Here is a 72089-nt window from a genome sequence, read left to right as displayed (position 1 = left end):
CGGCAGCATTGAACAGGCTATCACAAAATAATCATTCTTCGCTATGTAAAGCATGGAGTATAAACATGATGAGCCTCAAAAGAGTCATGAATACAATGATGTACATTTTATATTAAAGTACAACACAAATTCTGAATTTTGCAACATGGTTGCGACTTGCGAGAATGCAGAATGATGACTGTATGTAACTTATGAGAGATCCCTTACGGAACAGACATCTTGTTTTCTTTTCAGCTGCTACAATATTCAATATCATGTACAGTGTGTTTCTCGTTAATCATAGTGCATAATGGTCTTTTACAGCGTATTCCTTGTTGATGGTGAATGATATCAGTTGAGAAAATGTTTAGTTTCACAAGAATGAACTTGGCGGGGGGGGGGGGGGGGGGTTCCCAGTCTCTCTCCCCCCCCCCCCCCCGATCTTGGCCGTCGATCGCGCGATCGCGACGAAAATCGGCACACACATTGCCTGTGACGTAGTCGTAAATACTGTAGAGTTGATTTATCAAAAACTTGTAATTTATGCTAAATTATGCTAATTTACACGTGTGCATAATGATGCATGAAATTATTTGCTATAAATCACTAGATAAAGCTCGGAACAGGCACATTTTTTTTTTTTGTAACAATAATTTTTCGTGTCCTTAGCAAATGTAAAAGAAAAAAAGATTGTGCAGTCAGAAAACTCTCTTCAGCATGTTATTGTTTTTTGAATTTCTCATGTATTTCTTTGTTTATTGGACTTTTTGTTCTTCATTGCTTTTTTGATGAAATTTGTTCGCGACATTGTTCCGAACATAAAAATATCTTGTTAATTGGTTTTAAGCTGTAAACCCCCAAATTATCATGTTTACATGAAATTTGTCTGTAAGCACAGTTTGCATTGAAATTGTAGGGCCTACATGAATTCACGCTCTTGTGCAATTTTTGGTCTGACGTGCATGTACATATTTATGAGTAACTTCAAAACCGCGTGCCCGGATGTCGCAAATTTGGTGTAAAAAGATGCGGAAGACTCGAAACAAAATAGTAATGAAACATCACGTGGGGGGGGGGGGGGGGGGGGGGGCTCCGAACCCCCCTTCCTGGCCTAGTTAGGGATAGTGAGAGTAATGATATGAAATTACTCAAGGGCACCAACCACGGAAATCCTTACAATCTCATTCATTTTAAGAGACAATTTTCGAGATTAAGCAACTGAAAGTAAAGATGCAAAACATAATGAGCATTATCTATTCAATTCCCCAAAAATCTTTTCCCATCACACTGAAAATATGCAACACATGTAGGCTGCTTGTTTGCAATACCTGGCCTGAATGGAGATCTTCATATTTCAATTAAACAGTTTCAATTAAAAACAAAAAATGGGGGAAAAAACAAACCAACAAATGTAATAACACTTTTTCAAATCTCTCATATGTCATACCTCCATATCACACATGGGTCATATTCTACGGAACAACAGATTTTCATTTTGTTCAAAATATATAATAAACTAGAACTTCAAACACCATCTCAACAAAATGTTACAACTGAAAACATCATGTGCAATCTTAGATGATAAGTCATCAGTACATCAGCAAATCTATATATATTTTAGAAAATTGTAAAAACATATGTACAATTCGAGCCCATTCATAGACAACTCTGATGCCATTACATGCTGAGAAGTTTGAGAATTTTGAGACATATTTAAATCTTTTATTATGTGACCTTAGAAATGCACGCTCTGGAAAACAGACTTTCAAAAAGCAAGTGCTCCATGCATAACAATTTCTGCACTATAACACAGAACACACATAATTTTGCACACACAAAAAACAAGGGGGAGGGGGTATAAATTCCTGGAGCACACATTGCATCATAAATGCCCCAAACGCTGTCTTTTGTTTTCTACACGGTTAATGCAGCTTTGGAAATCTATAAAACTAAAATCATTTCAAGAGCATAGTAGTCATGTGGTAGAGTGTTCTAGACCCTCTGGATCCCAATTTGATCCCAATCAGCTGAACACAAGCACTCACTCAGATGAGGTGCTTATAGAATCCACTATATCCCTCCTGATCCCACTGTAAATTCCAAGTTCCTAGCAAGGCTGCAGTTGTGATGAACTGTGCTGAACCCGTTGAGGATGGACTGATTTTGCTACAACACGCAAATCCCATAGACGCCTGCCCAAATATACTCGGCACTCGTCCTTAACGGCTTAATCACCTCAAATGAATGGTGTTTAAAAAGATGAGGACAAAGTGCTGGTAAATGAGATATCCATATTGACATTCGTTCGTCAAACGTAATTAATATATCAATACACCGACATCAAATTTCCCATACATTGGGATGATCTGAGCTTGGATCACATATTTCGGTGCTGGTTGCATGGCATTTAATTTTGTCACCAACACTGCTGGTGTAAGAAAAAAGTATCATAATGTAATTTGGCACAATCAGGTTGGAAGTTCAAAAAGATGTGTTCCAAATACACAGTCGGAAAATCAAATTTCTACGGAGCATACCTGTGAAAACAATAAGCTATTTATGCTTCATCGACATGTAATGAAGATTAATGCTTCAAACATGCAAACCCAAAGTAACAGCTAGTTACTAGACAATGAGATCCTGAGTGCTGCTAGTCCATGAGTACAAGTGTCCAAGTTTGCTGCTGTCTCACACATTAATGAAGATTAGACAATCTTTGTATCTTCTTCAAACTGATTTCAACATAGTTTTCAAGCAGTCAACCTTGCATACCTGGAATCAGTTGGGACTGAAGAAAATGGTTCCACTAGAAGGAACTTGACTTTTGGCTCAGAGCAGGGGAGGTGAGACGCCCTGCTCAGAGGAAGCTAGTTTACCCTTTTAAACGACCTCGCTTGAAAAAAAAAAAAAGAAGTTACAGCTCTCTTACTCCGTTGTCAGGCTGAGAAAAGGTTAAGAAAAGAAAGAACTTGAACGCAAAACCAGTTTAACGCCATTTTCAAAGTGTTTAAAGAAAGATGATCATCAAATAGAGGAAAATAAAATCTGTTAATGATATTTCACTCTTATTCGCATTAAAAGAAATAATAAATTGGAAAAAAAGGGTCAGTTTTTTTTCTTTACTAAAAGGACTATACTGTGAAAATTAAACGGAATAAATAAGATCTATATATATATATATATATATATATATATATATATATGAAAGATGGTATATTGAAAGCTTGATCATATGCACCAAGATTATTTATTAGAAGTACAGTTGTATAAGCATATCTCGTGATGAAATGGATACCTGTTTTTCCCTTAAACTGTTCAATATGTTCGCCAAAATGAATTTCATTTACTCTTAGTCAATGTTTGTGGTTATTCAGATATTGGCTTACCGAACTCTATTTCTCATTTTTACTTTCAGGTATACAAAGTACAGAGCTCGCCAAACATATGAAATCAATAAGCACTTTCAGTTTCAGCGAGGGACCCCATCAAGCTTTCGATTTCACACAAGCTGTAATTGCATATCGGAACTGTCGTTATTAATTCTTAGTCCATTATGAAAGAGAAATTTTAACTTTGAAAAGAGATACTTATATACTCCTTCATTATGAGTGCTTTTCTCTTTAAGAGACTTTGTCACAATGCCTTGAATCAGACGTACACGTAATGATGGTCATGTTACTGAAAAGGATAGAAACTTCACTCGTGATGATTTGACGTTGTGAAACTCTTAGTCACAGCCTATCATTTCATTGTGATGTGACGAAGAAATGAGATCTTCAACAGGGACTCAAAGATAATTGTGCCTATAAGAGCAGATTCTCATTTATGGGTAAGAGTTGTCAGTGAAAGCAACTTCCCAGAGCATTCGCGACTTTTGTGAACTATTCGCATACCACCGAGAAACTGTTTATCAATTAGAGTGAATTGAAGTCATATTACAGAGTCAATATGCCAGGTGACGGGTCGTGTGGTGTTTCATCTCTACGTCACTATAATGCTACAATGCTTGTTTGCTTGCTCGCTAGCATCGGTATCTGTCTCTCCTTTCTCCCAATCATTCCTCTGAAGCTGCAGGACAGCTCATCGGTGATCAAGTACGTCAGAAAAATATGCTCGGTCATACTTGCACTCATTGTCTCTGCGTCATTTGTCTTCCTCTTACGGCATCGGAAGAAATTGCACCGAGAAGGACGTATTCTATGGCCGATGCGCTGTCAGCACTGTGCCAGACTAATCGGCCTGCAACTGAAGTGCAGGAGTAGATTTACAACGCAACGGAGGCCTCGACCATCTCCATCGTCGTCTGCTTTTACATCTTCGTCTCCACGTGGACCTGACCGATTAGACTCGGATTTTTGTAGTCAATGCGACAATAGCTTGGTGCCTGACACTTCATACGGGTCAATAGGTGACGAACATTCTACAGATGACAGCTCCCAGCAGAGGGAGAGGCATTTTACTCCTTGGAATTCTTGTCGGCGACATGATACAATCAACGATACTTCTTTAGTCGAACAGACCACCTTCAATGCTAATCGATCTTTGGTCAATTTATTCAACGTGTTTGGTTTTTTGGACGTCATTAGTAGTCTAGGCTTTATCATAGCGAGATTTGCATGTGGGGATTCAGGTATGGTTATTGTAACTGATAATCTGATAACTGTTGCTAATGGACTAACGATTTTCCTGGCAATAATGTTCTTTGCTCGCTATCATGATGCCGTCTTTGCTTCAACAACAAAAAATTGTTTCGTGGTCGCAGTACTTCTGTCCTGGGGACTGTGGATGTCGGGTGTAGCGGAGATCTCGCCGCTCCAAAAAGTCATGAACTCTTCGTACAATCAATTAGACACCGTGTGCCATTTGAATTACACTGCTGTGGGATTAAACGCCTTCGCAAAGTCCATGCAGTCGATGTACAAAGAATGTAGTATCATTAGTACTGCAATTTACTTGCAGTTCTGGAACGCACTGATTCCAAAGACTGCATTGAAATCGAATGACACCGATTCTCAACATGAGGAAATGCAGGTCCAGAGATTTTCGTTGAAGCTGCGAGCTGTAGGAAAAGCCTGTAGATCCTACTTCCGTCACATGGCATTGTGCTTGCCATGTAGTCAAATGTTCAACAGGGATGAATCGCAGCAGTTACTGGTAGGGTCGTCTTCAGAATTTCTGAAGCATGTATACAAGAGCTGGACAATTCTCATTTGCACCGGACTCGTCTACTTTGTAACAAATGTCACTTTTATCGAAATGCCCATTAAGCATTTGAATGAAAACAAGACTTCAATTCTCTACACCATAGAAATTGCCTATCTTGTCCCTCTCTTCATTCTGCTAGCAAATGAGTCATCGTGGTCATATACCTGTCCACAGACAGTGTTTTCGGGAAGATTTTCCAAAAGGAAATTTAGAGGTCACGAGGTTCTTCTTCTGCTCTGCACCTGTGGGATATTTAGTCAGAACTTTTTACGTTCGTCGGCAGCTATTGGTGTTCTCACAAGAAAGGGCTCGCTTTCGAGCGACGATATACTGCTATCTGTCGCGGCAATCGTGTACTCTTTTGTTGTCACAATTAACATCTGGCTTACAACGGCTTTCCTGCTCAACATCCAGCGATATCCCAAAGTGAATCATCAAAGGACCAAGTGGAATCTCTCCTGTCTCATTTACATCATCGTGATGAATGCAACGGAGTGGGTAATCCGAAGCTTCATCATTGAACACTGGCTGGTTCACAGTATGTTCTTCGGAAAAGATACAGCCGAAGTGATTGGTGTTCTCTTGGAGCCATTTTCAAGTCTGTACCAGTTGCATACTGCAATGTTCGCTTACGAAATCTACAAAGATCTCATGCAGGAAAATAAATGAAATCCCATTGGTCCGACATTCCGACATTTCTATTTGCAGTTAACTAAAGGCGGGATGGTGACATATCTGTTCTGATTTTAGCAAAACAGCTAGAAGTTGAACTTGTTGCCCAACTTCACTGCAAGTAGTTTGATCACAAGACAGGTTGTTAGGCAGGTCATCAATAATGTCACTCTCATGAAGAAAACTCATTCTTGGATGTTAAAGGGATGGTGTAGTTTTGGTTGAGATGAGGATTCAGCTTGTACCTTTTTGCGAGATATTGTGTACTTCTAGATACCACTTTATAGAATGGTAAAGAGCATGCAAATATTCTAAGATAAATTCAGAGTTTACTTGACGAAAAGGAATGTTTTGAAATATCCATAAACTAAAGTTAAACAAAGTAATCCTGATGAAGGGTGGCCTCACTTTTTATTAAAATTGCTTTGTATTGAATGTCTCAACCATTTCAACAACAAAAAAAAAATCAAACAAACTTTGAATTCCTCTTTGAATAATATGATTTTACATAATTCATAAGAGGCATCTCATTATCTCCAGAAACAAAAATCGTCAAAAGAAGTTGGAAACCTGAAGTCCCATCTCAAGCGAAACTGAACCATCTCTTTGAATGGAAAAAGAAAGAATGAATTCTATCCTTCTCCTCAAATTATCGAAGAGCAGCAACCAAACAGAAGGGATTTTTTTAGCTGGTGTATCTGACATCATACAACTGACAGGTAGTTGTACAATGTATAATACAACATGTTTGTTTAACCAATATAAGATCAATTGTGAGGCGACAACACCATTAGCTCAGCTTAACCGTAGGTCCTATACATGTATGTATGTACCAACGATATCAATCTTTTTAAAAAAGAAATAGATTAGAAACAACACAATCTTACACTTTTTCGGTTTAATCTGTTTCATTTACACATGTAATTGCGTGACTGTTTTTACTGACAGAAGAGTTTTAGAAAGAAAGGGAAGACCTGAAATTCCTGAACTTTATTAATGATTTGTGAAGCATGTTTGGAGCACAACCATGAGCATGGACTGGCTATTCATTGTAAGAAAAGAATGTAACATCAAACAATGCAATTTTAAACGTTTACTGATAAATCTGGCCTGCAAAGGGTTTGAATGTACACATCTACTTTTACTGTAAGTCCTGACAGTAGCAGCTATGCAACACTTGAAGCAGTCCATCGCTGGAATCAGGAAAACACGAAGACATGAGTCGTATACTGAGTGAAGATAGGAGGCGCATACTGACTGAAGAAGCACACGATATGTTTTTTCGACAATAACTAATTTGAATGATTACAAAATAATGATGAATATGGAGACTATTACTTCAAAAGTAATATCGAAACTGTAATTGAACTGATGAATCGTTGTCAGGAGTAGTCGATTGAAGCTGGATCAGATGTAGTTAATTTTTTTTTTCACTGCTAATCGTTTTCTTTTTCTTGTAGTCGGATGCACTGTATAATTATGTTTAATATCACACATATCTTGTACATTGCAGTTGTAACGGAGGCTGAGGCAATATTGAGTATCCAATGTCGGATCGGAACTGCAACTTGTGAGGATGTTCGTGAATACACATCGAGAAATAACGGTCTATGGACACTTTCGATTCTATTCACCAGGAGTTATAATATACACTTGCATACATGTAGTTGAACGTTAGAGTCAATAGCATTGTGAATCAGCCAATATATCCTCCACTTACCACAAAGTAATAATATGCCATTTGCATGCTAGTAATTTTACCAATATAGCTCTTCCCGGATTCTTTTTTTTTTACCAGAAAGAGATATATTAATCTTGAATCATCTACCACCATTTAGAAGTTCTCTTGTAACTAAACAATTATAGTGTAAATTGTTTTTGTAAAAGAGGAAATCCGGCTACTATAAGCGTTTATATTTGTATGTAATCCTACATACAAATATTATTGTTTAAAATGATTTTGTTTTGTAACGAACATCTTGACATTGGCAAATATGTTTTTGTGCTTGTGTTTTTTACCAAGTTTGTAGCCAACTTGCCGTGCACATTTTCTCAAACTGCAGCATTTACAATGTGATTCGATTATCACCTGATTAATAAATGTGGAGGAAGTCAAAGTTAAAGTTGCAACACTGTTCAAGTTCAAGTTCAAGTTCAAGTTCATTTATTTCATTTCCAACAAACAAAATAATTGGAAGTACAATGAAACATTTATATACACAGATGTCAGAAAATCAGTACCATAATGCGATGAACAGAAATAACATTGTAAAACAGATACAGGTAAATTTCCAACTGAGGTAAAAAAATAAATTATTTCACTGTGATAAATTCATAAACAATATTGCTGGAAATGGAGGGGACTGCTAAAAAGCAGAGCTTGTAGAATGCAGTCCCCTCGTACAAAAAAAACAACCATATAGTAGCAAAAAAGAAATAACAACAATTTCCCTAAGTGGTAGTAAAAAAAAAGACAGAGTAATACACACATACATGCACATATACCAACGCACATTGACAAACACAAGGCGGCTCTCTTGTAAGGAAAGATAGATGAGAGGATAGAGAGACAGTGAGGAAGGTAGTAAGTCCCGAGGAGGACAAGAGGGGGGGGGGGGGGAGGGAGAGAGGAGAAGGAAACGATGGGTCATAACCAGGGCACTGGAGGCACAGAAGCACGGGCTCACTGATAAACAAAGAGTAGTGAGATTACCGAGCAACAACAATTTTGAAAATCACAAATATATAAAAAAAGAATGAATCATTATACTGCATACGAAGTTTTTAAATATTTCTTTAACTTTAAAGAAAATGTATTAAAACCTAAAGCTTCTTTTATGTTATTATAAAGAGAATTCCAAAATTTTGGTCCAGAAAAGGAGAATATGGATTTAGCAAAAACCGTCCTAGTCAAAGGCAAATGATATTCATTACTTTAATAAACGGACAACATCGAGTATCTCTAATACGAGAATTTCCGATTCACTTTATCTACAACAGCAGTAACTGAAAGAAACAAACTTTTGTATCATATCTCACAAAATAACATCTGAGTGGCCAGCCTAGCCTGACACCGTCACATGTCAGTTTGCAATCTATTAAAAGCCTATTATGGTAAAAAAAATAACACCACAAGACTGCCCACCTGACACCTCCTTGCTATTCTAGTTAGGTGGATGTATAGGATGCGAATGCGTGCACATGTCATATTACACATCCAGCAAAACATCCAGACAGGATAACGAACACAAATATTTCAATAATAAGGTTTACTTCGTGTGTATTGTGTCTTGTGTATTGTTACGGTAGGCCCCTATATGTTTTTGTCTGTGTATAAAATGTATGTGTGTGTGCGTGTGCCGACTTTTTTTGTTAGTTACAGTTCATAGAAAGAAGAGACAAAACGCTGTATTTACTTTCCCGGGGTCAATTTTTAACAAGGTCTATTGCCTTGTCAACCCCTTCACTTGATAACTTTGGTTGTTTGTTTGCTTTTTTGTTTCTTTTGTCACATTTTTATGCATGTTTTATTAAGTGAAAATAAGTGAAATGAAATGAGAGTGGGACTAGTTTGGACTCCTTCCATCGCGAGGGAAAGTCGCCCTCATCTATGGACTTATCAAGAAGATATGTGAGAGATGAAACTGGGGTCATCCCACTAGACAGACACCCACGAGTCATACAGCCCACGAGTTTGACATTGAAAACAGGTACATGAGTCATACAGCTCACGAGTCATACAGCCCATGAGTTCGACACAGCCCACAAGTTCGACAGATACAGCACGGGGCTTAACCCTATAAAGTTCAAGGGGGGGGGGGGGGGCACATTGTGCCCCCTACCGTATTTTCATTTGCCACTCATACACCCTTTACCCGATTTCAACCAAATTTGACGACTTTTCGTAAAATCTCATTTCAAACATTTTGATATAGAATTTAATTATGTCTGATATTGCTGGTTGCCATGGCAACCGTAAACTGACAACCATGTTCGTCAGATTTTGCATGATATCCTGTTTCAATTTCAATTAACAATGTAATAATGACTGTAATTTACTGAAGGACCAAAATGTGAAGCAATTATGGTTGGAAGTTACCCTGAAATGGTCTTCTTATTATTTCCTTCATTTTTTGAATGACATAGGCATCAAACAATAGATGTAATAGAAATAATCGAAAATACAGCATATTCCAAAGGCTACCCTTTTATTTTGTTTTATCTTGACAAAAGTTTTGCTCGTGACATCATGTGTTTATTATTATCAATCTGTAAACTCAAAATGTCAATATTTTGGAAAAATGACATGCAATACCTTTATATGTATCCATTCCAAGCAATACATCATAGGTTTCATATATTTCTTTACATAGTAATGAACAGCGCCCCCACATGTTGACCTTGAGAACTTTCAACCGTAACAAACAGCGACGGTTGACTTACTTATCCTTTTGTGGTAAATATGAAAATGATTGATATAAAATAAAATCATTTATACTGGGGATAAAGAAATGACAAAAAAAAATGATTTTCGCATATTTCCTATGTATTTCTTTATATTTTGGTAAATAGCGCCCTCAGTAGATGACCTTGAGAAATTTCAAATGTTGGGTCGTGTAGAGTTTGAGTAGCTACTAGCATACTCAAGTGAGAAATATGAAGGTCATACATCATAGAATAAAGAAGTTATAAAGGGGCACAATGTGCCCCCCCCCCCCCCCCCCCTGGGCCTGCAATGGGTCAAAATAGCTTGGGCTTTATAGGGTTCATTGATGTGTCGGTCTCGTGGGCCTTGTTGAACTTCTTTTCGAATATGATTTGTGAGCTCTATGACCCGTGATGGGCTGTATGACTCATGGGTGTTGGTCTCGTGACGTGCACCCACGGAACTAGGGCTGACATTTTCAGTAGCCTATGCATATAATCTACACAGATATATCGTTTAAAGCCACATATGTTTTCATCTTTCATACGCACCTGTGTTTTAAGTATCGACATTTTCATCACTTAACAATATTGTTATGAACGTGAGGTATTTTAGACGCTCTTTTGCAAGATTTTTTTAATTCATATTGAATTGAGTTTATATCTCATTTCACATCAGGCATAAAAAACAAACAACACTAGTAATACACATACAAAGAAAGCACACAAAAGGGACTTTTTCATAATGATAACGTTTCATTTACAAACATGATCAATGAAATTCCGAAGTTAAAACTCTGTTCTAACATCATTGAAATACTTACTAAATTGATTAACCTTAGTTGGCCAACTTTATCAACGTTACGTTTCATGCTGACTGTTACGAAAAAAGAAAGAAAGAAAGAAGAGTTACATAAGAAAGTTCGTCAGACTCGCAAGTTATAATCATGCAATATCAGAGCCCGATGAAGCTCAGTCTAGAAGTGCAAAGAGGAAAGCTCTATTCCTGTAGCAGAATCGAGTAAAATGGCGCATTCACACATATTCCGGGGTGTCAATTATTCATGTGCTGAGCACAGCCCAGCGCACGGGCAGTTTTTGACATTATGGAGTGGGTTTTCCCCACTGACAGATGCAGCATCATTGCGTCGTGTTTCCCAACATGCTTCGCTGACTACGCAATCAGTCAAAAAGGGCGAGCGATATCAGGGAGGTCCCTAGTTTGCAGGCACAAACCCTTGTTTTAGGAGTCTGCATGTGCCAAGACTAATACACGCAACGCTGCACTGGAGCCTATATGGGACAGTGCCGAAGTGGTGCATATAGTAGTCTTGGCGCAGACTCCTTTACGACCAACAAGGGTTTGTGCCTGCAAACTAGGAGGTCCCTGGCAATATCAATCACAACCAACAATGTGCCTTGCAGATGTGATGAGTGTGCTTCCTCCTAGAATAGTGCCAGACGAATCATGTTTTGGGGCCCTCCGCATGCCCAAGATAGGCCTATATCTAAAGACAAACCTTTTGTATATAGCAGAAAGATTAAGATCACATAATATAGATCTTTTGTTTTTGCTACACGATGCGTTTTAACGGTTAAGGTTATCACACAGGTTCTTAACAAATTCAACATGGCAAATTTTCTTGCAAATGCCAGTAAGATTGTTTTATGGTTCGAAATGGTGTCAGACGTTAGATCGAATACTTGGGTAATTTGATCTTACCCCCACCGCCCCCCCCCCCCCAAAAAAAGCGACCAAACTTACTAAGTGGATTACTTAATCATAGTAACCACACCCCATCATATAAACAAACAAACATACATACATACAAACAAACAAAACAAAACTAAACAAACAAACCAGCAAACAAATACTACTGAAATCAGAGTAATACACTATTAGAAAGAGGGCACTCGTACAATCCACACTGATTAGATAGGACTTCAATGTTGCCATGTCTCTTACCATTTATTAAGTTGCAATGAAGTGATATATACAGTGTAAAAGGTTGATTAATCCTTCAGCACTGAATAAATCTTCTATTAATTTGAAAGCGGGCAACGCTAACAAGATTGAGCTTTTAACTGAAGGTCACACAAACTCCTTAAGGTTCATGAGCACATGACTTGTGACGACCATTAACGACATTACGGCATGTTTATGATAATGACAACTTTTATTATTATTATTATGATTATGATTGTTATTATTATTATCATTTTATTTACCGAGTGTAGCCTCTTCAGTGTTGCCACTGGTCTACCAGGGGGCCCTGCTATTACCCTAGCATTTCCAGGTACCCATTTATACAAATGGGTCGAGAGGAACATGGCGGGTACAAACATCTTGTCCAGGGGCATAAGCACTCTCTTTTTTTTCTCTGTCTCACAAACATACATAATTACATACGAGTATAATACACCAACACGAGCAGTGATTGAGACACCCCACTTTGTGGTATTTCATAGTAGGTCGTTGAAAATGTTTTGCTTTGATACATGTATCTTTGCAAGTATGAAATAAACGACGGCTATTGTTATAAATTCAGGTAGCATAACACGAGCTTATCAAAGGCCGACGGACTTGATAAACGTCGAAATGATTTCCATTCCGAATCGTCTTATATCCTTCTTGGTTCTCAATAGTGTAATTTCGGTAACAATATATGTATTATTTCCTTTTCATATCCCGGTTTAGAACTTCCTCTGTTTTCAAGATATTGTAATACCAAAAATGAGACATCTCTTTAAACAATATGATACTATATAGAACTGTATGAGTATTTACATAACTATTCATCATTGTACAAGTATATCAAAACTATTTTGATTTTGGATCTGTACAACTGCCTCCCCTCCCCCAATTTAGGTTGTGGTTTGTTTTTTTGCATATGATAACAATAATAATCAATTATAAATTGCAGAGTATATGTGTGTGAATATGATTAATCTGCTCTGCACCTAGAAAAAAGAACCTAGAAAAAGTATGTGCAGTTTAAGTTTGTTCTTTATGGAGATGAAGAAAAAAATATATATTTCCTTACAAAGGATTTAATCGATTGAATGCACAAGTGTTTTGTACAGAAATAAAACATGGCGGTATAAGGATTGGGTGTAGTGCATCAGTTAACTTAAATTACTGCCTTAGTCCCTCCCCCCCCCCCCTCTTTCATATAACATCTAGAAGGAAAGAATATCATAGAGGCAAATCTTTCGTCACCATGACTTCATCTGTATATCATTGACAACCAGTTTGTAACAGCTCCACATGTAGAGGGTCACACGAAATAAAACCTTGTGTAAGATAGCAAATCACTTTCTGCACCTAGGCATTAGTTTTAGGACTTTTTAAAAATTTTTAATCATGCGTTAGTCGTATTGGATCATTAGTCTAGTTGGTAAACTCTATAGTTGGTAAACTAGCTATCAAACTGTCATTCGAAAGTGCTTAGATAATTGAGCAGCATCATCGTACAATTAAGTCGACCCCTTGACATGTGCTTGCCCCTCTCATCCAGCAGTTTCTTAAGACTTTACTCCATTTCATGTCTTGCAAGATCGAATCCCATCTAGCATACGTCCTACCTGATATTCTGTAGAGTGCTAGTGTCGTGTGTAAGTGCAGCTTTAGATTCAACATTACTGAAGTAAATGGTATATTAGTTACATATTATACAGCTAGCATAAGATAAGTTTTTCCAAAAAAAAACACGATTATAACAAAACCAAAATTATTTCCTTTCTGCTTCTCAAGAGTGTCATTTCAGGAGGAAAAGAGATACATCATCGAATGTCATGTATCCCCCGTTTTTAACCTTCTTTCCATTTCGAGATCATATATACCCATGTGAGACAACATACATGTAGTTTACCTAAATAAAATAAGCGTCAATACCTCGAGTTAACGAATGGAGGACGTGTTGGTTGAAATGAACAGACATTGGCATCTCGATCCTTGGTTGAAAAACAGAACGGATGTATTAATCGATACGTTTAACAGCTTGTTATAGAATTTTGATGCTCTATTCTCCGACAGTTACACTTCTACTCAACGAAAAAGAAATGTTGGTTTTTAAAAAGTACAATTCGATGGTCCCCTCACGGCTCTGCTCTGACAACTAGCTCTGATACGGCGTCGTTCCACCTCCCTGGTCTGTATGACTGCCACCATTTTTCCTTTTGGAGAATGAGGGCTCTAAAAATCAAAGGGAAAGAAATCATCGTCTTCTTCATAACTGTCATATTCGTCGTCGTCGTCATCTGGGCAAAAAGGCGCCTCATAAGTTACTCTCACTCGACGGGCGACGTACCCCTTTGGTCCGACCCACAAGTCATAGGTGACTTCGTCTCCCTTTTTTGTGTTGCGCAGATACCAGCGCAGTTTGTTGTTGACAATTAGATGGGAGCGGTGGAAATAGATATCTGCGTGCAAATCGTCCAAATTGTCGATGTCAACGACAGAGGTGTCAAAAGAGGAATTCCCGTCTGGAGGGCCGTGGATAAAGCCGTACCCGTTGTCGGGTAAAAAGATCTTCACAACACCAGTTACGTCTGCCTGTAGAAACTTATAACGGCCCTCACTCTTGTTCTTCCCTGTAGACTGTGCCTTTGTTTGCTGAGACGTTGCCATTCCTGATAATGTCAAGTGCAACAATGGGGTATAACAAAATAATGTCGGTCGAAATAAGATCAGGCAGGAGGTCTACACCACTGACAAAGAATTTCACTATACAGAGAATCCAGGTTCCTTTGCTTCTGGCTGCCAGTTTATTGGTCGATGTCTTATATAAACGTTCACTGTTTTCAAAGATCGCAGGATTTCAAAAGCTTGTCAGACTCAAAAAGTCATCAGCACTGGGGATAGCTGCAATGTTTAATGTTCAATATCACCTGAATATGGCACAGTATTCCGAGTAGATGTGAGTTCACGTTACTCGCTGCTCTGTACACAGTATTCTAAAGTTCCTATTCAAGAGCGCTCTACCATGTCTACTGCAGTTGTTTACCTATGCACGCATTTATTGCGACACCTCTCTGGTTTTCCCCACTACTGCCATCGGATATCTTCATTTTTTTTTTTTTTTTGCGCAGTATTTGTTTCCCAGCATGTTTCTCTGATTGCGCAATCATTCAAACTATCAAGTAACATCGATCCCAACATAGCTTGGCAAGTTGCATTTACCTTTGTGACGTTTAGGCTTCCTCTCAGTGCAGAATCTATATGTTTTGGAGCTGTCTGCACCCCCCAAAATATCAGCAACAAAATAAAAAACAAACCCGTCCCGTATCAAAGATATGACCTTTAATGTACTGGAGAAACTTTGAAGTAGTCACATGGTCCAATTTTACACTTACTCTCATATTCTGAAGAAAGGAGACACATCACACATGATTTGAGAGGTTGAGAGCTAAAATACAAGTGAGGTTTATTCACCCAGCACAGGGCAAGCTTTGTGGTCAGTTGACATTCCTAAGTACTCACTCATATCAAAGATACCTTTCACTATTGGGATGGTAGGGTACCAAATATATGTATGGTGATCGAGAACAAAGAGTGGCATTGCGTATGGATAACTCAATGACTAAATATTACAACAAATAACATACATTTCCAGACGTGAATATTAAGGACATGATTATAATGAATATCCAACGTCTTGGGGCTTAGTCATGGATATCACATGACCGTTTTACTATGCCATAGATTTCAATGGTTATGATGCTATCAAACAATATGTAACTGGATTTTTTTTTTTTTTTAATGTCAGGGATACTATTTTGGGGTTCGAAATGGTATCGGGATTTGGGTCAAATTACCCAATTAAAACAGAAATGTAGATCCGAATAAAAAATATTACTCACATCACTGTGATACACGTAAAGATAGGTCTCTTACGATATTAACACTGAGCAATATAATAATACAATTGCATTGCTTTGTATAAACATGTTTTTTGATTGATAGGCGTAAAAAAAAATGTTGTCATATCTCTGACTATACAATTAATCAGCCACTGTGAACTGAATGTCAGTTATGAACGTCAATCCCATTTTAATCGCAGTAACCAACGCTATAAACAGTATACATAAAAAAAAAAACAAAGAAATTTATTTCATCTTCTCTGTGAGAGTAACTTATACCCTCGGGTACCTTCCATGCTCTCTCTCTCTTAAAAAAATCAACAGTGAAAATGTTCACTCACAAAAGAGTGAATTTCAGAAAAGAGTGAATTTAGAGTGAAATCGTAGTGAATATGGGGTGATTTTTTGTCACTTTTTTTGTGAGTGACCTCAGGGATCACTCGAAAATCTGAATGATTCCTCAGGTCACTCCAAAATCAGTGAAAATAAATATCTTCATTCAAAATTCACTCCCATTTCACTCCAAACTCACTCTATTTGGTAATCATGCTCATTCACCCCTTCAAAAGCAAACATTTCCACTCGTTTTCTTTCTTCTTCTTTTTTCTTAGAGAGCGTATACAATTTAGAAGTAGTCATAATATGCCAGTTCGGAGTTGGTTCATGGGTACATTGGTACGCGATACGAATGACCTTTCTGGTTTGTCAGTCTGGTAGGGGCACAGTGACTGCACTCGTTTTCAAAGCGACATAAAGCATAAACTTCATGTAACAATTTTGGAGATTCGTCAATCCTGTTCACACAAAGAATAAACTTATGTAGACCAAACAGACTGATCCGTCAATCAACGCTGGGGAAAGCAGCCATCTTATCATTTTGCATTGAATGTATTACAAATCTCTTTCTATTGATATTGTAACCATACCCACCTGACAGCAAAAGTGGTATTATTTGACAATAATTTTGAATATCAAAGTACCAAAAAAATCTCAAACTTGCTACATGTTCAAATGTATGATCATCTAACTGTAAATTAATTACAGTGTTATTCTATATTCTTCTTGGGAATTATCAAAACTCTTCAGCCTTTAAAACTACCAACAGGGCATAGATACATTACAGCAATATCTACGACATATATCTACGTCTTTAATAAAGATTACGGAACATACATCTACATAATTGTCATATTGTCATTTTTTTCCCGATTGAAATATACTTTTATCGAAGCCATTTACCTACTACTACCAAGCACATCTCAGTGTATACGGATGTTTTTGTTGCGTTCCATGTCCTTTGAAATCAAAGTGAACCTTCCAGATTTCCAGGAGGTATCCTAGAATTTAATCCAATGTACATGTTATGCAAATAAACTCTACATTGTATAGCTATATAGACCAGACAGCTCTGATTTAAGTAGGACTTGCAGCAAGATTTCCTAATGTAGTCTAGAAACATAATTTATAATTGAATTATAGTTTACTGGTAACCATATTTTGAACTAATGTTCCAGAAATCATACGCAGCGCAGTCCCTTGTAGTAAATGCATGTACAAGATTCAAGCTACTTCTCCGTACACATCACTGCTGCTTGGTGGTTCATGCTGGCTTGAAGCACTGTTTTGCATCCCGTCAGTGTCAGACATCATCACTGAATAGTAGCCACTTGTATCAGCATCTAACGAATCTTGGTTGCCATGGTGACGTGGCTCTTCCGTATGATGATGTGCGTTTCCGATGGTAGTACCGCTATGAAGAAGTACGTCATAGTATTCGTGATTGAGCGCATCGTCCACCAAAGGTTTGTCTCCCATCGCCTGGTCTGCTCGCAGATTCTGGTATAGAGGTTGTTTGGCAGCTGATCCATCCTCGTTGTCATGGTTTCGTACAGTCTTCAACATCACATCGTTCCCAGACGTCTTTGCCTGAGTCTTGACGCCAGGCTTGTCGGTTCGTGCGAGAGTTTGGTACTCGTCACCAGCGTCCGTTGGTCCTTTGCCCTGCTGCTCTGTAAGATCCTTTCCTTGGCCGGGCTGCTCGGATCTCGTGTTCAGCTCACGCACCAGAGAATCGTATTCTTCCTCGCTATGGAGAGTTGCCGTCGTCTTGTCATCTTCAGACTTCTTATTTAACGGCATCAAATCTTCTCTATCGAGATCATCGTAGGTAACGTCGTCTGCGTCGCTGCAGGCACGTGATTTGTTCAGCGAATCGCCCTGAGCAGCCTTCCTCGCCAGTATGACGTCTTGGGTCACGTACATATCGCCAACGAGTCCGGTAGCTTCCCGTGGCTCAGCTGCTGAGAAGGCTGGGTTACCATGGACATCCCCATGAGAAGCCAGCTGTTTGGCGGGATTTGGGTCACGTGACTTTCTGCTGTAAAAGATTAGTGGTACGCATGAGGATGAGAAATGAGTAAGAGAACTTTATCAGAACTTGTATGGAGAGTGTATTGCTTTAACAAAGTGCGCAGTCATCAAGTGAACTAAGGTTTGAAATAGTACACTGTTTTCATTCCTTAGCTCCTCCATCTACTTCAATAATTACAATAATTACATTGTACTCATCTCATGTTACATGGTCGTCTTTAGGCACTTTACAGTAGAGCATGTTTGATGATCAAGATTGAATAAGAATATAAAACAATAATCACAAAAAGTGCAAATGATAATAATGTAAGATCGTGTGCTACAATCAACTTTTTGAATTAAGAGCGTCTTTAAAAGAATCAGTTTTGAGTCCTGGGGGTGTTTCATAAAGCTGTTGGTAAAGTTACGAACGACTTACCAGCGACCGGTGATTAGTTCTTGTGCTGAATTATGGAAATTCTGATAAGTATGACACATCAGATCTTTGATCACCAGTCACTCGTAAGTTGTTCGTAACTTTACGAACATCTTATAATGAAACAGGGCCCTGTCTCGAAGGTTTCTGGAGTTGATGCAGTACGGACAGAGATGGGCAAAATGTTCCAGAGGGTGGGCGCCATGACAGAAAAGGTACTTTAGCCGTAGTGACTGAGTGTTGATTCACAAGCGGTGGACTAAAAGAAGTAGTTGGTGTTGCGATCGGAGTGCACGGATGAGGTAAGATATGAAGAGTTTGTTTGCAAAAACCGATAAGTCCATATTTGTCAAATTGAAATAGGCCTATCTGCGATTAAAGGTCAAGAAAAATAAAGAGAATAATAAGAAAATTTTTGCTTCTGTTGACCATAACTTTAAAAATGTACCTTTATATGTAGTGACCAATATATCATTTCAAAGGTATTATTTTGTACTTTATGACAGAGACCGAACTTCAAAATCTTCAAAAATGGACTTATCGGTTTTTGCAAACAAACTCTTCATATGTAGGACGGAGCTTCACCAGTGCTTAATTTGTATGCGAGGAGTATACTCATTTACAGATAAGGAGCAAGTGGAGGTTATTGCGAGCGAGTGATTTTTTTTTCTGCTATGTTTTGTACCAGTTGAAATCTAGCTGAATCTTTTGCATGAACATTAGCGAAATGAAGTGCATACAGGTGTAGCCCCTGTTAGGTGCAACATTAAAGATATGGTTTGTACCTTTTAGCATGTATAAAATCTATGTGTATGAATGTGCCAACTCCAAAGTGAAAGTCAGATACTGTGCAGTGAATGGACATTCCATTTTGGCCACTCATGCCATGGTCAGTCTACAGTGGACCATGCACACTCCAGTGCTCAGTGCGGTTCCCATGGCAACGCACACATGATTATATGCCAGACTGGACCATGGGATGGTGAGTCACTGCACCACTCCCCTTCTCTCTCTCCCTCTCTGTCCCTTTCCCTTTTCTCTCTCCATCTCAAGTAACTTTTTCGTCTGTTTCCTAGAAACAAAGGGTAGAGAACAAAGCTCTGAAGTTGGAATATTCCATTTTTGTTAAAAGTTCGTAAGAACAATTTATTTGAGTATTTTTACTGATGAAGAAATCAGGAAATACACTTTGTTATGATTGATAATGTACAAAGAATAATATATGTCGATATGAGATCGATTGAGTTCTTGGTTTGCGTTACCTGAACAACCAATAACCCCTCAAGTACAGTATTACCCCTATTCATCTAGCAAGATGGTACAGCCATCCCCATCTTGCATCAGCCAAGCCATCCCTCTTCCTCTTTCTGAATTTGCCTCTTGGAGGAAGAGGATGCGATTTCAACTTCTTTAGTAAAGATTCTCAACTTTCATCTCCTTTCAGGTAAGCAAATCATATTGAATCAGCTTTTATATGATATTCGAATTGAAGAATTATTATTCGTATGCCATTTCAGATTATTCTGCATAGGGATGTAGAAGATTTTAGATGAGTTTTGGTGATGTAAGCCACCACAACTTATTTACCACATGTCTATGCATATGGATAAATTGAGTGAACAATAATTTTAGTAGATTATTTGGAATAAGATATCACTAGTATATCATACTAATACCTCAAGACATGTACATGGTCATTTGTACATTTGTTCAGCTTGGTTTAATGCTGCGCGTGATGCAATGATTTTATGCCAGAAATGCATGACTTTAAATGAAAGTCACATAACTTTTTGGATAAGCCAAATCAATAATTGGTATTGTCAGGACAATCAGGTAGACTGGAGCTATCTACCTTTGGCAGCAATACCACATCAAGCTCGGAATGTATCTTTTCGAAAGCTTTGCTGAACAGATCGTGCATTTGCCATATTTACTTCTGCATGCGTTTTATGTTACAAAATTATACTAACTGGATTAATCGATAAGAATTGATGATGTGATAATCGATAATCATATTTAAGAAATATAATGAGTTATGATTGATTTACCATAATTGGTAATACTAATAAGCTCTTTCTGAATTTGCCTCTTGGAGGAAGAGGATGCGATTTCAGCTTCTTTAGTAAAGATTCTCAACTTTCATCTCCTTTCAGCTATAATCCAGCAATGAGGAGGATGGCCCTCTTACAACAGACCTAATTGGCTGAAACGCAAATAATTACAAAACCCTCTAACAGTGTCAAATAGAATAAGGAATGAATGAAGATTAAGTTTGCTGTGTGTAGATACACACGTATAAGATAATGTGATCAAGAGTTTCGAAATGCCACTGGCATGAAGTTTTTGTAAACATTGTAAATAATGTATATACGTTTCTTTATATAAACATTAAAGGAAGCTATATATCTCCTTTAAAGACAGTTGTCTTAATAGTTATTGATCAGCAGTCATGGTAGTAAATTTATTTAAATTACTCCTTACTGGTGAGCATAGTATGTATGATGGTGAGTGTAGATGAAAGTGTTTCACCATGCTGTATGTGTGAATGCGTATAGTTGTGACTGAGTGATATTGATGTGACTTGTTGCACACTGTACTTATGTTTGAACCCTTCCCGTAGACCGAAAGGTGGGGATATATTTTGAGTGTTAGTGTATGTTAACATAATAGTACATACACATAACAATAAGCCCAACAAAAATTCTTCCGCTGCGTATTAATATCTGTGTTTTATGAAAGGTCCTCCCCCACCCGAAAAGTTTCGGCGCTACACAGGCATCCAGTTTTGAAGTGCCCTTATTCTTTGTTAGGGGAAAATAGGCTTAAAACTTCATGAACTTAATTGTTCAATCAGTACCCTCGGTAATAATTCGCATTTGATAAGGAACTGATAGGGCCTATTAGCATATATCCTGTATAAGTGCAAACTGAAACACATAATATGCAATTTCATGTTAACCCTATAAAGCCCAAGGGGGGGGGGGGGCACATTGTGCCCCCCTGCCATATTTTCGTTAGCCACTCCCACACCCTTTACTCGATTTCAACTAAATTTTGTGACTTTTCCTAGAATCTTATTGCAAACATTTTGATATATAATTAAATTATGTCCGATATTGCTGGTTGCCATGACAACCGTAAACTGACAACCATGTTCGTCAGATTTTGCATGATTGTCTGTTCCCATTTCAATTAACAGTATGATAATGGATGAAATGGGTGTTTTCTTGGCTGTAATTTGCTGAAGGACCAAAATGTGAAGTAATTATGGTTGTGAATTACCCTGAAATGCTCTTCTTATTATTTCCTTTATTTTTATGTGACATAGGCATCAAACAATAGATATAACAGAAATAATCGAAAATACAGCATTTTTCAAAGACTACCCTTTTATTCTGTGTTATTTTCACACAAGCTTTGCCTGTAATATCATTTGTTTATCTTATCATCAAACTGCAAACTCAAAATTTCAATATTTGGAAAATATGAAATGTGATACCAATATATGTACCCATTCCAAGCAATACATCATAGGTTTCATAAATTTCTTTATATTGTAATGAATAGCGCCCCCACATGTTGACCGTGAGAAATTTCAACCATAACATATAGTGAAGGTTGACTTGCTTTTCCTTTATGGTAAATATGAAAATTATTGATATAAAATAGAAACATATATACTGGGGAAAAAGAAATAAAAAGAAAAACCATGATTTTAGCATATTTCCTATGTATTTCTTTATATTTTGGTAAATAGCGCCCTCAGTGGATGACCTTGAGAAATTTCAAATGTTGGGTCATGTAGAGTACGAGTTGTTCTACCCATGCGCCAAATATGACGGTCATACATCATAATTATAATAAAGAAGTTATATGGGGGGGGGGGCACAATGTGCCCCCCCCCCCCCCCCCCCCCCTTGGCCCTGGAAGGGGTCAAAATAGCTTGGGCTTTATAGGGTTAATGCTAAGGTTCTCGTGGTTGCAGATTTTCCGGAGGTGCCCCATTTTTCTTTTCTGCTTAGTGTTTGTTTTCTTTTAGGTCCGGCTATCATGCGAACTAAGGCCTACGGTATACCATGGAGATGGTTTGTCGTGGCCACCTCCGTGTTTTACATGGTGACTTCATAAAGTGTATTTCCCGCACTCTCTGCCTATAACGCACCGACATCCGAGACGCTGGTCAGGTACATTTGATTTTCACTTTTGCTAAACGTATTTTGATTCGGGGAAAAGAAAAAAAAAGTGATGCTCAAAGTCGAACAGATACATCCACGCATATCCGTTTCAAATCACCTTCAATTTCCTGCAGATATCCTGCACTACCGGATAAGACCTTTAAACCCGGAAACACACGAGCAAATGATATTATAACGGGAGCTTTCCCATGATAACGATGTTGTAAAACGGGAGAGATTTGGACTTCTCTTTGTAATGAGAGTAGTATTCATATTTATCTCCGTGCAAGTACTCTAATGATATCAGATTGTTATAAAAATGAATAAACGATAGAAATTGCAATTTCACAGGGACAAAGAGACAAACAACAAAACGTAGGGCCATAGACCAGGACCCTGTTTCATAAAGCTGTTCGTAAAGTTACGAACAACTTACGAGCGACTGGTGATCAGTTCTGATGTGCTATACTTATAAGAATTTCTTTAATTCAGAACAAGAACTGATCACCAGTCGCTCGTAAGTTGTTCGTAACTTTACGAACAGCTTTATGAAACTCCCCCCAGATAGATATGTGTATACCATTATAATTGTCAGCCATTGGCTAAATTTTCCTTCACAAGATGTAAACCTGATGTGCATTATATGAGTAGGTCATGTTGTTGCTTTGAAACATGACATGTAACTTTGTATAACAACTTGCCTCATCAATCTTCCCAATCCCGCCCCCCCCCCCCCCCCTGCAGCTGATTGATCGCAGCATAGCGGGCACTCACCCTATTCGACGTCGGTGCAACAGGACGACAACTGCAACCATGGCAACGACAGCTATCACCACGACGATGCTCACCGTAGCGATGAGGACCGGCATAGGACCATCTGGATATCGATTGCGATTACAAGTATACCGATCAGTTTTGCTCGATTGTGCAGCGCATGTTCAAAATCGGTGTTGCCGTCAACATTAAGCATTTCAAGAAAAGCACGGTGGCAACATTTTACAATTTGATGGTGCTTCTATCATATTATTTTAATATCTAGCTTCTTATACACTTGTTATACCACATGCCTTCTTCTGTCACGTCTGTGCTCTCTGTAATGTTTAGGCGCATATTGGTACATCTTTTCTTATCGGTGTTGCTGGCTTATTTTCTTCAAATTTAGTTTCAATTATGAATCAGGTTAATTTGAAAGACTATTTCCCAATTTCAGCTATTTTCTAAGATATCCACGATTCCAAATGAGGCGATTGTGTCGTCCTCTCAATCATGTGTCAATTACTTCAAATGGGGGCTAGTATTTCGTCACTTAACATTAATTCAAATATAAACTGCAATCTTGTCTCTGAGAACTAGTTTTCAGAACTAATACTACTAACAATAATGCATCAATCAATACTGATTTCAATTGAGACTATATTGATTTATCTTTTGGAATCAATTGTCATGAAAATTATGGCTTCTACATTTTTTTTTGTCATCTTGCTTATCGTAGTCAATCACATGGTATTCATCATAGTAATCATCACGTTTATGCAACCTTCATTTCATTTTTTTAATGAAAAAAAAAGAACATTAAACTGTTATGTTTCAACGAAAACAACATAATTACCTATCACATTCCATTGCAGAATCATCTGCCAAAGACGACAAAGTTCTCATCATATCAATGTCATGGAAACTGAAGATGAAACTCTACCTAAAGATTTATGCTGGTCCGTATTGCTCTCGACCGGAGTAACAGTAACAGCACTCGGCTGGGATGGTGATGTGCGTGATGTAAAAGGAGTCGTGATAGCTTGAGAGGTAGGGATGGGCACTTGGGTGTGATGGGAAAGGGTGTGCTCGGCGTCGGGAGCTGCGGTGTTCGTCGTACTTGTGTGAGAGTCAGACGGGATATCTGTGTTTACATCTGCACACACACAAACACACATACACATGAGAAAAAGAAATAAGATACACTCGTGAGAACTAAATTTCTAGGCATACAACAAACACAAGGCAGAAAAAAAAACAACTCTAATATACATAACACATAAAAACGGGTGCTGTGCGTTATTTCGAAAGTTAGTTAATCCGAAATTGAAAAGAAGGTGGGTACTAACGAACCTTCGGAATTGCGAACCTTATTTCGTTTTCGTATTAACGAAACATCGGAATAAAATGAATTCTAAACCTTCAAAACATGATAATAAGTTAAACTTCTTTTTTTTTTACTGTATATGGTATGTCGACACAAAGAGGGCTGACCAAGACTTACATGATGTAACAAATTGTCTGCTCACGATGATATCGTCAATTTTGATGCATGCGTCTCCTCTCTGTCTTACAGCAATGAAGGAAATCTGGAGGGAGTTTACAAAAGAATACAAGATTGCTAATACATAAAGAAATGCAGCATATTTTGTGACAACAAACACTTTCCATGAAATGTGAATGGATCATGCACATGTGTACCCTTTATCAATTGAAGCCCTCCAGTTGTACTTATTGAAAGAGGGTCCTTTTGTGAGACTTTCTTCAGTCATTCAATTTGACACACACACAGAAATTCGAGAACCAAGATAAACATATTTGCTGAAATAAATGATAAACAGTTATTACATTTATAATGTATAGAATTATTAAGGCCATGCCACCTATATGGAAATGTTCTCACGTACCAAGCAGTCCCCTTATAGGGCCTACGTTGAGAAAAGCAAAAACAATATATACATGGTACGTATAAAGTATGGTATGTTCAAATTTCAAGAAACGTATAATGTAACATGTATCGTGGAACAGTCTCTCAGATGATGTAAAACAAAATATTTCTCTCTCTCTCTCTATTAAAAAAAAATCAAGACAAATAGGCCTAGATTATCTTCTGCATTGAGCTGTGACAGTATGTTAACTGTGGCGGTTTTGTTGAGCAACTTTGATTCATAATTACTTCACTTTTGTTTATGATTCTGCATGTTTTGTTTTTCGTTTACTATTACTATGTAAAGAAAAATGTAATTCGCCATTGTAAATTTAGATTACACGAACTCACAGAAGAATTTTAATTGTTATTGGCTGAAATGAGTGACCCGTGGTAAATTAAAATGAACTCAAACGTATTCCTATGTGCAAATGTGTGTGTGTGTGTGTGTGTGTGTATGTGTGTGTGTGTGTCTGCGTGTGTGTGTGTGAGTGTGTGGATATTTTGCGTTTGAAAACGTGAATCCCAAATCTTGTTTGGTAACTATATAACTAACCTTAAAGCCGGCCGAACAATTCACATTCAGTTTTTCTTCCGTAAAATCTCCAGCAGGATAAAAGGTTATGGGTATGCTTCGGTAACAGTTAGTTGTGACGTTCAGGAATCCATTACCAGTTGCATAAAAGTTGAAGGAGAGCTGCCATTGTCCAGGGCCGAAGTTACGTGGTATCGTGGTTTTTACCGTTTGTTCAAGTTCACCAAACCAACAATTGTAGTCTACGTAGAAATAATCTGCGACAAGTGAAATTGCAATTTTATGATTGTGCTGCTGCTGATGACGATGATAAAGATGAATGTAATAATAAGACACTCGGTGAAATTGTATGATGTAATTTCGCAGTTGGTAGTCTGTTTTGCGCATGTTTTCCCAGATGGCCCTGTATAGACCTACATGATATAATAATAATATTGGTAAATTCGATAAACCCTGCTGGAAAGAACACAGTGTCCCACAACGTGAAACACAACGTAAAACATAGTGTGAAATCTCTTCACACTGTTGAATTCGAGCGTTTTAAGAGTGTGAACACACAGTGTCAATCATTAATTCACAGTGTAAAACAGAATATTACTATGTGAATATCCTGTGAAATTTTACACCACATTGCGAAATAATCTTCACGCTGTTGAATTCGAGCGTTTTCACAGAGTTGACTATGTGAGCACAGTGTACACATTGAGGGACACTGTTCTTTCCAGCAGGAAAGATTCCTCCCAATGTACAGAATGTATACGTGAGAAATATCAGCTTAGAGACAGTCAGTCTCGTGAGATGACTATTTCAGAGTAAATAGACTAAGACCGAAGTGGAACTGTATAATTATACACCCATTCCTCTCCAACTGTAATTTGTAATAATATATTCGGCCGTAATAGTCACAATTCCTTATCTCGAAAGTAAGTTATTATCCAAAAATGAAACAAGGTTAGTTATTCCGAAGGTCCGTTAATCATAAAACATTTAATGAGGTTCTTAATTCCGAAAGTTTGTAAATATACGCACCTGCTTTCACTGTCGGATTAACCAAATAAAACTCATTGCAAACTATTTTTTCATTTATTTATTGATATTACATGTACTATAAATGAGTATATGAATATAAGAACGACCCAAGTCCATGGAAGACCATTTCGAGTAAACTTAAAAAAACTTCATGTCTTTGTTATTTGTCCAATAATATTCTATTTAACTGTGATGGGAAGGCAACATTGTATATACAAATTAGAACATAACTTGACAATTAACATTTACATTAATTGTGGAGAGGCCATTTTGTGTGGTGGACTTGGGTCGTTCTTTGATTCATGTACATGATATTCTGCTATAGAGATGAGAGGACGAGAGAAGGCCCTATAATATGAATGTAAGAATGACCCAAGTCCTTCATTCTTACATTCATATAAGATTTAACTCATTTATTTCAGGCACTTCCGGGGGTAATTAGGATTTATCATTTCATACACAAGATGAGTCCATGCATAAGCTACAATTTCCCATGTCAAACTGAATTTGGCAAAAAATTTGACTTGGGTCGTTCTTATATTCAGGTCTTCAAATATACCACCATCATCTTTGGCACATGGGTAGACCAACTCAACTCTGCATGACTTTATGTTTGAAATTTCTCAAGGTCACCCTTTGAGGGCTCTATTTACCAAGATATGGGAAAACACGTAGGAAATATGCTAGAAATATGATTTTTCTTTGGAGTTTTTAACCTCAAGTTTATGTATCATTATCTTGGACCGTCATTTTCATATATGCCACAAGCCAAACGCAAGTTAAACATCATTGTTTGTCATGGTTAAATTTTCTCCAGGTCACAAAATAAGGGCGCTGTTCATTGCAGTATAAAGATAATGAGACCTGTTATTGTTTGGTGTAGGTACATGTAGGTATGTTACATTTCATATTTCCATGATAATAGAATTTCGAGTTTGCAGACGGATGATAGGATAAACAACCCGATATCATTTTAGGCAAAACTTGTGCGAAAGATTGAAAATTACACAAAATAAATGGAAATCTTTGAAAAATATAATCATTAAAAAAATATTTCTACTATATCTCTTGTTTCATGCATAATATGTCACGTGAAGAAAAAGAAACAATAAAAAAGACATTTCCGGGTCAATCACAAGCATAATTTCGTCATAGGTTAATTCAGCAATATGTACAGCCAAGAAAGCTCTATTTATCCAGAATTATATTGTTAACTGAAACTTGAACAGAAAAAAACACGCAAAATCTGACTGACATGGTTGTTGCTTTATGATTACCATGACAACCAGCAACATCAGACATGGCTAAGTTATATATCAAATTATTTGTAATGAATTTTACAGCCAAATTTGGTTTAAAGCGGATAAAAGACGCATAGGAGTGGCAAACCAGATGAAGGCGGGGTGCATACCTCCGGTTTAACGAACCTACAGAATAACTCTCAGTTAATTATGATAAACAAAATTAGTTTCGGATCGGCGAACCCATTTTCATTTTCCGATTAGGGAATTGATGTGTTTCAGAATACGAAACCTTAGGATTACGATAGTCTCACCGGTTGGGTTAATAAAACATACAGGAAGTGAGAATTCTGAAATATTCAAAGCAGGAGATGAAATGGATTTTCAACAGATGCAACAACAGCAACAATAACAATTTCTTTCCTCTTTTCGGTGGTGTTGGTGATAGACTATTTTTCAAGAAATGGTATAGTTTTGATTGGGATGGGGCTTCACAGGATTCCAGCTGTTTTGTGAGATGATGGAAAGTGTCTTCTGAAATATGAACGAGCATACAATTCTAAGAAGAATTCAAAGTTTATTGATGAAATTTGGCTTTGAAATGGCTGAGATATCAAAAAAAACCAAAACAAAACAAAACAAAGAAGTCATGATTTGCCTAATAAGAAGAGGGACCCACTTTTTATATAGACCACTTTCTCTTACTCTGTTTGTAAATACTTCAGCCATTTCATAACAGCGTATCAGGGCAATTACCCCGGCTAAATATTGGTTAGTGGTAAGGTTAGAGTAAAGATTAGAGTAAGGGTTAGGTTAAGGGTTAGGAGTTTGGGTTAGGGTTAGGATTAGGATTATGATTATGATTAAGGCCAGGGGAAGGGTCCGGGGTAATTGCCCGGGGGGGGGGGGGTAATTTCCCTAGACCCCAAAACAGATTTTCCTCTGATAAACTTTGGAATTCCTCTTATTATTGTGCTCTTTAATGAAATGGTTTCTGTCATCTCGCAAGAAGGTTAAAATCTGAATTCCCCTTCTCAACTAAAGCTATATCATCTCTTTAAACTGAAGAGGTACAACAATATAAACGAACAATTGTTATATATCAGATAAGGTTTTGCTACAGGAGTGGAGTTGAATGTCAAAATTCTGTCACATCGCGGTCTTCACAGAAAATATCTGGACGAAGAAACCCTTTTATGAACTCATAGTTCCTTTCGTCCAAATCTAAGCTAGTGCACATTTGCATGATGCCCGTAACAGTTATTGATACATCATTATAACTGTGATTTATGTATTCACATTTCAAAGTCGGCCACCAATAGGACAGTCATATCCCCCCCCCCCCCCCCATCCGCTGCAAACGATTATAATGACAGACACTAGCTTCCGAGGGCTTGTTGTTTATAATAATCATTAGTCTAGTCCACAATATTGGCAGAGCTCTATTTAACCCAATGAGTGCATAAAATCACAACTAGACTACACGAATGCAAGCAATGCACAACATTTGATTTCATACCAAAATACTTTCATTCATTTCATTGTATCAGTTTGAATGTTACGTGCTGTGTCAGCGGGATCTATTTCATACGAATAAACAAGGTTAAGGTATTTATAGCGGGAGGTCCATACTTCTTCCAGTCATGTTGCACAAAATGATCTCTCTAAATTCAAAATGACTGTCACAACTCCATAGGAGTAGCGTAGTTTTCTTTAGAGTATGATAGGACATTTTACAATCATCGTTGCTATGGTCAAAATAAATGCTATTTCTGTTCTTACATACGAATCTGAATTATATTTGTGGTACACACCGTTGAAATAAATACGGGTACGGCTCCAGCATCCACCTCCCTCGTCGTCTTCCATGTCACACGTGGACGAATCAAAGTTGCATTCCCAAACGTCTATCCATAGAGGAATACACGTTAAATGTGGGATTATGTGCTAATTTAAAGTAACATCATTACACAAGTGTACACGATACGTCGTTGATAGTAAAGAGTAGTGGTAGTACAAACAATTGTAGTTGTATACTGCGAAATCCATTTAATTTGAAAAAAAAAAACAACCGCAAATTGCAAGACATTATTAATATGACTGGCATAGCTGTAGTCAAGAATGATGACGATTAAATTCTTTCACATAATATAAGTTTAATGGCAAACGTCGAAAAATTTCATGGATGTGGTGTATAGTAACGATGAATGTAGTACAAATCCCATTTCATTGTATACTATATTGTATATGAATCATTGTCTGTTCACCATTGTAATGTCGATTTGCTGACTGAACTGCATATGATGTCAAACGGAATAAGAAAAACATCCAGCATATTACATTGCTCATAATATTCTGTCTCTTTCAATAATCTAAATTTAATTTCAACAAAATACCACCACTGCTGAATGGCTTATTTCAACCACTGCCTATTTAGAAGCAGGTCTATATGGTAAATGCGATCAAGCGTCGATTTTTTTCTTTTTATTTCAAACTGTTAATCTTTTTTATCTTAAGTATAGCTTCATAGTTATTATTTAGGCAATATCGAAGACTCTGGCAGCATTCAATATTATGTAAGTAGGGTTTTGCAAAGTAGAAGCATTATTAAACGATAAGCTGTTGTGATTTTGAAATGCGCATTTTCAAGAAATTCAATCATCGTTTATGTCATCATCAAATTCAATGTCCATACAAATTTGAAATTATTGCAGCACAGATCGAGTTCTGCCGTCACTCAACCTGTTGAAATCAGAATTGTTTCAAGCATTGCGAACCTGTTTCTTTGTTGGCTCTGTAATCATTCCCAAAGTGAATGAATGGTCGCAGTACAATAGAGGCACGATTTCAACAATGTACAGTGACTTATGCGTTTATTATACAACAAACATTATAACTGCACGTGAAAAGTACGAGGCAAAAGCTACGGAAATCTCACCGCTGGCTGTGGCTTGGTGCAAGAGGGCCAGTGTAATGACGATATGCCACATGTCCATGTTTCCACCAAGATATTTAAATGCAGACAAGTGTTGCATCCACAAGTGTGTAGTTTGCTGCAGCTTCTGCTAGGCATATAATCCACTCAGGTATAGTTAGGCCAACTTCCTTGATTAACAGACGAATTCAGAAAACGTTAAAATGTACACAATGACGATGAAAATGATATACAGTCTACGCAAAAGAAAAAGAAGGAAGTCACTTGAGGGATAAAAAAAAAATCACCTGAAACCATGCGGTTCCTGTATTCATGTTGTTGTTCTTGAACTGTAAATATCAGACCAGTAATCAGAGGTTCCTACACATATAGAGGGTTGGGGGGGGGGGGGGGGTACACATTACATGAGATCGACTTTAATACTGAGAGATCGAAACGACTGAGCCGGATATAAGCTTGTTAACTGAGGTTTCTTACCTCTCTCATCCCCTTGAATTAGGAGAAAATTTGGAAATTTACTCTTTTAAATGCAATCTGGTCTTACCTGTTCTTTAGAAACAATTTCCAGGACAAAAGATAAGTTTCCATGCATTCACGAATTGGTCCCTAAACTTCCACTTGCTATAGGCAAAATAAGGCAAGTCGCTGCCTTAACCCGCTCCATACGGGAACCTGGTGGCCTGTGTAATAAGTCTATGGAGATTTCAGAATTCAGTATCAAATGGGAACAGCTGAATGAAAAAGGTGTGCACTGATTTTCAGGGTCTCGTATACAAATAAAGAGGGTGAGGATCAGAGGGCGGGATCGTGTTTTCTAATCACATCTGGTGACTATAACCATTTTAATCGAATACTGTCTTTGGATTTTAGGACATTTGATTAAAAAAAAGAGAGAATAGTTTTGGTTTACATTAAGTTGCTGACGAGTCGAACACTTCCGACTAAATCGAAAAGGATGTGTGTATGTTATAGGAGGCAATGATGCAAACACACGCACACACAAACCCCCCAAAACTAACATTTGGACAGCTTTAAGCCCCATGACTTTGCCAAACTCAATTAAGGCTAATACACTTGTGGAATGATTGCCAATGAGGAGGGGATGGGTTTCGAATTGTTCTGTTTTGTTGCTCTGTCTGTAACTAGGGCTACGAGAGGGAGGGGGGGTCGTATGATAAAGAATACGATTGAAAAAAGGCACCAAATCATGTCAAATCTTTCCAGGGCGTAAGGGGAAACCCCACTGTGCTGGATTATCATAACGGCGCTGCGATTAACCCAGAATACAGGGAATGATTCCCGGGTGTTTTCCCCAAGATAATGGTTAGTAGAAGTAGTAAAGAACTAGCGTATGCAACGTAGGTTTAACTACGTTGTCATTACCCGATCTTATACACACATACAATACAACGCTTGAGATTTACTAAAATGTAAGCTACTCCTTCTTGGGCAAACCATAATAAGGCTTGCAGGTCGTATAGTCTCCTTTTATGAGGATGGCAAAATTCATAGGAACGTGTATTTTTAGATCATATCACCTGGCAATATTACGAGTAGAAAATGAAAACAAATCGGTGCAGACATAGGCAGGGAGAGACATCGATGATAGATGGATAAACAACCAGATGTGTAGACAGATAGACAGATGATGGTAGAGATATAACAGATAAATAAAAGGAAGATTCTATGAATTTACGGATGAATGATGGATGTCGCATGTATGCATGCGTTAAAATTTCAAGAGATACATTGAAATACATTAAAATGTATAATACGTACATGTATTATGATCATATAATTCAAAGAGAGAGAGGGAGAGAGAGAGAGAGTGAGAGAGATAACAGATTGATTGATAGAACAGTAGAAGATCATAGGCAGATGTTGTCACAGAGAGAGAGAGAGAGAGAGAGAGAGAGAGATCAGATAATAGATCATCTAAAGACAATGACAAACAAGTAATGTGTGTCTCTGTTTTAAAAACCGCAAAGAGAGGAAAACAGATTGATTAGAACATCAGTGGAAGATATATAGGCAGATGTTGTCAGAGAGAGAGAGAGAGAGAGAGAGATCATAGACAATCTAAAGACAATGAAATACAAGTAGTGTGTGTCTCTGTTTAAAAAAAAAAAATAAACACCAAGCGGGGAAAGGAAAGAGACGATGCCTTTGACCTATTATGCTGTAGATAGAGCACACACTTATACAAAATACACATACTAGCGAAGCTACGTTTTTTCCCACACACATGCTCTTCCGGATTCGCTAGGTACATGGGAAAGAGGCATACTTTCCTATGCACATCCAAGAAAAACAATAATTAAAGCTGAACACAGCGACTGATCTCATGTTCAATAAAGGGCACCTGAGGAGATCTTGAACTGTGCCGAGATTGTATACATAAGTGTATAAAATAGTGCGAGATGCATATTAATAAGTGTAAAGAGTTTCGACCAAACCTCCCTCGATTCCCCTCTTTGTCTGGCTGTCTCCCCCCCCCCCCCTCTCTCTCTCTCTAGCTTTTTTATAGCAATCTAGCTAGTTCTGCCTTTCTTTTTAATATGAAATATAGATATAGTATGGAACAGTTGTTGACACGCTGGGCGAATATCTTCAGACAGTCTGACTATACAATTTTGCTGTGTTTGTGTGTCGTGACGGTTTGGCTTGACGCTTGCATGGCTTGGGTGGTTTTCTTAAATCCTCAACAAACTGTAGGGCCTACCAAAAGGATAAAGCAATGTTATATTCAGCAAGTTGTGCACTTGATGGCGTGATGATTATGATCAAAAACAAGACTGAAACATTTTTCATGCTGTATTCTTTACACAAATTGTAGAGCGGTTCGCTCTTTCTCAAGTGTCGATACTGAAAGAAGAGGTAATATTGTTCTCACAGTATCAAAACTTGAGAAAGAACGAAAGGCTGGAAAATTTGTTTGCCGAAATAAACTGTTGGTGAATACAGCATGAACTTGGTTTCAGTTTTATTATAACCATTATATATATATATATATATATATATATATATATATATATATATATATATAAGTGTATATATATATATATAAGTGTATATATATATATATATATATATATATATATATAAGTGTATATATATATATATATATATATATATATATTCGCACTGTCATCCCTGAAGAAGAGGAAGGTTCCTCGAAAATTCGGATTATTCATTAAATCAAGATTGGCTATTAATGCATTCCCTGCATTCCTCTGTTGTGACTTTATTATTGCTATATATATATATATATATATATATATATATATATGATTATATATACACTCTAAATTCGTTGAATTAAAAAGTAATCTAATAGACCACGAGGAGGGACAAATCGACATAAGATTATTAATTTCAAATTTAATGGATTTAATTTCTAAATCAATTAGACTAAAATTGTAATCTTATGTGGATTAGTCCCTCCTGGTGGTCTATTAGATTAGTTTTTAATCCAACGAATTTAGAGTGTATATATTTATACACATAGCATGTATAGAGAGAAAAAAGGTGAAGAGATCGAGTGATGGGGAAAGATACAAATGGAACGATAAAGATTTGCCATTTAAAGGGATCGTACAGTTTTGGTTGAGACCTAATTTCAGGTTTCTAACATTTTTTTTTTTTGTGAGATAATGAGAAACCTCTTATGAAATATGAAAGAGCATGTAATTCTATGAGGAATTCAACGTTTATTTGATGAAAATTGGTTTTGAAGTGGCTGAGATATCCAAAAAAGAGCGATTCTGATAAAGTGTGGGACCCACACTTTATTACCATTGCTTTGTTTTACTTTGTTTTTGGATGTTTCAGTCATTCCACACCCGATTTTCATCAAACAAACTTTGAATTTCTCTTAAAATGGCATGCTCTGTACTACATCATAAGTGTTTTCTTGGTATCTCGCAGTTAAAAGTTAAAAGCCCAATTCTCATCTCCACCAATACTATACTATCCCTTTAAGCAGAAGAGTCAGCACTGTTTCATACTGTTCCTTAAGTCCACGCTGAAAATTATAATCATATGTGGTGTGGTTGTGGAAAAGTTTGGCGTGGGTTCTAACCTTCAACCCCCGAGTCCTTGTGGTCCTTGAAATAAGTTTGTAATTCGACATTGATAGTTAGTAGCTTCTAGACGAACTCTGCGCAACGATTATTGAGTAACAACATTCTGAGTATGGTTGCCATGGCAAAGATTCATTATTTTTGAAAGTCAGATATTTTATTGTGATGACTGCGACTTGTGAAGGGTTTGTTGAGGGACTTGAAAATCTATAAACATGTCGCCACCAAATCAAATTGTGATTATTGAAGGGATCGTACATAGTTTGAATTGAGACATAACTTCAGGTTCTATCATTTTAGTGAGGTAAAGAGATACCTCCTATAAGAGCATGTAATTTCAAGAGGGATTCAACGTCGATTAAAATTTGAAATTGAAAATCGTCGATGAAAAGTTATTTTGAAATGACAGAGATGTCCAAAACAGGGCAATCCTACTAAAGGTGGGAGCCACCATTAGGATAGTTTTGCTTTACTTTGCTTTTACTTTGTGGATGTCTTAGCCATTAAAAGCCGACTTCCATCTAGGCTCCTAATAAACTTTGAATTCTTGGCATGTTCTCTATACATTAGTGGTTTCTTATTATCTCGCAAAAAGTTATAAGTCCAATCCTCATCTCACCAAGTATAGCTTTAAAGTTAGATATGTATAGCAATTAAGCGTGCGATTTTACTCTTATCATCTTATCCATTACTTTATGGTTATTACAGGATGAAGAATATCAACGACGATTTCACTCAGAGTCTGACAGTTTGCGGGTGGGGGAGGGGGGGGGGGGGGGGCGGTCCCGGCAGGCAGGAGAATCTTCGATCCATATACTACATAATGCTTGGGGTTGGAGTCTCTGGGAATGTTTTCAAGCTTTGATTCTAACCTTTGCAGTTATGTGTGTTTATCACGTTTTACACAAATAGACCTCTATTTTGTGTCAATTTCTTATTCTCAATAAATTAACTCTATAAAAATCCTAAGCAACTTATCACCCAAACAATTTCTTTAACGGATATGATGAAAAGTGAAAAGTGTTGCAACTTCTACACCCGGGTGTGGAGCGCCTTCACGAATGCATTACACGCGCGCAGTGTACGTGTTAACAACTTTGCGCATGCGCCGGTGGAAGGACACAACTAATATGCGATGAAGATGGCAAACTTACCCCATCAAGTGTATCTTAACTTTCTCAAGATGGGATAGTTCTTCGACGTCTGCTGCACGTGTTTAGTACATCGTTATAACCATGTCAAGACATAGAAATATCCGTGGACGAAATTTCGATGAGGGTAATGTGAACACCGTTAAAATGTATTCTCATTTTTGGCAGTCCATCTGTTGACTAAACCCCTGCGAGCTTTGCCACGCAGTAAATGAAGACCGCCGCTAGTTAAAGTGTAGTCCCATGTACAGAATTAAATGTTGGGTTGATATTTGCTGAGTGAGATCAGATCAGACTAACTGATATTAATAGTGATTCGATGCTCGAGCGTTCTTCAGTACACTTCATAGTACAGCGAACGTGCCTGCTACAAGCATAATACACGTAGATCTACATTGATTTTCTTTGCAATGTCGCATAGTTAGGCCTTACCGCAGCAGCGACCCCATACGGACAAATACGTAAGTTAGGCCAAGTCGTGATAATCGGTCTCTTCTAGTTATGCATGTGCGTCTCCACTACAATATCTACAGTAGAAAACTTTATGTGCAAAGTTTATGGAGGTTGAATAAGTCCGCGGCTATGACAAAATGAATGGCGGTGAATGGAGTGGTGGACTATTTCATAATAATGCCCATATTTACATGCAGCTATTTGGTTCACTGCTGTTCTACTTGCGCCCGCACGACACTCACTGCCTGTCTGTGTGTGTGTGTGTGTGTGTGTGTGTGTGTGTGTGTGTTTGTGTGTGTTTTTATTCATCATGTTCATGATTCATAAAAAACAGAAAAAAGGCCTAGCTACTGTCAAGCTTAAAAGTACAGTTATAATTGTTTATCAGGGGCGGATCCACGATTTCTGTAAAGGGGGGAGGGGGCATAATTACAGTGTAATATTTCTGGTGCCACTTCCAGGTTTCATTTAATATTTTTCTTTTTCTTTCTTTTGTTCTTAACAAAAAATAAGGGGGGGGGGGCGTGCGCCGGTTGCGCCCCCTCTGGATCTGCCACTATTTATTGTTATCAACTTTGTGTAAAGGCGGTCGCCCATACTGTGAACATTGATATTTTTGAGTGATCAATTTTTTGCGCTGAGCGGCTCAAAAGCATATTCGCAGGTTGTTGAATTCGCACTGCACAATTGAATTGTCAATCCATTCACAATGTGCAAAGAAAATTGTTGAGACATTTTCATGGGTTTTAGAGTTTGTGCTAGACAGAAGTAGTGCGAAATACACGAAAATTAATGTAGGCGGTCTACTGCAAAAATTCTGCATTTACACTGTACAGTAATTCGACCATAAACCATCATCGTCCAAGGTTTGATTGCCCCACCGACAGTAAATAGTAACCTGTGCTTTTGCACGAGGTTAAATTTTGGCACAGGAGCTTGAACCTTGGTGTGGATTTTTTTTTTAACACTCAAGACCCCTGTTTAATGTGTTGGCTTGTCCAGTGCAGTACATGTTTCCTTCTTGATATGCTGGGTTTTTGTTCTTCACATCACCAATCTTCCACAGACTATGAGGGATATGATGACGTCTATGGCCACTCGGTAGAAGACGATTATGGAGTATCACCTGGGACAGGTACAGTAGGCCTGTGTTAAGGCAATGTATTTGATGGATTTAGCCCTCAGTTTGTACAGTTATTAGGGATGACATAGTTTGGGTTGAAATGGGGCTTCAGGTTTCCTACTCTTTTGTGAGATTTTAATGAGAATTTTTTTATGAAATATGAAAGAGCATACAATTCCAAAGGGAGTTCAAAGTTTATTTGATGAAAATTGGTTTTGAAATTTCTCAGATATCCAAAAACAAAGAGTTCCTAGTAACTTATTACAACCACATTTATTTGTTTATATATGTATTTATTTATTTATTTTTTTTTTTTGGGGGGGGGGATTTGGATATCTCAGCCATTTCAAAATCAATTTTCATCAAATAAACTCTGAATTCCTCTCAAGTGTAGGGCCTACATGAGGTTGCTCTTTAAATTTCATAAAGTGGTTTCTGATTGTCATGCAAAAACTTAAAATCTGAATCCTCTAACTCAACCAAAATGATGTCATCCCTTTAAGCAAAGATATCAAATTGTGTGCATGCTAGATTGTGTGACCAAAATATTACAGGACTTTGACGGCCATTACTTAATACTGGTTAAGTACGGCAAAGGAAGCCATGCCAGTTTGTTCATTTTGGCCCTCTCGCCAATTTGAAATTGGACAAGCGACTGGACCAGGGCAGAAAAAGAAAAGAAAGGAAATTACAAATTCACTTGCTACTGAAACCGAGCAGTGAAGAATGTAGCTGTACACAATCAAATCTAGAAAAACGCTTGGAGATTGTAGACCTCTGCCAAGCAGCTCATTTCCACCCATACATGTACCCGGTATGCAGAAAATCGCCCTTATAGTATATCCTAATGATCAAGAAGCCTTTTTGTTGTGTCTCAAAATGTACAATGTACCTCGTGAGCAACTAGCTACACCATGACTGCGTGCTCAGTGTGCATTTGCACACCTCAAATATGTGCAGCTTGAAGTCCCTCGTTTGTTGGCCCTACTGTATTTTGCCAATGATAATCCTTCCAAAAAATAAAAAATACTTGTCATTGTGATAGTTTTATCCCTTTTTATCACTTTTAGTAGTATTAGATACATGTAAGTGATATTCTTGTCCCAAGGATATTATTCAGCTAAACAGAAAGTTTCAGCTATGGAGATGGATACCAATTATGGACCATATTTTACTCTGGGCTTTTGATATTTGTGTGGCAACATGGGTAAAGGTATTTACAAAATGAATGGTGCCAGAATATTCTCTGCATGTTGTTGCTATGTCTCATAGTTTAAAATGTAGTGCACAGATGTTGGACTAACATGTTATGTGTGTGTTGTATCCTCATCAAAACCACATTGTCGATGCCTGCAGCGGAGCAGTTTCTGTACCATGGAAAGAGACACGAGCTGTCGTCCTACCTGGAGGACATCGGGGAAGACGATGGGGACAGCGACTCTGAACAGCCCTTGGCAGACTCCAGGAACTATGAGAGGCCCAAGCTTAGTGACATGGATGAAGGTATTTAAAGCATGATAGATGCCACCAGAGTTGACCATTGTGATCATGTAAGGTTATGTCATCATATACCAGAAATTATTTCAAATTTTACAGATCCACAACACCACAAATAATTAGTTCCAGGTACTTGTATTTGTCCATACACTGTATATTGACATCCCAAACTTTTAAAGGAAAAGATTGAATAGGTACATGCGTAAGGCTCAAGGGATACTATTGACCCGTTGAGGACGAGTCCCGAGTATACTCGGGCAGGTGTCTACGAGAATGCCTGTTGTAGCAGAATCAGGCCATCCTCAACTGGTTAAAATCACCTTCAATATTGAATTATTACATGAGATATACACTGCAGAAAACAAAAAACGAAAATGCACACATTATGATAGGACCTGATTTTCCCCATTTTTAAAGGGATGTTTAGTGTTATCAAGCGCAATATACTCAAATTCAGATGAAATATTGCTTGGCACAGGTCTACAATGTACAAGCAGTAATGAAAATCATATGTTGAACTTTATGTTATCATTGGCCTGAACTTAGTACATAATTATGTAGTTAAATTTATGTATTCATTTGCTTTTCAATGGTGACAGCTCGCTTGCAGTCCTGTCTGGAAGAGATCCGCAACGTGGTCGGTGACACCACACCAGAGCATATCCTCATTGACACCATTGTTGCAAACAAGTTCAACTGTGAGCATGCCCTGGATGCGATCCTGAACAGGCAGGAGGCTAGCCAGAGGAAGCCGAAAGCTGCCACTCCGTCCAGATCAGGTGAGTCTACAGATGGATGCACAGATACTGTACATTACTCAATTCGGGGTACAGCCAAGACGTAAATGCCTCCCAGCCAACCCTGTATCTATTCAGATGCATCAGATGCATTGTGGGATTGGTGGGTAGCGAAGTTGGATCCCGTCTGGCCTGCAGCTTGCTGGCCAGACTGGCATTTGAGCAGCATTTGTATGTGACCTGAATGAGTCGGGCAAGAAGCACCATCAGTGGTAGAGCTTGACAACCAACCAACATAGGTCGTGTCTTTCATTCAGGGCTATTTTTGAAGATTTTGTTGCTTATCATCATGTGACCACCACATTGCAACACTGCAGTGATAATTCATGAGTTGGATGGCCACAAAACTCAGTGGAGGTGGTGTGCAATTCCATTATACCACATTCATGTCAAGTTTTAATGGAAAGAGTAAATTCGGGCCAAAAGAATGATAGTGATTTCATCAGAATCAGGCGTACAATAAGAAAATTGTGGAATTTCAAAGTTTGTGTGTCCCTTTTGCAACCCTTAAATTTAGATTCTTTTCACAACTTGTATATATATTGTAGAGGTGGGTAATTGAGACCTTTTGTCAGATTAATGAAGCTGGAAACTTCTCTATGATGGAGGGGGAGACAGTACTAAACATTTCAAGTGAATGCATTCCAATCCTGGAAAAAAGAAAAAGATGTTATTCTTAGCATAAAATCATTGTATTCTCAGGTGACATGGGGTGAGTTTATCATTTGCTTAGCTCATTTTTTTCATCATGAGGAAAAAAACAGAATGAGAATGAGCAAGTTTCGAAGATTACAATGAGACTGTCTTTGTGTAACTTTTGATCTAAATGATGAAAATCTTTTTACAGACTGAACAAAGGACATTTTTCCCTTCTTGAAATCCTGGGCAGTTTTGTTGACACCATGCTCATTGTATGCCCCTTTCTCTTTCTCTATATCTGGGCGACTTCCCATCTGGAATGCCAATGGTTCCTCCTACCCCTTGACATCCGTGTGACCTTTCACCCTTTGCCGACCTGGACCATTTTGATATGCCGTAATAATGATGCCTTTGCTTGCAACCTTGGCCATGGTAAGGTAAGACCCAACTAGGGTTAGTCCACGTAAAAGGGGTGCCAAAGGAATGCCTCCCGTACGGCTGGTCAAGCCAAGGGGGTTGTTGGCGGAAGGGAGAGGGGAGGTGCGGGGAGGCAGCACCCAGAGAGAAGAGGGGGTATTGAGCAGTCTACCTGGAACGACAAATAGGGGATACTCCTTGCAATCCGTGTCTAGGAAAGAAAACACGCAACAAACATCACAGATGGATTCAGCCGCTGCCCAGAAACCTAGCAAATCATTCCACTCGACTTCAGGTCTTACCTCATACCAAACACATTCCCCCCAAACCACAGGTGCACCATTTGGGCTTCAAGGAGGATTGCCCTCGAATGGATGTAGCGTTCAAGTAAAAAATGATAATACTATGCAATTTTTACCCAGAGGTATGCAAATGAATTCAAAGGACTTATCAAAAGTAGATTTACCAATGCAAATGGCTGGAAAGAGTCTAGCTGAGCTTGCGAGCAAGCACAAATCGGATGCAGTAGAAGGAGGTAAAACTTCAAGCACGTCTGGATTCTCCTTATCAGACTTGGCATCCAGTCACTTGGATGGATCGCAGTCAGTCAAATTAGGTCTGCAGGAGAGTCCATTTATGATGAATAATCAGAAGCCTGGTCCTCAGACTAACAAATTACTTGGCATTTCATTAGCAGACATGGTAGCTGACTCGTCTAAGCCACACAAGTCAAGTAGTGGGGCAGCTCCTAGTCCACACTCAGGAAACATTTCAATTGCATGTGCGATGCAAGATCGCACATCATCCCCATTAGGTTTCTTACAGCAGAAAACTCTTGAAGGGAATGCTCAAAAGAACATGACGCAGCCATCACTAGCTGACCTATTTTCAGGTCACTTATCTTCGTCACCCAAGTCTACAATGTCAGGCAGTCCAAAGAAATCTGTTACAGAGCCTGGAGGCAAGGCCACTGCTTGCAGTAGTTTTTCTCTGGCAGATTTGCCATCCAGCACTGACTGTGGTTCCTCAGACCAAGTAACAGGAAGCGGGTATGCCGGCAAAGTGGGCAAGAGGCCTGCTGGGAAGGTGGGAGATCCAGCGGTTATGTCGTTATCAGACCTGTCTTCCAGCCCTTCCAATAGTGGCAGCGAGTCATTCATCTCCACCACTCCTCCCGAGGGGTGTAAAATTGTACCAAATTGCTCCTCCAGTGGCTCCTCTACCTACCCATCATCCCTTCCAGAGAAGCTGTGCAGCGCGGGAAATGTCAAGCCCAAAGCTGCGAGACGTTCCCCTCCCACAAAACCGAAGAGAGTGTCCAACCTGGCCGCCCCGTCCATTTTTGGCAGTGCCCTCTGCCACCGGTGCAGGGAAGTTTCGGATGAGGTGGCAGCCGTTGGGCAGGGTCGGGTTGGTTACCAGGGGGTGAAGCGGAGGGTCCTACACAAGCAGTTATCTTTTACGCGGCAGAAGAGCCTCCAGGATACCACGGGAGTGGAAGATAGAGACTGGGAGGGGAGGATTCACTTCTTTACTTTCTCCACGCCCTCGCCGGATGACATTGTCATGGCAAAGCAGAGAGGTGCATTGGTCTCCCCCCCGGAAAGTAAGACATGACGGAGCGATGATTCTATGAGCTGATTAACTATAGTGTGTGTGATTGAATTGAACTTGTGTGACTTAAAACAGTGTACATTGTGTACGTATTTTGCATTGTGCTTATTTTCATAGTTTTTTTAGTGGGCTGACATTTGTGAAATGAGTTACACACTAAGATATTGTCACCAATGACACAACTCTCATTGCATACTGTATTCGCCATGTATTCAGCAAGTCAAATTTTTCGCGAATCAAGACTTCCTGACAATTTTGCGAGTGATTAAATTCGCGAAAGTAAAGTACAGTACTGACTGGAGAATATGATGCTTTCAAGCCACACTCATGTCAAGTTCAGAGTGAATGTTTTTTGTGTTCTTAAATTCGCGAATTGCACCCGACTCACAAACTTTGGGAAACTAAAAAACCTCATGAAGAATTTCGCGTATACTGTATTACTAAGCAAACTTTAGATGCTGCAATGCAAACGCTATCGAGGATGCGGTGTCCCAGGTTGGACGGAGTAGACAGCTCTCTTGTGCATGTGCAGGACACCATTTTTGGCCTAATGTGCGTCATCTTAACGTTCACGTCGCAGATTTAAAGCTCGCTAAAGTTTCCAGGGTAGGAAATCACTAATTTCACTGACTTTCTTGTGGTTTCGTGATGCACAGTCACATATGACAAATACAGTATCTGTACTTTAGGACAGCGTGCACACCTGCAGGGCTGCACACTAACCCATTTTTTTTTTTTTACTGGTCTATACCATACCTGAAAAAGTGATTTGTCCGACAGTGATTTTTACTGATCTTGGACCATCGGACCAGTGCCAGTGTGCAGCGTTGACATCTGTATTTTTATTGTTTCAGAGCATCACATCTTCACTCAGAGATGATATCAATTTGTGATGCTTTAACCATTGCCAAGACATCAAAAACTGTTCCATCAAAAGGCCTAACTTGATATATACTGAGTAAAGGCAGTCATCCATCGTAGGCCTACATGTAAATGTCTACTGTGGAAGGACATCACAGAAAGTTATGACTGGGAGATCATTACAAAAGGGGGCAAGTATCACACAACTAATTTATCACCAATCTTTTACTAATTGTTGCATTTCATGTTTCTTATTTATTTCAACATTAACCTCCTTATTCATAACTCTTTATGTTCTCACAAACTAATTTGTAGAAAAAATACCATGTGTATCCTTTGATACGTAAAATGAAATATCATGATCGTATTGAAGCAGTGTAGTCCCTTTCCAAAATGTCTTTTCACCTAGGAACCTCGAGGAAAGACCACCCGGTGGATCCCGCCCCCAGGCTGCAGATGGCCCAGGGGGTTGATGAGATGACCAGTCAAGTAACCAGACTCAGCTTCATGGGCAAGGATGCCAAGCAGGGCTTTGAGGTCACTGTGGAGGACACCAGCAAGGGGCGGGGTGAAGCCAGCAGAGAGGGAGGGGCAGTGGGAGGAGCAGTGGGAGGGGCAGGGGCGGGCCCAGGGTCAGGGGGCGGAGCCGGAGAAGGGGAGGTGAAAGTGGGTGGAGCCGAGGCCAGAAAGGGTGCCCTGTCTCCCACAAGGTTGGCAGAAACCAGCAACAGCAGGAGGAGTAGTAGGTATGTTCTGAATCCATCCCAAGCTTGCATTGCATCACAAAAGATTTTATTTCCTTTTTTAGCATTGAAAATTTCTGGTTTGAATTTGAATTTTCATGTGTGAAAGTCATTTGATTTTGTCATTTTTTTTTTTTTTACATATCGTCGGTTGAGAATGATAAGGGTGTTAAGTGACCACAAAACCCATAGTGTTCGAGAAGACTTAAAGCCCTTCTCATTCTCAACAGACGATATGTGATCATTTTCACAATTCTCTTAGTAGGTCCCTTCAACTGAAATCATATTCATAAGAACATTCAGTTCTTGCCATTTCCAGGGAATCATCAAATTTATCAAGTGTACACAACTTTCAAACATACACATTCTGCATTTCTTTGAAATGTGTTTTCATTTAAAGCATTCTTGTCTGTTCAAACAAAGCTCTTACATGCATTTGTAACGACTTAGTTCTTACTGTTCTGGGGAATCATTACCAAATGTATCAAGTGAATCAGACATGCAAGAATACATGTCTGCTTCTCTATGAAGTGTGTTTTTATTAAAAACATTTTTATATGTCTGTTCAAACAAAGCTCATGCACATTCGTAACAACATTGTTCTTACCGCTTCAGGGAATCAATACCAAATGTATCAAGTGAACCAGACTTACAAGCGTATGCATCAGCAACGTCTACACCAAGCAAGAAAGATGGCAGGAAAGTCTCTGTAAGTGGTCAAAAGATTCTAATAGAAGTGTAATTTATGTATGTATAGTGCATAACATAATGATTACCCCATTCATCATATAGATGTAAAATTGCTTTCAGCTGTTGATTTGGATGGGATGGGATAGTAAATTTATGTATGGTATGATGTGTAAATTACATTTGTTCAATGCAGCACTGTAAAATATAAGAGATTCCAGCTTTTGAAGATTCTTTTGATAATGGACCATGCCTTACTATTCTCTGCAATTTGAAATGCATTGATGGTGGTGACTTTAAGTTTAGTGCATTCAAAGGCGCAGAACAACAATGTTAAGCACTCTGAACTGCAATGCCATTCAATCTAAAGATCTGATCAGCCTTTCCTTGTAAATGTCATCATCAAACTCAAAAAATGGTGTTGGGATAATCACTATTTGGAGTTGTTTTCATGAAGTGTGATATTGAAATGGTTTGAATCTCATTCCCGTTGTTGTAATCAAGCCTTTTTCGGAAAGTTGAATAACTGTGCATGAAATTTTATTATGTTCCCTTTCTCTTTTTTTTTTCTCTCTCTCTCTTTATAAATGAACAAGTCGCTTCTGTGCAAAATGATTATCACTTTATAACCAATATCTATATTTTGTCGAATTCACCTGAAATTGAAAATCCTATATTTATACTTTCATATTCATGATAAGATATTAGTTTGTTATACATAGTTATCAATATCACATTCTGTAAAATAAAAGACCAAATCTTAAGGCATCATATCTACACAGTTCATGACAATGATGAAAAAAAAGTGTAATAAAAAAATAATTCATACCAAATAACCAAATAGATCTATAATCTATACAGGTCTGTAGATGATAGATGCATGATTTTTAGATGATTTGTAATTATCTATATTCAATGAATTATACAAAGATTGTATGTAACCATATATCTGTAAAAGCAAAATATAAATCTTTTTATTCTCTCTACTTCAGAGTTTTTGAAATTCCATGACACATCTCATGCAACATTAAAATATTGTGTTGAATTCAAATGTATTGACATGTTGTCAATTAGGGGCTGGCTCTATGAGAGTTTTAATGCAAAGTGTGTCCGTCCATCCATCTCAGACCATCGACATCGCCAAGGAGTTGGAGCAGCGACAGGGGGGCAAGGAGCTCCTCAACCTGGTGGTCATCGGCCACGTGGATGCAGGCAAGTCCACCCTGATGGGTCACCTGCTCTACCTCTTGGGCCAGGTCAACCAACGGGTCATGCACAAGTATGAGACAGAGTCCCGCAAGCAGGGCAAGGCCTCCTTCGCCTATGCCTGGGTGCTGGATGAGACGGGAGAGGAGAGAGAAAGGTGAGAACTGGCATATATATTGTTTGCCTTTTCCTCTTATTACCTCTGCCAAGGGAGGAGGTTATGTTCTCATTACCCTGTGCTTGTTTGTCTATGTGCAAAATAACTCATAACGTTGTGAACGGGTTTCAATGAAACTTGCAGGGAAGGTTGAGAATGACACAAGGAACGGATGATTAAATTTTGGTAGTGATCTGGAAATTTTTATAGATTTTATGAAGGATTTGCGATATTTTGGCAGGTACTGTAGGGTCAGTGAACTTGGGAGATCATACTGCGCATTTTTGAGGTTTTCATATGCACACTAAAGGGCATGCTTTACTTTTCTGCTAGAGCGAGGCATGCCATGCAGCTGAGGGCTTATGACAAAACAAAGGCTTCTGTATTGGGATATTGGGAGTTTTTTAGCATGCATGTGTATGGGTGGATATCAGTGATAACATTTATGGAAGAGCCCAAAGAGCTTTTCCCCAGTGGTGGAGAGGAGAAAGATGTCTTTAGGACGAGCAAGATCATCAGTGGAAAGTAGCTGCTTGGCGGAGGTCTGCTATGCACTCTCAGAGTGCTTTTCTAGTTTTGGGGAGTGATGAAGCTTGAAGGTTGTGATGTATGAAGAGCTGTGTATGTTTTCGCTGCTAATGTTTTCATGCTCTTCATTTTATTTCTATGCTCATGACTGTTTTGGCATTTCAACAAGTTTTCTTACTTTACTGGGATATTCACATGAAGCTTACTATTAATATGTGTATCTGTTGGTTGTTTAAATGGATGATCTACTGAATTTTAAATCTTCTTGATTTTTCCCCCTAGGGCTTACAGGTGTGCATTTCACTACTTACATTTTAGTCAAGTTTGTTCAGATTTAGATTAATAAAGAAGATATGAATTAGATTGTGATGCATTGACAGTGGAAAAAAAGACATTTCCCAACTGTCAGCCTCTATGGAAATATATAAAACTTACTATATCTGTAAACTGTAACTAGCCACAATATCTCATAGATGGATCTTGAAACTACACAACAGTATACATGTACTTATTTCCTTGGTGACATTGTAAAACAAATCATAATTCCACTCATTTTAAGTGTGCATGGGTGCTCAGAGTTACAAATGCATTGTAGGGTGTTGAAAGGTATTGTGCAGCAAGCTATATCATGATGTACACTGTACCTGTAGGTGAATGTGGTATCTAAATGGAAGTGTGCCCCTTTGCTACCTTCACAGGGGAATCACCATGGACGTCGGCCTGACTCGCTTTGAAACAACTCACAGACTGGTCACTCTCCTCGATGCACCGGGTCACAAAGACTTCATCCCAAACATGATTACGGGTGCTGCACAGGTACGAAATATTTCTTATCTCACCCTACCTTTTATCCCCTCCCCCCGTTCAGCTACTTTGTGTTCTCAGTATAATGTGTAGGCACTATATAAATGTTTGAAGGTTCTTTCATGATTAAAGCTTTAGCCGCTGAACTGCCTGTGGCCGCCCCTCTCACGGGTCGCTAAACCTCCCATGGCCACCCATCATGTGTGTTTGTGCGTGGGTATGTCTGTATGTGAGTATGTTTGTTTTCCTGCCTGCTCTTTCACCCTGCTTTGCTATTTGTATCCATACATACAGAGTCACTTTGTTGCTTCTGCATAAAAAGGCAGTCTCGAAAGCAGTTTCCGTAAGCATTTTCCCAAGACTCAATTAATCAACTTATTTTGACAACTTTAAATTAGCACTCTCAATCATTTGCTGATGAAAAGATCAAAGCTAATGACCAAGAGAGGATGTTCAAGGCATGGCTTCATTCCTTGCTATGATGGATAATAGTTTGTTGCTAGTGGACGATACATAAAAATGAACTCATTGGAAAACTTTAAAGGCACTCTGAGAGTGCAGACCTCTGCCAGCAGCTCATTTCCACCACTGATCTTGTTCTTCCATAGAGATCAGTGATTTCCACCATTTTTTTTCATTTGCATACATTGTTTGCATGCTGAAAATCACCCGATTTCCCAATATAGAAGCCTTTTGTTACATCATCAACTTCCAGCTGCCCTGCGTGCCTCGCCCCAGCAGAAAGTGTGCGCATGCAAACCTCAAAAAATGCACAGCTTGAACTTCCAAGTTCATTGACTCTACCTGCCAAAATATCAAAAATCCTTCATAAAATCCATACAAATTCCTGGATCACTACCAAAATTCAGTCATCTGTTCCTTGCATCATTCTCAACCTTTCCTGCAAGTTTCATCAAAATATGTGCGCAACTTTTTGAGTTATTTTGCACACAGACAAACCAACTAACAAACAAACAAACAAACAAGCAAACAAATGCTGATGAAAACATGACCTCCTTCCTAGGCGGAGGTAAAAATATGTGGGACTAGCCTGTGCAGTTTTCTGTCTTTTAATCAGCTTTCAACCATTTTCTCTGTTTGCTATGACAGGCTGATGCAGCAATCCTAGTGGTGGATGCCACCAGGGGAGAGTTTGAGACGGGCTTCGAGTCCGGTGGCCAGACGAGAGAACACGCCCTCCTTGTCCGGTCACTCGGTGTCCGGCAGCTGTTAGTAGGGGTCAACAAGCTGGACACTGTGTCATGGTCAGAGGAAAGGTTCAGGGAGATTGTGAAGAAGCTTGGAAGCTTTCTAAAGCAGGCAGGATTCAAGGTATGACATATGTCAAGAGTTTAGGCAAAAAAAAAAAAATGTTGTATTGGCGTAACATGAGATTTTCAAATAGAGTCGGGCGGGCGGATTTTTTTTTTTTTTTTTTGCTACCTGTATTTTATGTGTAAAACTCATATTTAACAAAACCCCATTAGATAGAGAGGGTCTGTTGCATCCAAAGCTTGTTATATCACCGGTTTAAAAGCAATAAATATTAAAAGAGAATCATATTTTGGACATGGAAAAACACCCTGGCCCCCACCCGAACCCATAGGAGACCGCATGCATGTTCCCGTATTCAACGTCTATCTACGGAAGATTTGTCCCTAGAAATTTATGGAGGGGGTGGGGGGGGGGGTGTTTTTTAGTCTTTTCTGTAGTATAGGGGTGTCCATTGAAAATTCTTTCATAGATGAGGGGAGGGTCTGTTGAAAACTCTTCCGTAGATAGGTAACTCGCCAATCTCGCTGGTGAAGCCATCAACACGGATAGAGCATTTTGTACTGGCGCGACCGGCACGTCTTCGCCTCCATCGCATTCGTAGTAGCAAACCATATACCGGTACCCCATATCCAACAGAATGGCACTCTGGTTGGACAGCAGGACATCTTTGAATGGACCTGTTTCCGCCTTCCCCACTTTAACAGCCGTCATGACATACCGGTCAGAATACGAAGGAACAAATTCCTGGGTTAAATCACCCAGTGCCACAGACAAATCGATTCTGCGAATGATATTAAATAAAATCTTCGAACCGGACTTGCCGGTTGCCGACACGCTGTGCTGCGCGGCCATTTTCCGACACCAGCTGCTGTTGTTGTTGTTGATTTTGATAATTCGCAAACCCGTATCGCGCCCTCTCTTGGTAAAAACGATGTATTTCCTTCTTTTTTCTTTTTTTGAAAAGTTCAGGGTCGGGTTTTTTTTTAGGGTCGGGCAGGTAAGCCAATACAACGATTTTTTTTTTGGCCTTATCGGTCTACAGTGATCACTCTTCTCCTTCTTTCACGGTTAAAGGACATTTATTAAACTGCATATGATGTGAAGCAGATGAACCACTGCTAAATAAAAAATGCACAAATAAAAAGAGTAAAGCACAACCAAGCAAAGTGAAAACAAACATACAAGCAATGAAATAACATATTGTATATACCACACCATATTTGGCTGTGGATTATGTACTCTCAATTGCCAGAGTCTGGTGATATTTAATAGTGAAATCATGCCAAAATATTGCCTTGTGTTGCACGTAGGCAGCATATCAACATTGTATCTATCCATCTATCCATCTATCTTTCTGTCTATCTATCTATCCACTATCTATCTGTTTCTCCTGCACAGGATTCTGACATAGAGTACATCCCTTGTAGTGGTCTGACAGGAGAGAATCTGACAGAGAAAGCCAAGGAACCCAACCTCACTTCCTGGTACTCTGGAACATGTCTCTTGGAACATATAGGTGAGAGGGACTGGGGATTCAGCTTAATCCTTTCTGAGCCAGGGACTTTGGGATTTTCTGTGTCAATCAACACTCAAAGCGCACAAAGTGAAGAGTTTGTTTGCGAAAACCGATTAAAGTCCATTTTTTAAAGATTTTGAAGTACGGTCTCTGTCATAAAGTACAAAATAATACCTTTTAAATGATATATTGGTCACTACATATGAAGGTACATTTTTGAAGTTATGGTCAAAAGAAGCAACAATTTTCTTATTATTCTCTTTATTTTTCTTGACTGTTAATCGCAAATATCTCCATTTGGCAAATATGGACTTATCGGTTTTTGCGAACAAACTCTTCAAGTGTTGAGGTGCTGAGAAACATTGGGTTCAGAAAGTGCAACAATCCCAAACTAGCTGTAGCATTTGGAATGTTCATAAGCTTGTTCCACAGTGTGCAGTGATGAACTGTCAATTAATTTCAAGTACAGGTACGAAGCACTTTGTGAATCAGTTGGCAGTCTGACTTGTTACGTTACATAAGACTATTTGTGACCCTGCACCTCAAAACAAAAAAAAAGTCGCCAGACATGAATTTTTAGTTAAGACCATATTCTGAAAGAGCAGGCTTTAAGCTTTAAAATGATGTATAACTCAAATCAAATGGACTCTCCTAACCTATCTAAATATTTGAAAGAAAGCACAAACTCAGGAAAAGTGTGAACTGAGAAAAGAGGCTGTGAAGTACAGTGTCTATTCAAGCGCTTAATCTTTACCAAAGCGTGCTGGCTGTGTGATGAATGGGACAAAAAACAGGAAGTAAACCACCAGAGTAACAACAATGAAGGGATTATCAGATTAAACTGAAATTAGGCATGCCTCATTAAGACATTCTGTCCATAATTAATGCCAACTTTCAAAGCAGTAGCGCTATCCTTTCAAAAGTTATTAGAGTTGAAAGTGAAGAGTGTGGACAAGGTTTTTCAGAAATGAAAAAGGGATTCTAAAGACACACCTAATCACACTATTCTACAAAAAATGTTCGAGATAGACTGCTAAAAAAACACACTTTCCTGCCCGTTTTATGATACCAAATTTTAGCATAATGTAAAAGAAGACCCGCTCTTTCAGAAAATATGAAAAAGTCAAGTTCGGCTAGGTTGACCCATTTCACTTATTTTCAGTCAATACGCAAAATCAGTGTGTGCGACTTTATGTTCGTTTTGAGGTGCACAGTCACATTTTGACTCATATAGGGTGGAATCTTTTTGCCAGTAGGGTCCATGTTTCTGTTGAGGTGAATTGATATAAAGCAGCCAGGCTATTAGAAGTCAAGAGCACTGTGCTTGATATTTGAAACATTGGGCTCATATGTAAACTTGCTGTATTTTTTCAATTCTTTGAAGGGAGTGGGCAAGAAACATATGGTAGGCTTTATGAATGGGGTAGATGTTATGAAGTCATTAATATTGCTTTTATGCAACCTGAACAAACAATAGAAAACTGAGAGGTAGGAAGGAGGTTGTCTGTCATCATAACTCTCTGCACATGTTTAGTTTGAAATTACTCTAAGTTCAACCTCCTCCTCCTCCTCCTCCTCCTGTTCATCCTTCTTTGAGGATACTGTCCAACACCCCCGTACAGAGGCCAGATGGACAGGGGATATGTTGATGCTACTATTAAAGACAAAATTTAGAAGTTAATTTGCTTTGCTCTTGAATGCTCTGGAGAACCGACCTGTGCATGTTATTTTGTCCAAAATAATACCAGACCATTGTTTCTTCATCTTTGGGTTCTGTCTCACACACTACAAGACAGAAGAGGAAGGAAAATAAAAGGGAGAGTGAGGGAAATAGAGGAGTATATGCAAGATTATACTTTGTTTGTATTTCAATATTATCCATCTAATCCCATTTTGGTCTTTAACAGATAAACTCAAGCCTCCCAAGAGATCCATAGATCGGTCGTTGAGGTTGTGTGTGTCAGATGTCTTTAAAGGTGAGTTATTTAAACGTAAGTTCTGGCTTAGTGAAATCAGTTAGTTCATCTGCAGATTTTGCCAATATGTCACTCCAAAATGCAAATGCTGATATTTCTTATGATGGTGTTACTGGAGCATCTCTGTGTACCATGGAAGGTTATTGATAAGTCATAGAATTTGTTTCACAAGATATCATATATGCTTTTGTTGTCATCTCAAAGCCAGGTTTTTTTCCAGGAATAGCATCACATTATTTTGGTCGAAACTTGTAATAGAAACTACACTTGTGTGTTGTAGTAAACGACAGTGCAACAACAACAGTGACTTGTACATTTTAAGACCTTGATTAACACCAAATTGAAGAGTTATTGCTAGTTTCTTTTTTATAGCCCACTGCTTGTGGGAACCTAGTGGGTTGTGTTGAATATCTAAGAAAGAATTTCGAGGAGTTCATTTAGAGCTACGATATGTACAGCATATGTGGTGCAAGGACCTTTTTCACTAATCTCTTTCAGTTGACCTTTAAGGACCATTTTGAAATTAATCAGTCCTCAGAAATTAGGAACTGTTTTTAATAACAATTAACCCTAACTAGGCCGGGCTATTTAGGTAGTTATAGAGCCGGGGGGCCTCCCAGGCCCCCCTCCAGATCTCGGCTGTCGACAAAAATTGGCACACACATTGCCTATGATGTAATCTAAAATACCGTGAAGTTAATTTTTCCAAAAATCATCATTTATGCTAAATTATGCTAATTTATGTGTGATGATGCATACAATCAGACTATTTGGTATAAATCACAAAATAAAGCTCAGAACAGGCACATTTTTTGTGTAAATATTCTTTTTAGTGTCCTTATCAAATGTAATAAAAAGAATTGTGATATCAGAAAAAATTCTTAAGTATTTTATTGTTTTTTTTGAATTTCTTATGTATTTCTGTGTTCTTTCGATTTTATGTTTTTCGTTGTTTTTTCGATGAAATTTGTCCGCGGCATCGCTCCGAACAAGAAAATATGTTATTCACTGATTTTAATCAATAAAACACCCAAATAATCATGCTTTTATGAAATTTGCCAGTAAGCACAATTTGCATTGAAATTGTACACGAATTAACGTTTTTGAGCAATTTTTGGTCTGACATGCATGTACATATTTATGCGTAACTTCGGAACCACGCGCCCGGGCGTCGCAAATTTGGTGTCAAAAGATGCGGGAGACTCGGAAAAAAAAAGTCATGAAATGTCGCCGCGATAGCTTTTTGCAATTGAGATACATCGCGCGGAACGTCGAGGGGGGGGGCCCCCCCCCCCCCCCCCCCCCGGCCTAGTTAGGGTTAAAAAAGCCATTTGGGAACAGTATCTTGCAATCGCAATGCCACATTCTAGAATGCATATTGAATGTCTTTATATCCTTCCGAATTTCTGATCTGAATCTGTCTTAATATTGAAGCATGGCCCAGATATTTGTGTGACCACGTTGACTGTCATATCTACAACGTAGGTATGGGATCAGGAGTGAGCGTATCAGGGAAGGTGGAGACGGGATACCTTCAGACTGGGGAGAAGATCATTGTGATGCCAGCGGGAGAGAATGGTCTAATAAAGGGTAAGTGGTCAAAGTGCTTGGACAGTTGAAGGAATAAACTATTCTTCTTGTCATAGGGCTTCAGAAATGAATTCACTGAAGTCGATAAAAAGAAGAAACATGTTTTTATGCCTCCGCAACGAAGTGGCCGGAGGCATTATGTTTTCGGGTCGTCCGTCCGTCCGTCCGTCCGTCCCGTTTTGTTTTTGTCGATATCTCAAGAACCGTGTGGTGGTTTTACATTAAACTTGGTATGAGGGTATATCCTTGGGGGATAATACTTTGTGTGGATTATAGGGTCACAGGGTCAAAGGTCAAAGGTCACAGGTTATTTTTGTGAAAAAAAATTGAAATTTCATGTTTTTCTCCATATCTCGCAAATGGTTCAAGGTATCTTCATGGAACTTAGTATATATGCTTGTACCGATGGGCAGTGATTATCTAGGGAAGTTGGGAGTCATGGGTCAAAGGTCAGGGGTCAAAGGTCAAGGTCAACTCCTCAAAATATCACTACTTTCCTTAAAATGCAATATATGCCTGAAGTTTTTTTTTTTTTTTAAACTTGATGTATGGCATGTATTACCCAATATATATTTTTGGGGAAGTTTCTTGCCAGAAGGTCAAAGGTCAAAAGGTAAAAGGTCAAGTGAAAGTGCTAAATTGCACTTTTTCCTCCATATCTCAAAAGTAACTCAAGGTATCATCATGAAACTTACATATTTATGCATGTTCAACCTAACAGTGATTCTCTTTGGAACTGTGAGGTCAAAGGTCAAAGGCCAGGTTTAGATAATGCTATTTTCCCATTTGATACTGAAATTATACTTTTTCTCAATACCTTGAAAATTACTCAATGCATAAACTTATAAAAGGGTCAAAAGTCAAGTAAAAATCATCAGTTCCCCAAATACCTGCACTCTGACATTTTAATCATTCATCCAATTGAACCTAGTTCTAGGAAAGTGAACATTCAGCACATTTGTGTCAAACCTGTCATTTTAATATTTTGCCAATTGTGTGAAACTGTCATCACACATTGTCAAGACATTGTACTATAGACCTATTAGGAGAACCATGCATTATGGCGGAGGCATATCAGTAGCCGTAGCGATATATCTAGTTCTCTTTTACTTTACTCTCTGCCGGAATACACAAGCCTGCACTTTTATTGTAAGATTCAGATTGGTGAGGGGTTTCTTTATTTACATATTTGTTTGTTTTTTGTTGTGGGGAGGGGGGGGGGTACTTTTTAACCCTATTCTAACTGGGCTATTTGAGACCAAGTTTTTACTGGGGGGGGGTCAATTTGACCCCCCCCCCCCCTTCAGATCTCGGCCGCTGATCGCGCGATCGCCGCAAAATTTTGCCTGAACATAGAGCCGGATGTCAATTACAAGATTACATGGTCATACAATAGAAAAATGTTGATTTTATATTTTTTAATAAATTAATTATGCAAATTTACGCATGAAATCATATTTTCACCTATAACTCCATCAAAAAGAATGAAAGATTGCTAAATTTTTGTGTCACGAGTTCCTCAAGACACATCAAACAATTTTCTTGTAAAAAAATAGCGCAATCAAAATCAGTTTCTTTTGTTTTTTATTGTTTTGTTAATTTCTTATGTATTTTATTGCTTTTTGACCTTTTGTTTTCTATTGTTTTTTTGCCAGAATTTGTTGCAGGCACTTTTTCAAGCTTATCTACATAAGAATTGATTAATTTCAATGTTCAAAAGTTGAAATAATCTAATTTATATCAATTAAACCAAAAAACACAATTTGCATTGGTTTTGCACACGAAATCATGAATTTGAGCTGTTTTCGGGTTGACATGCATATGCAAAACATTGCGTAACTTCAGAACGGTGTACCCGGACGTCGCAAATTTGGTCTCAAAATATGCGGGAGACTTCAGTGAAAAAAGTCATGAAACGACGCGGCAAAATGTTTGCGTGTTGCGGAATCGTGGCGCGAAATGTCGAGGGGGGGGTCAATTTGACCCCCCCCCCCCCCCCCAGTTAGAATAGGGTTAAAGAACGCAAATGAGGAATACCATATAAAATACAGGCTCACATGATGTTATGTAAGATTGCATACTGATATGAATTGTATAGATGTTGCCATGTTTTTTGGTGCTTTTTTTTTTGTTATCTTCTTTGGGCATCAGTGATTTTCCTGATTGTTCTTAAAGCTGAAAATTACATTTCTAAAACTTAATGAACTGCATGTATGTTGTCAAAAAAAAAAAAATGTGCCAGAAGAACATCAATTTTGGAACACTTCACCGTTGTGTACTTTCACATAATCCTGAGCTTCATACTCTAGTTTCCTGATGTCCTTGTGGAAAGTGGATAGGACTATGGAAGCATATCATCATGGGATGGTGTTTCTCCGTTGCCATGTTGTTTCTAGGTATTTCAGTCCATGATGAAGATGCAAGGTGGGCGTGTGCTGGCGACCACACAACGATCGTTGTAACGGGTGTGGACCAAATGAACCTCACGTGAGTGCAGTCTTTTCCATACATCCTGTCTCTCAGAAAATTTTAGGACAGAAAAAAAAAACAATTGCACCTTGAATTCGAGTATCAAAGTATGATGTTGTAGCCATCCCTCACCATGGAAACTGGTTCTAAACAACCCCACCTGGCCAGGGTGCTTATGCATGCACCTGGTTCCAACCAAAGACTATGATGTCATCACTTCGTTACTCTATTCCACTCACATACAATCCATCATTCACCATGGTCAACTTGCTCATGTTATTGGTGCTGCTTGATTGCACAAAATAAATGAATGCAAAAAAAGATATTACTCAAAAGCATGTAGTAAAATAAAACCTCACACACACATGTGCACATGCACCATACACGTACTCAGACTTGCAGAGTGATTTCCAAGTGAGGTCCAAATGTGTAGTCTTCACACTATGCTATTCTGTTTTCACCATTAAATGCCTCCATGCAGAATTGGAAGTGTCATCTGCAACTACCAGGACCCGATCAAGGCAACGACCCGTTTCCAGGCGAGGGTCGTCATCTTCAACATCGAGGTCCCACTTACAAAGGGCTTTCCAGTGAGTCTTGTGACAAAATCAATGTACTTTTTAGTTGCCCTCATTTTGTCGCTAACTTGTTTTGTGGGTATATCATGTTGGTGCTTACCTCTTGTTTATGTTTCTGTGGAATTATGCAAAGTTTGAAACTGTGTAAAATGTCAAATATGTAGCTCAACTTTGGGGAGAATACACTTTAATAAAATAGAAGAATTAGCTCCTTTTTTAGATATTGATACAAAAGGGTATGTTGACATCTGATTTGTTGTCTCTGTAACACAATGTATTGAACTTTATTTGGAATCAAGCTTGGACCTAGTTGTCTTACATGGTAGATTGTTTGCTGAAGATGAAACCACACATGTGCTCTTGGTGCCAATGACCGTTTTGTTTCCCACCAGGTACTAGTTCACTATCAGTCGGTCAGCGAAACAGCGGTCATCAAGAGATTGCTGAGCATCCTGCACAAAAGCACGGGGGAAGTGATCCAGAAGAAGCCAAAGTGAGTCCCAGTCTATGCATCAATTCATCAAAGATCTACTGTATACGTCGAATATTTTGTGAGGTTTTTATTTTAGCGAATTTAGCGAGTCATGAAAATATTGACTCTGATCACGCTGTGAATGTGACGTACACGTATACATTTCTCCGTTCGGTACAGAACTCCACGATTTCGAATGTAACCACTTGCGAAATCGTCATGAAGTTCTGATTCGCTAAATATATGGCGTATACAGTACACTTGTACTATCAGTTTAGGAGAGTGTAGCCCAAGATTCAAAATCTTCCAAAGTGCACAAAAGATTGTGTTATGGCTCAGTGGGAAAAGACAACAGACTATCAACAGGGCTCGTTACCAACTTTTTCCTCTGGTAGTCTGTTGGGGTCACTAAAATCTTTGAGTCTAAAATTTTGGTGGCCCGGAAAAGATATGTAGTGGCCCGAAATAAAAGACATAAAAAAATCTATTTTTGATTTCAGATGCCCAATCAGGCCACCGAGAGATAGACTTCTTTAGAAATTTTGGTGGCCAACATAAATTTTTAGTGGCCCCGGTCCACTGCTAGTGTCAAGCTCTGTTAACCCTAACTAGGCCGGGCTATTTAGGTAGATGATAGAGCCGGGGGGGGGGGGGGGGGGGGGGGGGGGGGGGGGGGGGGCCTCCCAGGCCCCCCCTCCAGATCTCGGCCGTCGACCGCGCAATCGCGACGAAAATTGGCACACACATTGCCTATGATGTAATCTAAAGTACCATGAAGTTAATTTTTTCAAAAATTATCATTTACACTAAATTATGCTAATTTATGCATAATGATGCATGAAATCAAACAATTTGGTATAAATCACTAAATAAAGCTCAAAACAGGCACATTTTTTGAGTAAATATTCTTTTTAGTCTCCTTAGCAAATGTAAGAGAAAAAAATTTCCTAAGTATTTTATTGTTTTTTTAATTTCTTATGTATTTCTTTATTTTGTCGACTTTATGTTTTTCATTGTTTTTTCGATGGAATTTGTCCGCGACATTGTTCCGAACAAGAAAATATGTTATTACTTAAGTGATTTTAATTCATAAAACCCCAAAATAATCATGCTTTTATGAAATTTGCCTGTAAACACAGTTTGCATTGAAATTGTACACAAATTCACGTTTTTGAGCAATTTTTGGTCTGACATGCACGTGCATATTTATGCGCAACTTCGGAACCGCGTGCCTGGGCATCGCAAATTTGGTGTCAAAAGATGCGGGAAACTCTAAAGAAAAAAGTCATGAAATGTCGCAGCGATAGCTTCCCGCGATAGCGATACATCGCGCGAAACGTCGAGGGGGGGCCTCGGAGGCCCCCCCCCCCCCGGCCTAGTTAGGGTTAAATCATAAGCATAGGGTCTCTGGAAAGTTTTGAAGAAAATTCCGTAACCCGTTGCGGACAGGCTAATTTTGGTACAACATGCATTTCCTATAGACACTGGTGCGAGTATACTCGGGACTCGTCCTCAACAGGTTAAAGGTCTGTGCTCAACATGTCAATGTCAAATAGTAAGTTATTACTGATGACTTGATAGTGAAAGAATCATGTTTCCTCAAATTTCGTGCGAGGTGTGGCATAACTAGATAGTCACTGATTGCAAATCTTGGAACATTAACCCGTTGAGGACGGACAGATTTTGCTACAACATGCATTTCCCATAGAGACCTGCCCGAGTATACTCGGGACTCATCCTCAACGGGTTAAGAACCTGTACTTCTGAGGTATTGCAGTCTTCTCAAAAGCCACTTGGTCACTTCTATGTTTCTCATACCTGACATCACTCATTGTTAACCCGTTGAGGACGAGTCCCGAGTATACTCCGGCAAGCGCCTATGGGAACTGCGTGTCGTAGCAAAATCAAACCTTCCTCAACGTGTTAAGCAGATACACTACATACAGTCAAACCTGTTCATAGCAGCCACCCAATGGAGACAAAAGAGTAGCGCCTGTATGCAGGTGGCCACTATAGTCAGGTGGCCAGTGTAGCAGGTTTGGCTGTAAAGGCATTATTCATCTTCTCTCTCTCTCTCTGTTTCCCTGACCTAGATGTCTTACCAAGCACATGAATGCCATCATCGAGATCGAGACTTCGAGGCCAGTGTGTCTAGAGCTGTATAAAGACTACAAGGAGCTGGGCAGGTTCATGTTGAGGTACGGCGGGTCCACCATAGCAGCTGGGGTCATCACGGAGGTGAGTTGTTGGCCTGGACTAGTTTTTATGCTGCTGTTCTAATCTCTACAGGTAGTACAGTCCGACCTCTCCTATCCGGACATGTAGGGACCGCCGCTCATCCGGATAAGGGATTTGGCTGGATATGGGAGACTCAATGTTTAATACACACAGCTGCCTACCCAATGGTAGCTACCTGCATGTGACCTATTGCAGGTAGTGTGCACTGAAACTCTTTCTTTGCTAGAAGGCGTGTTATTTCGACAAAATCTGATGTGAATATACTACAACTGTACATGTATACATGTCGCAAATGCAGGGTCATTCTGCAATTCTTGTTGTTTTTATCACTCCTTTGAGCTGACATAAGCTGTTTGAACAAAATTCAGGGGGGCATTTCCTGAACATTTTGGTCGGATATTCTGCCGACAAACTGTTACAAGCCACTGAAATCCTTGCATCTGATTGGCTGAGAGCATATTTGTCTAACAACTTTGTCAGATAAAATGCTTCATGAAATGCCCCCCAGATAGGGGAAAAACAAAATTGAACAGTGATTTAGAGCTTAGAATAATGACTGTTTTGACTTTCATGTTTGGTCCAAAAGAATCATATCTTTGAATTTTAATGTGTTTTCTTTTGTTCTTTTTTCCTCTCTTCCTTGTATCTCTCTCCCTCTCTTTCTATCTCTCCATTGCATATTTATTTCATCTCTCAATTTTACAGTTGAAGAACTGAGGGAAAACTGGGAGTGGCATCCAACCTGTTGTATCGCCTAACGTGACGGGCCAGCTGAGATGCCATGTCAGCAAGTCCCTCAAGGATGCTCAACTGTCTCGGTGTGATGGCAAATAATTTTCACTATTTTTCGTTATTTTTTGGTCACATTGACTCCAAGGGAAGGCGATTCTATGGGAAGGAGATTGAGAAGACAGTCAGGTTGATATAAAGCATGCAGCTTGAATTTCCTTCCCTCTTCAGTCGCTAAGAGTCGTGATGATGTTTTGAGATGAGCAGCCATGGTCAGTTGGGGTCAAGGACTCAACTCACCGTAGCAGTGGTCCGTCGGCTCTTCCAGGAGTTCTGTCTGTTGCCATCAATAGTTGCCGTCATACATTTTCAAATCAGCAAGCCTTGTGTAGCCATTTAGCACAAGAGTATAACATTTCAGGGAAAGAATAGCAAATCACAAGTAAATGTTAACATCTGAATGTTGATAGAAATTGGGTAATGAAGTACTGTGCAATTGCCATGGAGGGATGTGCATACAGTCCTGGGAATATAGAGTTCCACTGCTGTAAAGTCCACCTGTTTTTGGTATAATCCATTATCACTTCAGGCCCTCACCCTTTCTCCACCTATACAGATTGACACAGACTGACGCCAATTATCAGTGATTGTGCTTGTTAAGGACCCTAGTGCTTACTGGTATTTAACTCTTTATGTGCCATGGTGTAAACCCCCTGTGTGCCACATTAATCAGAGATAGCAACGTACCATAAGTCATGCGTTGGGAAAACATTCTGTTTTTCAAATCTATGTAACTTTCACAGATTTTTGCTACTCTGGGCATATAATGAGCAAAGATGTAGAAAAAAAGGCCAAGCATTGCTTTGATGTAAATTCTTTGGCAAATTTGTGATTGGTTTTCTTTCAAAATGACCAGTAGCTACATCATTGTAGAGGCATGACTTTTGCACTCAAAACAGTGACAGAAACTTAGAATTTACTTCCAAATCCAGTAGGACGCACTGCTTGATAGTCATTCACCACATAAAATGCAAGCTACATGCGACAGGAATGGAATCGCGAGAAACGCTGTTGTTGTACGGTGGTATTTGGCGATTTATCGATGGGTTTGGGCGGGTTTATGCGTTTGAGCAGAATATGCGAAGTTTGCACGCCGTTGATTGAGTTGGGCCTGCGAATGTGGCACATAAAAGAGTTTAAAAGAAACCACAATGAGGTCCTTGACATTTGCCTGAATATATGATCACTTTTGTAATTGCATTAGAAACTGATCTCTACTTAAAATTCCCTTCATTTAAGTTGAGTTACACTGTACAGTGTGTGTGAATGATCAGAGTGAACTATAGCAGAACAGCATACTTGGTGCTAGACTCCTTTGCCAAGAGTTTTATTGCATTGCAGTAATTTGCTCTCAGAGTCCATGAAATGGATTCTAGCTGTGTTTTGCATGAAGAAAAAAAAATCATGGCTTCAAGCCTTGTATGAGATGTGAAGGGTTTGTTGAGTGTCATATAATTCCTCAGACTATTGAGGGTTTCTTCACCAGGTGAAGCTCAAGGAAAGTTTCTGGATTGTTAGAGTACATGTAGAAAGGTTTTTCTCACTGTGAAAATGAGTGCAGGCAGGTATTTTTTTGTTTTGTTTTTTAGACCTCATTCTTCATAAATTCAGCGAGTCAAATTTTTCTTGAATCGGAACTTCAGGACAATTTTGCAAGTGTTCGCATTTTGTGATTTCTTGTTTTCTCTGTCAATCACAGGTAAACTTTTGCCCCCCCCCCCCCCCCTGGTCCTCGTGATCCTCACTGACCCTCCTCTGCCTTTTGTCTGTCTACCCTTCTTTAATCCACCTCCCTTCACCTGTTGGGCTCCTTGCCCCTGACCTCCAACCCAGCCCTTTTGTTTTCTTTGTTCTATGTCCTAGCTCTCTCCTGACTGTTCTTGTTGTGTGTAGTCCTTATATGTGATTGCTGTCTGTATCTGTTTGTCATTTTGCCTCTGACGTAGATTCTGCTGGATCGAAAGCTCAGGCCCCTTTTGACTCCAAAAGTTAAACTTGAAATACAACCTTCATATCATACCATATCCCTTAGTCTGCTGTGAGTCTTGTTTGGCACAGTAAAGCCCCATACAACAGCTCTGTGTACACTGTCCATAGTCCCTGGCACAGATAGGGTTGACAGCAAATGATGTCAGAGCTGTTCCCACAAAATCTCATGGGATACTGCGTCAACAAGATTTACCCCAAGTGACTGCTGTAAAACCAGAAACATTCGCGCATGAAACTTTCACAAATTTCTGCCCCTGAAAATGTTATGAGGATATAGCATGTACTGGATTGTGTAGACGAAAGAACTTTCGTCTGCATCTTCACTTTCGGGAATCATGGCTCCTCGCAGAATTCACGAATGTTTGATGTGCGTAATAATTTCTGGTTTTACAGTGTTAATGTAAATGTGGCCAGATTGTGTAGAAGGAGATTCCTTAGTACAGACACATCTGGCCGATTGCAACGCACAATGAAATGATTTGAAGGAAATTGTGGGAGAAGATCACGATGGCTAAGTGTAAGTGAGAATTTCTGATGCTTTGTGAAATATTGCCTAGAAATGTGAAAATAAAAGCACAAAATTCCTTCATACTACCTTTATGGGAAGAGAAGGCTTCTGATAGGGAGACGAGAAAAGATAAGTCGGCCCAAGCCCAGAATTGTCTGATAACCTCACCCAGGTATTGCCAAAATGTGGAGTTGGTCGGCAAATTGATCAATCATATTTCCGTAAATATTTGTGTAAGCAATAAGGGGGCTGAATTCGTAATTAGAATACTCAAGGCATTAAGAATTCTCCCACACTTTTAACAAGAATTTATTTGTTGAACCATAGTGCATCCAAGTGGACCCCATGGACGACCAACTTGTGCAGTTGAGTGTGGGCTATTCAGCCATCATCTCAGATTGACAAATGAAGCAAACAAACAAACAAATCAACAAAAGAATGGTGACCATGTCCATGTATGATTATCAAGGAGCACACACTCTTTGAATCTTGTTCAAAACAGTGCGAGAGAATAATAAATACGTAACTTGTGCATTGTTTAGTAGATTATGTGTATCATATTAACCTGTACCATTCTTCATCCACTCGGATTGTGCAATTTTCTTTTATCATTCAAACATCTGGAGTATTGGGAGTAGTGGCATCTGGCTGCAAGTTCTTGAAATTTATACTTTGGTGGTTTGCAATAAACTCTTGACTTGGGTTTGTGATTTTTTTAACCCTTCCTATTTTCATCACTTATTCAGCTCTCTCATGCTAAAGATTTGATTGCTGAGATTTGTGTGGCTTCAATGTGTAATTTTGCATATGGTGCACAGGATGGGACTAAATGCATTTATACCAGAACCAAACAGAAAGTAATGGAATAGGAAAGTGAAAATTTGCAAAGGCAAGTGATGCTGTAGACTGATAGCGTCCAAAGCATGTGGGATCAAAGTTAAACGGATTAAAGGGATAGTATTGTAATGGTGGAGACGAAGATTGGGCTGTGAACTTTTTGTGAGATGTCAAGAAACCACTTATGAAGTACAATGTACATGCAGTATAGAATATACCATTCTTAGAGGACTCCAAAGTTTATTTGATGGAAATTGGTTTTGGAATAGCTGAAACGTCCAAAAACAAAGTAAAACAAAGCGATCGTAATAAAAGGTGGATCCCACCTTTTATAAAGATCGCTCTTTTTGGATATCCTAGCCATTTCAAAACCGATTTTCATCAAATAAATGTTGAATTCCTTTTGAAATTACATACTCTTGTATATTTTATGAGAGGCTTCTCATCATCTCATAAAAAATGACAGAAACCTGAAGTTTGGTCTCAACCAAAACTATATGATCCCTTTAACCCGTTCAGGACGGTTTGATTTTGTTACAACACGCATTTCCCATAGACCCCTGCCCGAGTATACTCGGGACTCGTCCTCAACGGGTTAAAGTTGATTTATCTGTATGAATTCAACTGAGGTAGAATCCCAACATGCTGTGGAGGCCCCTAAGCTGTCTCCTAAAGTTAGATGAGATTTCCACAGTGATGTGAAAGGAAGGAATGTATTTTCTGCTGTAAAAACCTGGAACATCCATAGGCTGATTTGGTCGAAATCTTGTCATTCTCCAAATTCTCAAATGTAAACACATCTTTTTAGCTCGGCCAGCTGGTTCAAGTATACATTTTACATCACTTCTTTGTCCTCCCATGTTAACAGTTATCCTTGATTCGAATTACAGCATTATTTACACTTTGTATGTAGAAAAAATGTTTTTACGTAGAAGATTTTTTTTTCTCTCTGATGTCAAATATCTAGTAGGTCCATGCAATACATTTGATACAAAACTTTGTTCATGTATGTAATAAAACTGGGAAAAATGAATATATAGTTATGCTTGTTCACCTTTGCAATCAGTTTCCATTTGTTGGTTTGTTTTTGGCTCATTCAGACAATCAACTTGTATGATTTCCCACATGCATAATAGTCTTTATCTTTGAAAACAGCCCACACTTTTGTATCTTTCATCATTTGGTGGTTTTGAGGGTTCTATTTTTATATTATGAGCAATGTCAAGTCAAAATGTTACATTTGCTTGAAATGCTTTCCTGGCAGCTCTCACCCTAAATGTGCCCAGGCATTTACTTACTTTGTAACTTTGTGACATTGAATTTCTAAGGATGTTCTGGTAAGTGACTTTATCATCAGTTCTGTGATAGGTTTATGGCAATCAATTGGGATGAATTTGAATGTCATTGGAAAATTTCGAGCATTTGGAGAGTAACCAAACAGAGGAATGTATTGCCACTATGTCTGTCTTTTCTGTTGTGGCTTGCAGTCGGCAGATCACAGTGTTGGGTGGTAGAAGGCTTCACGGTGCACCACGTATTCTTTCTGGAGTATGTGAGTGGCCCTAAAAAGGGCCTACCCGATCCCGACGTTTCGGCAAGCATGTTCTTGCCGTTCTCAAGGGAAGAACATGTTCTCTCTCGCCGTTCTCAACAGCGAGAACATGCTTGCCAAAACGTTGGGATTGCATAGATGCCAAGTTCAAAAAATTTTTATGAGTGAGATTTTCATGACTCAGCATCTCTGCGCGTGCGCATATGTGCGTGAGCGAGGGAGCGAAGTGGCTGAGCGAGGGGAGGGTGTGGGAGGGGGTGTCCGCCCGTCCACCGTAGGGAGCTTTTTTAATTTTTAGCTCTTAATGGTGCAAGCTGGTGCATACTTGAGTGACTATTTTTTACTTATTTTGAAAGACAAAAGGGAAATATGCCTTCAATTGCAACTCTCACTTTAATCCTTTAAGCTATGCTCCCAATGCGTGAGAAAAATGGGTGTCGATCATGAGACAGACCCTAAATGCTTGAGTCTCACTCATAATACGTGAGACTTGGTAGCTCTGGGATTGGGTAGGCCCTTTTCAGGGCCACTCACATACTCCAGAAAGAATACAATATGTGGTGCACCGTGAAGCCTTCTACCACCCAATGTTCTACCACCACGCAAGCCTTCAAAGATTTCAGATCACAGTGTGCAGTTTGTCAGATGGCAGCTGAAAAATGGCACAATAATTGTACACAAAAGTATGAAGACACTTTAAAAGAAAAGGTTACTGACTGTCAACATGGGCATTATTCACTTTTCCATCGATAGTTGCTACAAATCTGCTTATTTGGATGACAGGGGAATAATGTTTATTGGTTTTGTTTTGTCTTCACAACATTTTATGTACTTTGGCCATAGTCTGTTTATCCATACATTTAAATATAAACATACATTTGTACATATACATATACGTAAATGTATGACACACATTCGACTCATGCCTATTTTTGCAGGGTTCATTAAAAATAAAAAAGGGCAAATTCTCCCCAGATCCATTATAGAAAAAGGGTAATATGAAGTCTAGTCCTAGAGACAGTACATATACTGGAGACAAGAATCATTAGAATAGTTTTACTGTGTAGGACTTTGTCATAGCCTTAGTTTACTATCAAGAGCCTACTAGCTAGGCCTACTTGATTTTATATCGCTCTTGTTTTGGGGTTTGCATCTAGCTATTGAGCCGTGGCTTGTTCAATCCTGTGACATAGCAAAAAATATGAGACAATAGTGCTGGCATATTGATTTCTTGAGTCTGTGTTTAAATCAACAAAAGTTTTCAATCAGTTGAAGTCAGCTCCTAAAGCATAGCTGTAACTTAGGATGAGAATGTACCAGAGTACATTAACCCATTGAGGACGGGCTGATATTGCTTTAACATGCATTTCCCATAGACACCTGCCCATGTATACTCGGGACTTGTCATCAAGGGGTTAATTAGTCCATCAGACCCGTTGGTAATGTTGTGTAGTCCAGCCAGGAATCAGTTGGCACTAGGGACTGTGCAGCCCAAGTGTAGACTACCCAAAGCATTGCAGTACAGGATAACTGAAAGCTTTCTTCTCTCTCATGATCATACAAGAAATTATGAATATGTTATTCCATGTTTACAAGTGAGGTTAAAAGCAGAAGATGGCCCCAAGACCACGTTGTGAGAATCATTGTGTGTGACATGATATCTTTTGACAGAAAACAGATGCTTGATGATACCCTACATTCATTATTTAGTGTAGTTGCACAATCTTTTTGAAAGGATGTGTGATCTGATTTTAATGTGTTTTTCCTTACAATAAATAATCCACTGATCTTCTCAGTACAACCTTCCATTAGAACTGAAGTTGCAGCTAGTTCCTCTCAAAAGTGGAATTTTATTGAAAACAAGGAGGGGGGCGGGGAGAGGGAGATGGCAAAAATATATGTAGACTTCAACTTGTGAAGAGGTGACATTTGTCCTAGGAAGGTGTGTCTTCTCTCTGATCTTTGACCCAACCAGCTTCCCTATCTGGCTTGGACTGTGCTGTAATCCTCTCTCGAGCTATAAAGTCTGTTTTGGAGACTACTGTGAAAAGCTACTTGCCAGGTACTGAGTCTACCAATGATCGTTGTGTATTTGACGATTGTACCTTCAGCAAAGACAAATGGAGCAGTAAGATTACATTTAAGAATTGATAACGTAATTACATCTCTTGATATAAGATGTTGCCGGCGTGCATCATTTTTGCTTTGAATTGTAGCAATGTTGCCGTCATATTCCTCTACACCACAGTTCATTTTATATACATGTACTTGTGTATTATGCATGCAATCATTCATTCATATTGTGTGCATTGTTAACCTGTAACAATGAACACAATACTGCGACGTGGAAGGGAAGGCAAAGATATTCTCAACAATAAACATGTAATGACGTGTAATTACGCTTGAGAATCATTAAATTACCATTTGCTTAACGTCTTTCTTTTCTTTCACGTAGTAAAGTATTATAGAAAATGTGAGAGAAGTGTGTATGCATTTGTGTTATGTAAGCCCTGCGTCTGTGATGGTGCGTGTGTGACGTACATTGTACTATTACTCTGTGTGTGTGTGTGTGTGTGTGTGTGTGTGTGTGTGTGTGTGTGTGTGTGTGTGTGTGTGTGTGTGTGTGTGTGTGTGTGTGTGTGTCCGTGCGTGTTTTGCAGTGTGTAGAGGAAATGAGAAACTGTGAAGCCAAAAGTTTTCGCCTGCATTTTAATTTCAAGAATTTCGCTAGAGCCAAGATTTGCAAACTTAAAATGCACTCTGAAGTTCTATCTACAGATTATGTATTGAATGCCAGTGGTAATTCGCGAAAATTTCATGCCGCGAAAAGAGGCCGTCGGCTCTAACTCGCAAATACACTGTATTTTGTACCGCGAAAATGTCTTGCTTTACATTAGAACGTTTTAAACCTTTTAAAAAGAGATGAGTGGAATCTTTTAAGGAGGAACATAGTGTAACAGTGATGTCGTACTTGACTTTATGCAATATACAGAGAGAGGGAGATATCTTTTGCCGATTAGACAGATAGCTGGTGTTTTCTTTTACAAGAGACGTGCCTTTTTCTCATGGTCGGGCATCAGTCTGGGTATTTAATTTGGTGGCGGCTGGTCACGAGTGAAAATAAACCTAAGATCAGTGCACGATTTTGCATATTCTTTAGACGAAACCATCTACTTTTCTTCCGTCATTGGCTGTGAAATACCATTAAATTGTCAGATATTGTCCATCTTGACATTTCTGATAGCGAAAAACAAACAAACAAACACACACACACACACACACACACACACACACAAACAAACAAACAAACAAACAACGTTGATAGATTGCGTAAAAGAATAGGAGATTTAAGGATTTTGAACGCCGACGCCGCGTAATATGAAATGTTCTAACTGTTGCATGTACTTGTCGGTTATTTCACAAAGAGGGACGCTCGTCGTGAAATCGCAGACTGGCGTTGATTAGCGCCATCTACTGACCTGCATTGTCGCCTGTTCAGCTGCCGGGAGCCTTTTCCCCGCACTGCGTAGCCATGGTAGCAGTTCAGAAAGCCGCTGCGTCTGCTTGTAGGACTAATTCCATGGACAGGTGCTGTCACATCCTTTCTCTATAATCGTTAACTAAAGTCAGCTTGAACGTGACATGAAGACTTTGATCACAAAACGACTTAGGTAAACTTTTGTTCATTAGTATTGAGTTTTTGCGATTAACGCTGCTAAAGAACAACGAAAATAATAAGAAAACGTGGGATAACTCTTATCATAACTTCATGGATATTACTTACCATATAACAAGTGAAGTATCACTGGACAAGTTTAATTTTGCTCCCTGTGATGGACTTATTTTAACTAATGTCTTGTTTAATTATAACGCTTTGTAGTAAACCCATTTTGCGATCAATATCTTCATATGGACAAACACTTGCACTTGACCCATGCTCTCACCAACCTGAGGTAGTCGCGATTAAGAGTGAAGAGCGCCCTCCTGCGTTCACATCTTCTTCGCACAAAAAAGAAAAAAAGAAAAAAGAAAGAGGTACCAGTTTGAACACAGGGTGCTGCGTTGCAAATCAGTGTCATCGAAGCATCATCATCGCGATTTACCCAAGTCATTTAGGTTTCGATCATTTGTGTGTCAATCGGCCTGTCTGTTTGTCTGTCTGTCTGTTGCTATGACAACTTACACCAAAAACATCACACCAATTCTCCCAAAGTGCTATTTTCTTCTTGGAAGGGATATCTTTAACAGTTGTATTTTATAATCACGAATACCCGCACTAGATCCTTTCACTTTAGTATGTTTTGTTTTATATGTTTATTCGGGACCCTTTTTTTACAAGCTCTGGTGTTATTGTTATCGTCATTACGGACAGAAATAATAGAGAGAAAGATAGAGTGAGAGACAAAGAAAAGCCAGGAGAAGCTTATCTTCATTCCTATTGAATAAAACAATGAACGTGAGAGATCATAACATTTATGAATTCATTTAAACAAGTGGTTTTATTTGAAGATATAATCGGGGTGATAATATTTTTTTATTCGATTCTGCGAGTTTTTCCAAATTCTTATGTAACATACATGAAAAATTTGGAGGGCATGACATCATCAACTCGTTCATTTGAATATTCGTAAGGACTGGTCATGTTTTCTGGGGGAAAAAAGTGAAATTTCAAATGTTTCATCATTTCTTATTTCTTACCCGATATTTCGTGACTTTTGGAACGTTCTGCAGGGAATTTTGTTTCTCTTTCTTATAGAGTAAGATTTCGGGGTGGACCTCCTTTTTCATAAGCTGTCCTTGGGCTGGAGTTTCAAAAAGTAAGAAGGGGAGTTGAAAGCAAGCTCACTCACAGGCACTATAACCATTCGGCTGAAAGTCATTGTCAGATTATAGCTTCCATGGATGGTCACTAATCGACCATTTAGGATTTCTTTATGGCTATCGAACTGTGTTTTACGTTATTACGTAATTCTAAATGGAAAGGCAATGCCTCATTTAGACTCTACGGTTCAAGTAGTCTAAGAAGTTCAGTCAATCCCTAAAAATCTTCTACATAACATATACGCACCAGGATAATATGGTTTGCTAGCAATCCTTTCCTATTAGTCGATAACTAAAAATCTTTTAAAACACTTAAAACTCTGGAATAAAGGCTACTTTTGCCTCTAATCACTCATGCAGAACGGCTTTTCCAAGTCAATAAAAGAGAAGCAACCCCCGGATGGCGGATTCTTCCCTGGTCGCCATAAAGATCGGACGGGCGGATTCTTCCCTGGTCGCCATAAAGATCGGACGGGCATCCCGCGGCGCCTGTAACAAAATACTCACATTATATCCACCATACATGTTCACAAGCTCATCAAATGCACACACCCGTAACACAAACGCTTTACTGTTACCGTCACGTGGGTTACACATCCAGCACCAAACACTTAACATGACAACCGCACACACTCTCCATACAATAACGTATTACATAATATATTTTCCACAACATCTTGATGAAATGTAATTCAATGCTTACAACGTGCACAATCGCTATCATACCACACGACCGATATCAACACCTTAAAATGTGTCTATATGAAATGACTTGTCGAAATCGACTGTCATTCTCACAGTGTTTCAAGATATAACACGTCAAGTCTATCCCCTCCATTCATTATACGACTATAAAATCATAGGAGATCAAATCAGAGAGTGAAGCAAGACAAAATAAAAACAAAAACAAAGGAAACTCCGAAGTTTCAGGTCGATATCAATTGATATTGACTATATGAAATGACTTGTCGAAATCGACTGTCATTCTCACAGTGTTTCAAGATATAACACCTCAAGTCTATCCCCTCCATTCATTCTACGACTATAAAATCATAGGAGATCAAATCAGAGAGTGAAGCAAGGCAAAACAAAAACAAAAACAAAGGAAATTCCGAAGTTTCAGGTGGATATCAATTGATTACGTCACTTTAGTAAACTAGTTTTTAAAGCAAAGCAAAACAAAAGGCAAAGCAAAAG

The 72089-nt window shown here is 38.8% G+C and overlaps 1 protein-coding gene across 1 annotated transcript; it reads left to right on the top strand.

Annotated features, from left to right (window-relative positions):
• The first annotated feature begins 36745 nt into the window (after positions 1-36745).
• On the top strand, positions 36746-61419 carry LOC139734937 (uncharacterized). The gene is made up of 18 exons (XM_071645713.1): positions 36746-36883; positions 38276-38344; positions 39689-39835; positions 40429-40608; positions 41708-43288; positions 44567-44903; positions 45516-45609; positions 46715-46950; positions 48177-48294; positions 49393-49614; positions 50956-51073; positions 52981-53049; positions 54535-54639; positions 57036-57126; positions 57590-57698; positions 58079-58179; positions 60252-60396; positions 61102-61419. Exons 1-18 carry the CDS (start codon positions 36841-36843, stop codon positions 61111-61113), a joined length of 3777 nt encoding a protein of 1258 aa, XP_071501814.1. The 5' UTR covers positions 36746-36840; the 3' UTR covers positions 61114-61419.
• The last annotated feature ends 10670 nt before the right edge of the window (positions 61420-72089 follow it).

Source organism: Diadema antillarum, unplaced genomic scaffold (assembly GCF_040938485.1).
Source record: "Diadema antillarum isolate AM-2024a unplaced genomic scaffold, OU_Dant_1.0 seq00000552_RagTag, whole genome shotgun sequence".
NCBI lineage: Eukaryota > Metazoa > Echinodermata > Echinoidea > Diadematoida > Diadematidae > Diadema > Diadema antillarum.
This window is presented reverse-complemented; position numbering and strand designations above follow the sequence as displayed.

What these genes read in the sequence shown, in the direction of transcription:
- LOC139734937 (XM_071645713.1), top strand. Translation starts at nt 36,841, where the DNA reads ATGTCAAGACATAGAAATATCCGTGGACGAAATTTCGATGAGG. An exon ending in TGTGTCAGATGTCTTTAAAG is followed by an intron (nt 53,050 to 54,534) that starts GTGAGTTATTTA and finishes TCTACAACGTAG; the next exon opens with GTATGGGATCAGGAGTGAGC. An exon ending in GTGATCCAGAAGAAGCCAAA is followed by an intron (nt 58,180 to 60,251) that starts GTGAGTCCCAGT and finishes TCCCTGACCTAG; the next exon opens with ATGTCTTACCAAGCACATGA.